We start from the raw sequence: 52,275 nt of genomic DNA on the forward strand, positions 1-52,275 counted from the left end.
TTTCTTCATGTGTGGTACGATAAGCTGACTGTCAAAACATGCATTTTAGTAAGAAATATTCTGGTAGCACTGTATCTGTCATTCTTACTGTGCTTTGTATTATTCAAGGATATACACCCTACTGTACTATATAATTACAATTGTTCGAAAACTATTTTGATCAAGAAGCTGGCTAACTTTGTATATGTGCAATTGTCCATCAATATTCTCATTATTTTACTAAAGTAGATGTGCATTTGATAGGCTCGTAGTTGGAAATTAAAGTGGTAATTGCAGTATAAGTGGAAACACATTAATATATATAGAGATATCTTCTTCTTAAGAAAAGTAATACATTTCGATGTCCTTAAAATCAAAATGGAATAGTAGTTAGTGATACTATTACTATATTATGCTACTAGCTGCTGCTAGCTTGCATGCTGGCAGTAGCAGTGGTTTTTTTTTTAAAAATGAAAATAGCCAAGTGCTCCGGTTGATAAGAAAAAACCGGAGCACTTGATTCACAAGTGCTCCGGTTTTTTCTTATCAACCGGAGCACTTGAATTATTTTGAGCATATAATAATCACAAGTGCTCCGGTTATTAATACAACCGGAGCACTTGTGAATCTAAGTGCTCCGGTTTTCAACCGGAGCACTTGATAAATGGTCAAGTGCTCGTATGGCATCTGCTACGGGTCAAATACGGAGCACTTGTACGATTTTTAACCGGAGCACTTGATGTTTTTTCCACTAGTGATTTTTCTTTAGTCTATCATGAAGGGGCTTAGCAATTCTACAAAGATTTGAATAAAAGTCTAAGACATAATTTAAGCTACCAAGAAATCTACGAGGTTGTATTTTGTCTAGGATTTTATCAGGAAATTTGCTAGTGAATTGGAGAGATCTATCAATAGGGGTAATAGTTCCGCACGACACGAAGTGACCAAGGAATCTAATTTTTGTTTGAAATAAAGAAATCTTTTTGCCGAAACGACAAGACCATTTTTTTTAATGAGACAGAAAAAGGTCTTTAGATTTTTAAAATGTTGGTCAATCGTGCTTGAGTAGACTAGCACATCAACAATGTAAATTATGCACAAATCTGGATAGGAGTTAGAAATATCGTTCATTATCCTTTGATATTCAGTAGGAGCATTTTTAAGACCGAAAGGCATCATATTCCATTCATATTGTCCAAAAGGAACAGTAAATGCGGTTTTATAACGGTGTTGTGGCTTGATCCGTATCTGCCAAAATTTAGATTTCACATCAAATTTTGAAAAGATAAAACCATGGTGTAACTTTTGCATCAGGTCTTTTTTAGGGTATAGGATAACAAATCCATCTTAAGGCGTCATTAAGAGGTTTATAATTTATAACTAATCTGGGTGTGCCACGTTCAATTTCCGAAGCTTTATTAACGTAAAACGCTGCACAACTCCTAGAAGAGCGTGATTTTGAAATTAAGCCTTTACTTTTGAGAAATATAATCTCTTCATGACAATGACGTTCTAATTCGGCATTGATCTAGGTTGGCCGGTCCTTGGTCGGGATATTCTTTTCATCATAATTCGGTTCATAAGGTAAGTCGACCATGTGTTGCTTTCTATTCCAGAACGCATTCGGAAGATCAGAACAGATCATTCTCGCTAGGGGTGTCTATAGCCATATGAGAAGTTAGCAGTTGAATTATGGAAGAATCATGTTGTTGTTTTGTTTTAAGATCTTTTATGTCTACTTTAATTGTTTTAACTTCAGCCTGAAGATCTTGTATGGTCCTTTCTGGCTTCTTTCTAGAACTCCCCTTTTCTAAAATAGAGGTAAGGTTGTATGGTTCAATGCTTGGGGAGGGGGTGCTGTGTAACACCCCGATAATTCTCTTTTTCTAGAAAATACTTTTATAACAAACCTTAGAGAATTACCCAGGCATTATTGCCCGTGTGATAACGTATCGGCTTACTCAGAATTTTGCAGCGGAAAACAACTTATTAAAAATCAAATTTATTAAAACTTATGAAGCCAAAAACAATTTCAGAACTAAACACACCAACTTAAAACTATTGTCTGAAAACATAAGCTTCTATGAAAACAACTTAAATGCTACTAGTAATACAAGAGTCTCTCCATTCCAGGTTCCCAATGATATGCATCTTCGAACCTGTAATGTCAATGTCGTCTCAACTCTGCTCCCCCGAAGGATCACCACAGGATCAATAGGCAAAGCCATGATCACAAACACAGACAAGCACGTAATCAGCAAAGCTGAGTATTACATATCAGACATAAATAATCCTAAACATGATACTACAAAATATAACTTCAGGAATAAATAATAATATAAGTAATAATAAACTGCAGACAACTTTACTGAACTAAACTTAAACTAACTTTTTACACTTAAATGGAATAGTTATTGGACGAGTTGTCTTGCTACTAAGATGAAATGGGGCGCGACTCGCATTTCAGAGTGACCTGCGATATCGAGGAACCTTTGAAATAAAAGAGGGATGGTGATCAATCCATTCCTAGAAAAGCTATGGCACGCTCACCATAACCCAACCTTATGTCCAACTCTAGACGTGCACCAGTCTAAAGTCTATAACTATTCTCGTTTCACTTTACGTTGAATATATTTTATTACTTGTGTTGACACCAACAACAAGCAAATAAACACAATTCATAATCACACAATCATAACAAAATTCCTTTTTATCTTTAGATTAACAAGTGATCACAACTTATCAACAAGACTCCTTTACTTCTTTTTAACCTTTACCAACTTATTGTTGAACCTAGCCAACAATAAACTTTACCTTTATATAGGTATAACTTGTACTTACCAAATAAGATCCACGGTTCTTATAAGATAAATAAATAATACTCAGAATCCATGTAACACATGATTCAATCTTACTTACATTAATTCACTCACGAATTAATACATAAACTGACTTATCTGCTTGCATCAAACTTCCATACAAACATTCAATACTCATAAATACTTCTAGTTTACATGTAGCACACAGGCAAATAACATGTAAAACAATTCCAATAATCATATATATGAACAACAGAGTCTATACATGATACTAAAAATAAAACATCCTTAAACATGTTTCTAAATCATATAGCACGTAGACAATGTACGTACCTTGTATAAACAAATCTGTAGGCCACTTTTACGCTCTAAAAGTCTCCACTACGAATTTCCGCCTAGAAAATAAAATAATGAAATAAATACTTGAACTAAAAATTTACAGCAACTTTAAAAACGACCCAAACCCTTAAACGTGTTTTAAAATCGTTTTTACGTATCAAACTTTCGTTATTTTTAATTCTTAGTATAGTACAACTATTCTAGTGATTAAAAATCATTTAAAACCCTTAAAATACTTATTTTATGAAATTACAGCATTCATAAAATTTTATAAATCTTCTGAAAATATATTTAATACATATAAAATTATATGCTAACCAATCTCATGATTTATATTTTATAAATATAGTTTCTAGTGATTAAAAACCTAAAAACTATAACTTTCATAATAAAAACTGAAAATAACTTAATATAATAAAATCTGGAATTATTATTAAATATGCATATAATAGCCGAAATATTTTTAAGCATATAAACAATAATTTAAATCATAAACATGCTAATTAATAATAAAATAATATAAAAACTAATACTTTAATGGAATCTTAGAGAAGAAGAAAAGAAAAACAACCACAACAAGGAGGAAGGAAGGGCCGAACAGCAGCAAGGACCGAACAGGACTGGCGGCAGCAAGTTCTTGGCTCAAAGAAAGATTTGTGACGTTTCTTGTTCAAAAAGAAACGTTACTTAGCAAAGAAGAAACAAGCTTTTGAGAGAAAATATGAAGAACACGCACAAAGAGGAGAGAGAACAAGAAGGGCGCCGGGTGAGAGAGACAGAAAGAATGTCACGTGGAAGAGGAGAGAGAAATAAAGTGTGTAGGGTAAAATTTTGGGTTTTTAGGATATTTAAATAGAGGCTTTTCCTTTTGGGCTTAGGAAAAGAGATTTTAATAAATAAAACTTTGATGACTAATAAGATGGGCTCATTAGGACTTTAGTCATCAAATAATCCTTTCCCTTTTTATCACTTTTGGGCTTTCGATTCCATTAAGCTTTCTTTTCAAATATGCTTTTAATAATTAAAACTCTTATTAAAACATGCTTAATTAAAACATTACAAATTTTATTAAGCTATGAAAAATATTTTTAGTTGACTTATAAAATAGTCAACCCTTTTTAAAAGTCAAATCATTTTCCAAACTCATTTGGATTTAAATATAACTACATAAATACTTTAATATATTTATGAAAATCCTTTAAAATTGTGGGGGATTACATGTTGAGATCTTTTTCTTTAGGTTTTTCTCCAAGGGATTCACGAAGGTGCTCAAGATATTGTTTTTGCATATTCGGATTACTAATATCCTGGATAACATCTAGGATAAGGCTTTGTTCTTTGGTGAGAACGTTAAGGGTATAAGGTTCATCTTCCGCTGAAGATGAGGATTCTATTTCATCAACTTGAGGTCCATGACTCTTAGCAGAATTATAAGATTCAGTTTCTTCATCAGAAGATTCTATTAGAAGAGATGAAATTCTTCCTAGAGTCTCATCATCTAGGTCAAGGTTTTGGATTTTATTAGACATTCTACAATAGCTAGTCGTATGACCCTTTTTACCACATTTGAAACAAGTTATGTTTTTAAAGTCAAGTTTCGTGGTCGTTTGTTGGTGTTTTTGTTCTATGGAAGACTTTCTCAATCTTTTTGTAAAACCTTCGGGCTTTATAGGGGTTTTGATAAGTGGTTGGTTTACTACAGCTTCCTTTGCAAGTCTTTGTTTGGGGGAAGGAGTTATCAAATTGTTGGCAGAAGGATCCTAACTCTTTTTTAGTTTCTTTCAACTCCCTCTTTAGATGTTTTTGAAGCTTCAAATCTTGACATATTTGAAGCCCTTGTTTAAAGGTTAGGATAACTAACTCACTGTAGGCTAGTCTATCATAAGGGATAATATGCTCCCCAAAATCTTCACGGATTCTTTTTATGACTTTTTCGCCTAGGATGGTTGGGAGTCCTTCTAGGAATTTTTCTTTCCAGAAGGGTTGGTTAGAATCTTCCCTAAGCATTAGCCTAATGAGGAAAGTATTCTTATACTATTGAAAATCACTAAGTTTCTTGCATATAAGATTAGACAAAAGATCTGCGTTTTAATCTCTTAGATGGGAGGAATCTCCAATGAAATGTAGGGATAAGGTAAAGATTAGGGTTGAGACAGAATCTTGGGTTGGTTCTCCATTCTGGTTGAGAATGGGAACTCCTTCTTCTGTTGTTTGAATAGAATTTAAGATATCTAGTTGTTGTTTGGTGAGATGAAATTCCACCATCCTTTCAACTAGCCAGAGAAGCCTGCAATTAGAAGTTTTGTAATGGTTTTATCTGACGTATCAAATTGGGTTTTATAAGCATTTGAAGCCATGGTCATCTGTTGTAAAAGGTTAAAGATTTGGTGTTCGCTCATGCCATCTATATTCCATTAATAAATGAAAGATGCGTTATACTTTGGCTGAAAAACTGTGTTAGGCTGGCTTCCAACTTGGAATTCACTAGATCTTATAGGAATAACATCGAGGACCAAAATTTTGCCAAGAGAGTTTAGTTATTTCAGGTGTTTTGTCATGGTTGGAGTTAGTCTCGGTATCAGTGTGCTCACTTAAATATAGGACACTGATAATGTTATTCTGGACTGTTTCTTCCTCGACTATTCGTGAGGTCAAAGGTTTAACCCTGCTAATTTGGTCTTTAATAGCCTGAAGAAACTCGATTTTTGAAGTCATGACCTCCTTTTGTGCCTTTTGCGAAATCTGAAATGGTTTTAAAATCGGATTTCGGAGGATCTTATCCATATGAGTAGAGACCGAGCTTGTATCAGCTTTAAGGTTATATTTCTCAATTCTGGAAAGCTGCTTTCCTAAAGTGTTAAGGCTAATGTTAGTAAAATTATTTTGTAGGACAATATTTTTGAGGTTTATGGTGTCTTATTCATGAGGTATTTTTAGAGGTGAGGCCTCTACCTTGTGTTCACCTGTGGAGAAGTATATTTGTCGCAACGGAGGATGGTCAGCTTGAACAGTGCCATCTGGAGTATCCCATACGGGTGTCCTTTTGTTGGTGTTGACAAGTTCTATGGATTTAAAAGGGTAATCAATATTATTGGCAAAACTATAGAGTTCAAACCAATAAAAAAAAAAATATGACCTTTGTGTTGTATTAAAAAGTTGTAATAACTTTCTTGGATCTTTGCAAGTGCTAAAAAAACCACGCTCTCTTTGAAAGGTTATATTTAGCGTAAAAGTCTTCATGAACTAATTTTTTATTGACCTCAAAGTTCTTTTCAAGGACATTTAGCTCATTAGTAATATTTTCAATTATAACTGAGGTTGAGGGCGAGTCTGGAGGAGATTGTCGTTATGCTGAGTGTGGAACTTGGGGTTCTATATTCTAGATTTTGGATGGAAGGTGAAGGTATATCTGAGGTAGAATACCTTGGCCTTTCTGGATAATTGTTTCCAGGACAACTGATTTATCGTTTGTAATGCATGTTATTTATAGAATGAAGATGAGAAGACCTTCCAAGGCTTTCAGCAGAGGAATGGTCTGAATATCTGGAGCTAATGCTCCTGTTAAAACTAAGTTTTACACTACCATCAGAGTACTGTATAACTTGTTGTAAGTCGGTATTAGGTTCTGGAAGAGATGGGGATCGCGCTTCAGGTTCAACAACTCCCTCGAGGAACCAATCATCAGGAAGACTGACATCATTCCATCGTATTGGTTTAGGGATTCTTATGTTAGATCTAGAAAGGTCGTTTTGGAGGAGAGTTTCTCCTTTCTTACTATGTTGTATGTTTTTAGTATTAAAAGCAGACATCATAGCTTTGTAATGGACTTTATAGATTAAAGCTACTGGTATAGAACCATTGAATATTTTGTAATTATGAGTTTTAATTTATAAAAGCAAGGAGGATGAGATCTTCTTATCACTTAAAGAGACACTGAAATTTGGACAACAATCGAAAGAGACAGGACTCATGCATAAGCTTGACTCTATTGTACCTAATAAGGAATCATTAAAGTCTTTGAATCGTCCATCTCTAAGAGCCACAAGGACTGAAGAATTAAATCCTTCTTTTGTAAGAGGTTTTAAGCCTACTTGAACCAATCCTATATGGATGTAACGATACCCTTTTTCAACATGTTTTTGCAAGGTTTTTGCTGAAAATAATTTTAAAGTATCAATAGGCTTTGTTAAATGGATATCTCGTTCTTGAATTTTGATAATATAATTTGTTTTAAAAATATAATTTTTACTAATTTTATAAATCCAGTCTTTATTGACTTTGGGTATTTTCCAATTTTTAATACTTTGTTCAAGATTTTCTTGTAGTAAAGGTTTCATTTTTAACCGACTTATTAACTTTACTACTATTACCATGAGAAGAGGATGGAGTTCCTATGCTCCATATAGAACTCATGATTCTGGAACAGAACTTAAACCAGGTTCAACACTTGGTACAAGCCCTAAAATCTACCCGCCGTAGACAAGGTGTAGTCCTATGGTCTGACAGCCTCTTGTAGGACTTGCTGCCTCTATAAACCTTGAAAATAGCCGGATAAAAATAGAACAAGAGCTAGTATTAAAAATGGTAAGTATTATAACCAAAATGATAAAGTTCTATAAGGAACAAAATAATACTACAACCCCTTGGCTCTGATACCAGGATAAATATATATATATATATATATATATATATATATTATATATTATAATATATATATATATATATATATATGTAGGTTTAAGTTCATATGAGAACCACCCTTATGGTGAGAACCGTGAGAACCACCCTTATGGTGAGAACCGTGAGAACCACTCATTTTTCCTCATTTTACGAAGATTTTGATCATTTCATAATATTTTTGTTCATTTTTTGTTTCACTTATTTTATGCTTTTGCTCATTTAACAATTTTATGCTCATTTATCAACGTTTTTGCTCATTTTACGTTTTGCTCATTTAACTTTGTTTCTCATTGAACTTTTTTATGCTCATTTTACGTTTTTCTTCTTTTACATTTTTGTTCATTTTACGTTTTTGATAACTTAATGTTTTCTACTTATTTTATGTTTATGCTCATTTGTTACTTTTTTTTTGCTCATCTTAGGAAGTTTTTGCTCATTTTAAGTGGTTCTCACGGTTCTCACCATAAGAGGGTTCTCATTAGAACCCAACCCTATAATATATATATAATATTATATATATATATATATATATATATATATATATATATATATATATATATATATATATATATATATATATATATATATAAAGGATGAACTTTTCGGGAGCATAGGGCGTGCCACATAGGATTGCCATGTCATCAATTTTTTTTTTACAAAAATAGAGTTCTTCATAGATTTAAAATATATATAACGAGCTTTGGATAAGCAAAAATTAGAGTTTCGTGTTGTACGAACAACTTAAATTATTATATTATCTAATTTTTGTATAACTTTTGCTACATAATTCGGAATATTATAACTTCTACAACTTATGAATAGAGCGCGCCATGTAGGATTGTCATGTCATCAATTTTTTTTTATTTTTTTTTTACAAAAATAGAAGTCTATGTAGATTTAAATACATATAAGGAGCTTTGGATAAGCGAAATAGAGTTTCATGTTGAATGAATAACTTAAATTATTATATTATGTAATTTGTATATAACTTTTGCTACATAATTCGAAATATTATAATTTTTGTACTATTGGATAGTGCTCGAAAAATGCTTTGAAATAAGATCTATATACAATATAGTTCTATAACTTATGAATAGAGAGTACCACGTAGGATTGTCATATCATTAATTTTATTTTAAATATAATAAAAAATAGAGTTTTACACATATTTAAACCTATAAAAGGAGTTTTGAATAGGAAGAAATTTATGTTTAGTTTTGAATAAACAACCTAAATTATTATATTACGTAAATTGAATATAACTTTTGCTACCTAATTCAAAACATTATCATTTTTTACAATTGGAGAGTGCTTGAAATATGCTTCAAAATGAGAACCATCCACAATATAGTTTTACAACTCATGAAAATATATTTAATTAGATGAATGGTAAGACATTTTTTAGTCTTTCTCTTAGATAAATATAATAATAATCAAGCTATAGTGTACAACATGTGATTATAACATTTTATAATAGGTCCAATTTACAGAATTTGACATATTATCTTTCAATACCTCAACCTTAATTGCTCCACTAAACCAAAATAATTTAGTATTGTAACAAAATTTATTAAGTAGAATTTATTGTTACAACAAAAACTAAAATCTATAGCGATAAAGTTGCATATATATTAGAATTTTGGATGATGAAAAAATTAGAGTTTGATTTTAAAAAACAAACTTAGAATATTATTGTAGAGAGCTCCATCTAAGCATGTCATGTTATTATTTTTAATTATTATTTAAAAAAAAAGTAGTGTTCACTATATATATATATATTATTCATCATCCATACTTTCTCTCTCCTACTTTACCCACCCCACCCCACCCCACACAAATTAATTTTCATTGGTATCTGTAGTAACAGTAATAAGGAAGATCTTTAGGAAATGAAGGTAGTAGTTAAATATATAAAAGGAGTTTTGGATTGGGAGAAATTAGTTTTCGTTTTGAACAAATAACCTAAACTATTATATTATGTAATTAAATATAACTTTTACTACCTAATTCAAAATATTATTTTTTTTTACCATTGGAGAGTGTTTTTAATATGCTTCAAAATAAGATCCATTGACAATATATAGTTTTACAACTCATGAAAAAATATATATTTATTTAGATGAAATGTAACACATTATTTAGTCTTTTTTCTTAAGATAAATATAATAATTACTATAAGTATAGTAAACTATATATGTGTGTGATTACAATCTTTGATCATAGGTCCGATTTACAGGATCAAATATATTATTTTTCAAAACCTCGGTCTTACTCAACAAACCAAAACAATTTAGTATCGCAACAAAATTTGTTAAGAAAAATTTGTTTTTACAACAAAAACTAAAATCTATATATCGATAAAGTTACATATATATATTAGAGTGTGGATGATGAAAAAGTAGAGTTTGATTTTAAAAAACAAGCTTAGAATATTATATAAATCTTCAACTAATTATTGCAATAGAAAAAGAACGGAGAAAGTATATAATACAATGGTGTTGAAAAATCTCATTTCACAACAATACAAAATCAACAATGTACACAAAATTTGTAAAAAGTAAAATAAGTAACAAGCCCGTGCGACGCACGGGCTTCAAAGCTAGTGATAATAGTATAGCAAAATTTTATTGAGGATGAATGTGGATTCTTCACTCTTCAGCAACTAAATTTATTTTATCTCTTCATACCAATGTCACACCAACTACTCCTTTTGTCCTATATTTTCTTCTCCACTGTGAAAGAAATTTTATATTTTGCTCTCACTATATATCTCAAAGCGTCCTTTATTATTTTTTAAAATTTAAGATAGCGCGAATTTAAATTCACCTTGGCTCCTTTTTTTTTCCCTTGACACAAACTATCATTTTGTGAGTGACAGAGACCACAATTCTAAATGAATTCTTAACTGCATGACCAAACATCAATCTTGCAAAAACCATGAAATTTGGGCTAAAGTTTCAAGCTTTAAAGGGTGCATATAACTACTTATTAGCACACGTTCCTTACTGTTCAATAATTTTGAGTACATGAACATCCACATTCATAGAAAATTAGGTTTCTACATTTGAGAAAAAATGGAAAGGAAACCCTCCTACCAATGTTAATATGTTGCCATTAATTGAGAAAAATTGGGGAACACCAATAAATAGGAAACCTCCCAATAACTCCAATCAATGACAACATGCCAAGTGGAAGGAAAAAGTGGGATATATTTCACGTGAAAGTGCAGCGTGATACTCTCTCTACAACATTTAAAAATAATAAAACTAAATGTCAAGTATCCAACGCAAGTCAAGCATGCATATTTTGCTGGTGTAGGCTATTTGCATCGCACAAAGCTGCAGGTGCGATGCAAATGGCTTCCTAAGACCATGCACTACTGTTGGTATGGAGGAGTCATGTGTGTCGCACATAGCTAATTCTTAGGTGCAAATAGTTTAAGAATTGCATCGTGTCCTCATCCGACGCAGATCTTCAATGGCACATTTGCGTCGAGGCTTGTAGCATCATTACCCATATCCGACGCAAATGATGGTCTGTGACAAAGGGAAATTTGGTCGTTACAAATCTCCTAATCGTCAAACAAAACCTAACTAAATCACTAAACTAGGTAAAGTGATAAGTAAGGGTCAAAATCCGCAGGGAATAGCAAGAAGAACACTAATGTTGCCATGTCTTTGAACATCTCTTGCCTCAAATTGGCAAGCTTGGTTCACCCTTGGTGTAGCCTCGTCTTTTCAATATCAATGGAGCTCTGAAGTGAAAACTTCTCATTGATAATATTGATCTCCTCTTTATTGATCTCAGCCAAGCGATTATGTAGAGACAGTCTTTCCTCAGAAAGAAACTTCAACTTCTGATCTAAAGAACTTAAAGAATCTTGGATCTGTTTACTGAAGTTTTTGAAGGACTTGGCTTGAGTTTCCAAAGAAGCTTCCTCTTCCTGAAGGTTTTGAGCTGAGAATTTGAGAGATTGAACTCTTGATTCAGCAATTCATTGCTGAAGAAGAAGAAATTCTTTAACATAATCAAAGCAAGGTATCCAATACTCAAAGTCTTGAGAAATTAGGGATTTCAAAATCTGTTTAAGTGTCTGTGCAGAACTTTGATCATAAGGATTATCTGTTAGGGTCAAGCAGAGGTCCCATATCTTGTCTTCTTATTTTATATGCTCTGAAGACTCATCATTGGAGGAATAATAATTGCTAGCAGAGGCAGACTGATTCATTATAATGATGGATTTTTGCAAATTAGCCTCTTTCCCTCCATCAGACTCTTTCATCACACTTGCTTTTTGAGTGCTTCCCTCTGCATCATAAAGTAGAGAAGCCAAGTTAGCAAGAGAGTGAAATTCGGTTTTATGAGGATATGGATTCGTATAGAGGAAGTCTAAAATGAATTTGCAAGGAAAGAAAGGCAAACCATTCCTAGAAGAAGATTGTGAAGTTAATGGTGAACCTTTGAACACAGAGGTAGTCAAAAGCTCAGTATTTCTCCTCAAGGGTGTAATCTCGAAGTGAATAACATCTGGAATCTCACTCCTAGCAATAGAAGGGCTTGCTATGATAATTGTTGGAGCCAGAAGAGCTTGGAATATCAACATCTAAAGGAGTTGACTCGAAGGGATCCTCATTAAATTGATGAAGCAAGTCTTCATTAGGAAACTCCACGTTACGATGCTCAATTTATTCACGTCCTTCCAAAGAAGATGTAGCCACAGGCTCTAACATCGTTTGTCAAGAAATTGGGATGATTGATGATGGGTTCATCAACATAACCACATTTGGAATTTAATCATGGGTCAACCACTTTAGAAATATCTACTGAAGGTTCGCTGGCAAAGTCAAGAGGTGATGGCTTCTCAGAAGAAGGATCACTAGAGGCCCTGACTCTTTCAAACCAGAAGAACCTGAAATTAAAACATGTTAGTATTTTAGAGAATGAAACTTCTTACAAAAGAGAATAAAAGATGGTATCCATACCCGCTTTGACTCCAGAAAGTTTGATTTTAGGAAAGATTTGAGATATGGTTTTAGCATCATCCTCATCAGAAGAGATCACGTATTGTTATACGTCAGAAGATGCTTCTAACTTAGGACGTTTTCTTTTGGAATATCTCAAAGGTTTAGTAGCAGAAAGGCAACTCTGATATCTTTTTTTTGGTAGCCTTCTGAACAGGATCATATTGCTCCACTAACTCTTGGGGTTGAGTGTCCTTGGAGGCAGAGAGACATTTATAATCTCTTTTCCTTGCACCCTTCTTAAAAGGATCAATTTACTCCATTGGTCCCACGGTCTGAATGTCCTCCACCGTTTGGACATTTCAATAGGAAATCTTGATCATAGGCAGCATCATTCTCATCCTCTGAAGAGATGTGAGGGGGGAACCCTGTGGTATACGGTTGCCCAATATAGCATGCCATATTTAAAGTCCACGTTCATCCCATTAAGCACTCTTAGCTTCTTCTTGACAACTTTAGCTAAAAGGTAACAAAAGGCATAAGGAAGATTTAGTAATATTCATTGCCACTGAAAGTTACAAAATAACTAAGGAAAGAAATTACTTATAACCTAAGAAAAGTTGATTCTCAAAGTTCGCCAAAGCATTGGAACATTTTGAGTCATATGGGAATACATGATCCCACCATAGATGGAAGCCTCAAACAGCTATATTGATCCATTTCCAAGGAGTGATGGACATGAAAGTAAAGCTCAGAGTTTTACTTCGAAGGGATTTGCCTTCTTCAAAACGACCCCTTGAAATCCAAGAATCAGTACAGGTCAAGAAATAAGGTATAGCTAACAATTGAACTAATCCAAATTGTCTAGCTACCAGTTGTGGATTATAGGCTTCAAAGCCAAAGTATTCAGGTTCAACAACTATCAAATTCCTGAACCTAAGGACACTACTCCAAAAGTTCCAACTCCCTAAGGAACTAGAGTGAATGTCGAGAGATTGTAGCCAATCCTCCACGTCATTCTCCACTTCTTTCATCTGATTTTTAATCTCACTATGAGCAATAGAAAAATGGTGTCTAATGCACCTATACTACTAAAAACCTAAGACTTGTGCACTTTCAACTCTACTAGTGCACATATGCCCAAGATGAAGAGCATTGTCCGTTCATGCCTCGAACAAACTTCTTTTGTACACAAGCCAAGTGGTTTTCACGTATTCGATGATTTAAGCCACCGTCTGTAAATCTCTCTCATGGATTCAACAACTGCTAAATAACCTATCTCGAAGGTGGAGTCAATTATCCGATACCAACTTCACTTCAAGAATTTTGGACCAGCATCGGGTGGCCCATGATGTGATTCACTTTACTCTGCACATCTTTGTTGATATGTCATCTACATAACAAATGTGTACATTTAGGGAACACTTCTCGTACCGCTTTCATACGACCCAAATCACGGTTAGTTATGAGTGTAACGGAAACAACATTCACCTCGATAAGCAACCTAAACTTGTCCAACACTCAATGGTAACTATCAGCTGTTTTGTTGGCCATCAGAGCATAACCAACCATAAAGTTATTGTTACAAGGTGTCATCTCAATGAGCTCCAGAAAAGACATGTTATACTTGTTGTTTTGTACGTTGCATCCATACGAACAACATGCGGATTAGTACGAAGGATATCTGCCGACCAAAAGTGCACCATGAACGTCTGTGTCATTACATTTGTCTCCTCGCCTTGTCTTATCCAATGAAGGTAGATGTACTCTCCAACAAAGTGGAGAAATTTTTTCATCACGTCTCTACCATCCATTGCTTCACTTCTATCTTTTTCCTTCAGGTTGTACAAGTGTCTCATATTTGGATAATCATCAAAAAAATTCTCATTAACGGCTTTCATGATACTTAGTACGCCTAACGTGCGACTTAATCATATCGCGAACGAAAACCTTAGTCGTCGGACTAAGGTCATTAATGGGTCGGTGACCATCACGGTAATAAATGAATGATTGTGCATGCCACTTATCCCCGTATCTGTTGTGATCACCCATCTCGTTCGATCAGGGTAATCCAAAAACATTATCTTAACTCTCGCACTACATCCACATGCTTTTGTTTATGTAGCTACACGTTCTGCTACGCTAAGATCCCTGCCTTCATCCCAATCTCTTTCATCCCGATTACATCTCATATAAACATACTCTCGATAACTAGACTCGAGTCTATGATTTGACGAAATTACCATCACAAACCCAATTTTACGTGCCCTAGTTTAACCCAAGCTTGTACTTCCTTTTTCTCAGCCTAAATCGTTTCATTATAAAACATGTGATTATAATCAATATAATCACCCCCAAAATCCGGCAAATGAACCTAAAACTTTTGAACATTTACTATTTAGACAACATATAATCACTATTGACAATCATTACTAATAACTTAATTAATCACAACTATTAATATTAACTAAATATCCATTAACAAAATAGCAAATTATAAAAAATTAGTTCCAACAATACGCAAGCATATATTCATTTTGAACTTATAATTACACAACATTAATATATTTTCACAATAACTATGCTAATCAGAAAACTTTTATTAATTATATTTTAGATAAATAATTTACGAACTAAGAGACACAGTTACAATGTTTTTTTTCGTTTTATCGGTGGAAGAAACAAAACAGATCTTCGTTTCCTCCATGGATTCGTTTCATCCACCGAGGAAAGAGAAAACAAAAAAAAAACATTATCGGGCATTGGTGGCAGAATTTTTATTTTTAAAAACTTACCACATTCCATTCCGGTGATGCTGGCAGGGTTGATAGTTCTTCGCCGGACATTATGACAATGGTGGTCCGCAGTGCTCCGATAGTGGTGTTTGGCCACAGTGGTGGTAGTGGCTTCGATGATGGTAGTCTACCGATGGAGGTGATTTGCGGGTGGTGGTGGTGCTCTAAGTTGGCCGCCAATGGTGGTGGTGGTGGTGCCGAAGGTGGTGGTGGTGGTGGTAGTAGTGGCTGGGTGGTGGTCGTGCAAGTGAGAAATGGGTGATAAAGTTGGAGTGGAGTGAGGTTGGATAAGAGGTGAGAGAGTAAGAATGGGGTGAAGAGGGGGTATGGGGGGTATGAGAGGGGTATGGGGGCATTTAAAGGGAAAATACGGGCGATTTTTAGTAAATACAAGCGGGCATATAACGCTAGGGATTTTTAATATGAGCACATAATGTCAATATATGAATTGTCTCATTACTCGTTATCTCGATATAATACGCCAGTAACGTGAAGGTACTTCCTCATTTGACCTTCATAAATCATGTACTCATTAGATACACATCTATCCAAAACACAAGTTTCTGGTATCTAATAAGTAATATTCTATTCACATATCGGAAACAACAGGCACGACGAGTAGTGCTACACTGCATGCTTCAAATTTCTTCCCAATCACTCTCCCTATATGGTGAGAGAATACCTAAAATACCGCGGTAGTTGTCACAAACATTGTAACAATATACTCTTGTTCATAGATTATACAATCCATGCATCATGCTGATTTAATCATACCTCGCACCCGCACTTATGTTGGCTATACAAAATACCCTTTTGTATATTTTGCAAAGTCTTTGACCAATTCATAAGAGAGATGCTCTTGTCGTCCTTTTCCACCTTCCAAGCTTCTCCCTTCCCTACAAGAAACAAAAAGATTGGCGCTCAAGTCTAGGATAGGAGACAAAGCGAATCAACCAACTCCCACCACCTCCTTATACCCAAAAAAAATGATTGTCCTACCCTAGTTGGTAATATTAAAGGCCATAGGGACTTCTGGTCCAAAAAGTCGTCAACCTTGACCATGAAAGGTTATTTTTACATTATTATTTCAATACAATTTTTAGCAAATTCATGATCAAAGTTCACGATCTTAGACCAGCAAAGTCTAATACCGGCTATTAATTAGGGATAGAGGTAATAGAGACTAGAGAAGTGCAAGAATATGAAAAATGACAGCAGCAGCAAAGTAAATCCAGATAAATGTGAGCATTCTACATCAAACCTACAATGACCAAATCATCAAAATCTAGCACAGAAACCTAGATATCAAGATACCTTACGAGGGTCGACTGCAAGCTCATTCTCGACAATAGATATGGCATGGAAACCCAGGGGACACAACACCTCCTCATAGCTGCATGGAAGATATGCATCAGCCAGCCTACCTAACTCAAAGTATCAACTCAGCAGAAAATATTAGAAAGTGAAACAATTCAAAATCAGAGGTGAGTGATGGGAAGGAAAATGAATTACTCGACAACAGATGTTTTGTATGGAGGTCCACCATCATGATCATCAATCTGCATCAAAAAGAAGACAGTTCTGAAATCAAAAGAGCAAGCAGCCCAGCACCAACGAGAATTTCTGGACCTTCTGAGTTCTGATAGTGATATGTAGGTATTTTTTTCACACAAGGGTCCAATTGGAACTGCTTCTACACAATTTCTAGAGTAAGGTTGATGGGTGTGGTTTGCACTGTTTTTTTTCTTTCCCAATTGACGTTTGTCGCTGCTTCTATTATATGCTTAAAGGATGAAACTATTGCTGATGGACTGCCAGGACATTTACAATGCATCTTAGAAGAACACAACTACAATGTCTGAATAAAAGCTTAAAAGATATTGAGAAGAACCGGAAACATTAAGGTTATTAGCTCTCCGTCTGGCTTTAAGAGATCTCCCATACGAGTTGCCCAAGCTGACCGCATCTTTGGCTCGATGGCACAAAAGAATCTGCGTATTCAGAACAAATTGTCCAGATATACCATGTACAACTGTAAGAAAAAAAAAAAGAAAAAAAAGGGAGTTACTCACGTGTAATCAAAGATGAGATCAAACATCTGAGTAGGCTCCCAAGTGAAAAAGTCTGCTTGCAGAAAGGAGACATAGTTCACATTAGGGGATGATATCGCCAGCTGATTGGATGAGATATTAAAGTCAGGAACTAGTTAGAAGCAGTTCAGAACACCAATATCATTCAGCATGGTACAATAAAATATGGAATCAAACAACTGAACAGGCTCTCAGGTAAAAATGTCTGCTTGCAGAAAAGAGAAATAGTTTGCATCAGGGGATGATACTGCTAGCTAGTTCGGGAAACTAGTTAGAAGCAGTTCAGAATACCAATATCATTCAGCAAGGTACAACAAAATATGAAATCAAACACGTTTAAGAATCCATGAAACAAGACTTAAAAACAGAATCCACCAGGGATGCAACTAAGGTGTTTTTCCATATTCCGAAAGAAGCTTTTACGGAAATTTGACCATAAATTACAAAAAAAATTAAGTAACTTTGAGCTGCTGAGTAGATCTTAAGCTCTAGTCAAACATCAGCTTGGGAATAAGGCCCTGTTCTTTTGGACTCAATTTATGGAAATCAACTTCAGTTCAGTTTTAGACAAATTCAGTTCAGATCGATTCAGCTTAGCTAGTTTCTTCTCTCAGCTTCAGTTCCAGTTTCAGTTCGGTTCAAAATTCAGTTTTGGTCGGTTCAGCTCTATTCAGTCCAAAAGAACAGGGCCTAAATCACTGCAGATTCAAGAGATATTGTCTAGATAAATCATTTAGGATAATTTCTAAGAGACAAGAGTCATTTACAAGTAATTAAAGATTTGATCAAACAATTATTTGGGCACCCAATGGCAAAAGTGTCAATGTGCAGGAAGAAAGAAAGACTAAATTGCATTCAATGAGCATGACGCCAGCTGATCAGACAGCATTAACGATGCTAATTAGAAGCAATTTGCAATTCCAACTTTTCCATCAGTCATAAAACAGGATCAATCTTAAATTTCCAAACATCAGATTAACAGGTACAAGTCAACTAAAACGCAGTTCCTAACAGCATTTCCGCAAAATAATGGTACTCTTAATAGTTTGAGAGGTGGAATAGGATTAGTAGATTTTTGTTCAACGTACAAAAGTAGCAAGCACAACTGCAGCGGTATGAATTAATTAATTTAGAGTCAAAAGGTCGTAACTTCGCTTATGATTACCCACACACTGATGCCAATCCCGGATGAAGGAGGGTTGCAGTAGTTAACAACCAATGTAAAACTTCATAACATACTCACATCCATGAAAGCCAATATGATATGTCTGTGGCGCAGTCCCTACTAAACACGTGCTCCACGTCCTAGACCTGTGTGGTAAAACGTATGCAAAGGTTGCTAGGTGTCACTCTAAAGCTATACCTTCTCCAGAGTCTGGTGTCAAATTAGTATGGGCTTCTAAATTCTAAGTTTTAGGCAAGGGAGACCGGGAATAACATTGCGACTAACTTCTAAGTTATTGGGATGAAATCAAGTTTGCGGGAGCATAAAGCATTTGACATAAGAAAAAGGGGGTAAAAGATCTATGTGGACAACCACTGAAGATAAAATCTCATACTCATTCAGCAAACTCCATCCTATTGGGAAATAGACTTTGGCATTGGTATCGTTGTTGTACATAACTTGTTATTGCATGAGAAGAAAGTCTCCACTTTTAATTTGGAGGACCTTAATAGCCAGGCAGTGAAACTGCGGGGCGAGAAAAGTCTTGACGAAGAGCATAAATCAGCAACCTTTCAATAACCAAAACACAGATTATGTATATACTGGAGCAGAAAACAGAAAATCCGACGGGACGAAATCACTGCACTGTGGAATTCAACTTGTGCACTGCTATTGTCAGACCCCTTGTTGTGCATATGTAATTGGTTCCACATTGGAGAAGATGAGAGAATTTTACCAACTTATAAACCTTGAGGAGCTACTCCACCCATTGTCAATTGATTTTGGGATGGAACCTCCTTCTGGCTTGTAGGTGGTCCAAACTCTCTACTCCCTGGGTTTATAATTCTTTCACATTAAACAATATTTAATCCGAGACTAAACCTGCTTCCTTTCCTTGTCCACCCATTCCAGTGTTAGACAGATGAATTCAACGGAGTCAAGCTAGACAAAGTTACAAGAAATTAAAAAACCTACTCCAATGGATTCTTGGGCCCAAACAGGATGAAGAACTGAAATACTTCCAAGTGCCATTTGGCTTTGGTGCAAAGCAGATTATAAAAGCAAAAGTAGCAATACTATCAACTCCTTCAAAGACACAGCTCTTTTCCCAGAAATTATCTGGCGTGATACAAGACTGAAGACATTGCATGTCTGTCTTCGGTTACTATTGCTTGTGTCTTATAAACTTTAGATAAGAAAAAAGGGAGAGACTCTAAATTGTTCCAATGTTCCCCATAACCATTATCTGTATCAACACGCTAAGCAGAAGGCTGAAGGGACATGGAGAAGAAAAACTAGATCACCAAGAGAAACAAGGAGTTGCTATGAACTATCTTAGCTTTGCACAGATTCCAGTGCAAGTGATAATATTTTTGTTATTTTGCTAGAAAAAAAGAAGTAAGAAAGTAATGGAAAGTATAAGCCACAAAAAAGAGAGAAGAAAATTCACCCTTCTTGCTTTTTTTATGGCAACCTCTGATATGTCCAATCCAATAACGTAGCGCTCAGAAGATGCTAGTGTCACCACATCATAACCCTGTAATAGAAAAATGTGATGCATTGACCGAAGGCAGGCAGGAACTTATGAATGAAGACGATAGGATATGCTACAGGTAGGTAGCAAATCAATCATTCTTATTAAGGACAACAAAGTCTGCATCATGATTCATGATCCAACCAACTTGTATGTAGCAGCAATAAAGAACAACACCAATTATCTTTCGGGAAAGTATTCAAGAATCAAGCATAAGCAGGTTCCTCAATAGGTAAGCTGAGTCACTTGTCAAGTGAATGTAGCATGGAACCATATATATATGTAGAACAAAGGGAGCCAAAAGGAAATAGTCAAATACATCTAACAGGAGCATCCTAGTAAACAACACACATAGAATGTGATGGCGGTTTGAATAAATTGAGCAATGAACAGCTAGCTGGACTCATTTCACACTAGTAGAAGACATCAAGACGTGCAGAAGGCAAAGTCAAATTTCCAAGTGCCAGACTACAGGACATTCCTGCTTATCTCCAGGCATAAACTTGAGGGCCGATGTCCACATGAAGCTCACGTAGACATATATAATATATTAATGAAAACAGAGATTAAAAAATTATGAGCACAGTTATAACAAAAAAAAAATGTAACATTAACAAAGAAACTCACACTACCACATCCAGGGACAAGAACTCTGCCCCTAGGAACACAATCTGTTTGGAGAAGATGTTGCAGAATTGGGGTTGGTTTCCCCAAATCCCACGGCGTTAATCCTTCCTCCCAACATCTATCCCACCCATCTGGATAATTTAAAACATAAAACTCAATACTCTACAGTTTATCCAGAGGGTAAAAACATCAACATAATGGCTAAAATGCAAAAAGATAGAGCATTGAGTATCCTTAAGCTACTTTCTTAAAAAATTGCAGCAAGATGCTGATGAAGAGCAAACCCCAGAAAAAAAAAAGGGGGTGCTAGACTTGCCATTTCCCTAGCATTTTGAACCAAATGCTAGTCTCTCTAAGCTTTCTTTGGGTCATGAAGATGTGGCTTTTCTTGGATTTTCAATTGCATCACTTGATTACATGAATGAAGGCCTAAATGCTGCAACAACAACAAGTATGGCGTAATATAGGCGTCCAAATGAGTAGCCCATAGTTTTGTTATGGGCATAAATATTCTATTTGTTTTTGTTGATTTGAGTTGTAATAAAATTCATCAAGTAAAGCTCATGTTAGGTGTGTGGTTTGCTGATTGCAAGGGAAATTCTAAGCATCAGATCAGGGTTAAATTATGCTCTTGTAACCTCCTTGTAACAGCCCATCAAGTGGAGTTATTAGGGGCGTAAATCAAGGAGCATCATGAGCTCCTAAACCGTAGCTTAGGACTGATTTGCTAGGGTTTTTTTATGTGTGTTTTGTACTTCATTTGACTGCTCTTATTTCCTATACAAGGAGAGCTTAAGCTATGAAAAGTTTAGTTTTGATTAATTATAAAAAAACCTTTGTGTTTATAGTTTATACTTTGAGTTTGTCTCAAGTGTTTGCTAACCCTTATTGCTGTGAGTCTTAGTGATAAGCCTAGGAGAGATTGAATAAGTCTTATCTCTAGAACCCCAAGCCATTGAGTTAGTCCTTGCAATTTGTTAACTATCCATAGTTTTCAAGTGTTCCTTTGTCAAAATGAGTGTTCTATAGTCCTAAAGTTTAGAATCATCATTCAATCCTTTGGGAGGTACATCACATTTAATCCCAATAATGATTATCATTGTTACGCGGTACACCACCTTCGTCCAATTTAGTAATACTCCATTATTCTGGAAAACAATAGTCACATTTATCGATGCATCTCCTTACCACTAAGAAATCAACATGATATCATCAAACTAGCCCTTAATCCTTATAATAGTTTTGTCATGTCCATCCACTCCCCATCACTCAACTTAAGAAAGGTATTCAAAGAATCCAATCATCTACTTGTTTGAAGAAAGTGAGCTATCTTTCTCGAACATAAATTGGATCATATACATAACTATTATGCTGATGATGGGAGTCTGATATTCCATAAGCAACTAGTTAGAACTTACGCATGTTTAAGCATCCAACAGAACACTCAATCTATCATGTTAAGGAGGCAACCTTACCGGAAAGTTGCTCTAACGTAAATGTTGCGCTTCCATTTCAAGATTAATCAACATTACATTAAGTAGCATCAAGCCGTTACTCACTAAGTATCACACAAGGTCAAGGATATTATTTTCGTCAATGCCAGATAGGTTCTTCACTTATACTCCCTCCGTTTTTTTAATTGCTATATCGTTGTATGCACAACAATTTAGGAAATGTCACTTTCTAGCTTTTTGGATGGTACTTTTTAGCCTATTTAATGTAAAATAATGGGGAAAAGTGAAAAAGTAATACTTTTGGGTGGAAAAAGAGAAAAACAATTATAATAGTATTACTTTATGGTGGGTCAAGTACCCCAAATAAGAAAAATGTAGCAATTAAAGAGAAATAAGTCAACAACCATTTAAGGAAAATGTAGCAATTAAAGAAAACAGAGGGAGTAACTAGTAAGTCTTCTACTTACAATAAAATTATTATAAGTCCATATCACTTTTTTTTTTCTTTTTTAAAGAAAGTCCATCTCACTTTATATCACAAAAAGAGGATTACTTTTTTTTTAAAGAAAAAAAAATCACTTTTTAAGTTAAAAGGATTGTATTACCTTTTTAAGCTAAGGGGCCACTTTTAAACAAGGGGTCTACCCTAAAAGACCCCTTTAGGTACCAAAATTACTCCTAACGACCCGTTTGATAGTTGGTTATAAATGGTGGTAATGGGAATGAATTTATGTATAAATTTGTGAAGAATATCATTGTTCATTTCCATAGTAATGCTAATTTACCTTAAAGTGCCTACTATTCGTCTTGAATTTTCATTCTCATCCAATACCACCTTGTAGGTGGTAATGAGTGGTAATCAAAATTGCTTCCCTTTGAAAACAAAAAGACAAGTTTATGGGTGAGATTGTTTGCCCATACAAAAAACATGCATCTTCATGGAGATTTCAAGGATGCTTCCCTAATAACATTCCACTTAAAATTCATTCCCATTACCGCAATTCATTAACGACTACCAAACGGGCCTTCTTAACATAAATTATTGTAACATAGATCTTATACTATGATTCATGACTTATGAGATATTGTAACCTCAAAACTTCTCAACCCAGTACCAAAAACTTCACAAATTTTCCCAGTTTCCAAGTTCGAAATCCAACATAAATTGTTAATTTCACTAATTTCCCTCAAAATAAATGATAGTAGTACTTAATTGAAGTTTCAGAATCAACAGGAAAAATTACATTAACCAGAAATGAATTTAGAAATTGAGGGTTTACCAGTGGGATTTGAGTGAAGCGATTCTTGCATTTTGTCGACGGCAGGGCTGAATTGAATAGTGCCCGGTGAATTTTCTCCGGATCTTTTATGCGCCGCCATTAATGGGGCTGCTACTCGGTGATAAAACCGAGGAAGAAATCGAATTCCGGGCGCCGACGCCGGTGGAGGTCTAAAGAGGAGGGGCAAGAGAAAGGACGACAGTATGCCCATTAATCAAGATTCAAGAGTGTAGACGTGTAATATGAAGCGATTAACAAAAACAATTTAGTTTTTTTGTAATACCCTCCAATTTTTTAAGCTCTCTTTACAAAGTTTAAATCAATTTTTTAAGCTCTCCTCTATTTTTGGCCGGGACGATGCCCCGTGCAGTTATAGTTATCAAATTAAATATATTATAATTCATAAGTTTCATAATTGATTTTATTAGCTTTTTATAATTTTCTTTATAGTGTGACATTGGAAAATGGATGTATAGCATGATAAGTTGTTTTTAAAAAAATTTGCAAAGAATTGGGGATAAAAAAAAATGTCAATGAAATAAGGGTGGGAGAATGTTATTACCTTAATAAAAGTGTTAGACATCAAAATATTTGTCTAAGCCTTTATAGTTACATATAATTATAAGACTTCATTATGTTTTACTTTGAAACATTAACCATAGAAATTATAGTAGATTGATGGTTGAACTCTCACATTTCATTTCAAAGGTCATAGGTTTGATTCCTAATAGCTACACATCGTTAATATTTTTTAATGAAATCATGGACATGTATATTAGAAGTTTGAGAAGAGTATCACATGGCACTGTTCCTTTGATAAAAACGTCTTTTAATATATTTACTAGTTATTAGGCTCGGGCTATATCCCGGGTAAGAAAAAAATTATTTATTAATATAATACTTTATGATAATAATATTAAATACAACTTAGCATAGTGGTTAAAACTTTAGTATATGTACTTGAGGTCTTGGGATCAAACCCTATACTATGCAATTTCTTAATTTTTTTTATTGTACATGGATTACATGGACTAAAACTCTCTATGGAGAGCGCCACGTGGCACATTTTCTTGTTTTTGCACGCCTTCTAATATATTTGTATAGATAGATTATATATAGATGGTGCACACTTCGGTACATAAAGTACGGTGTATATGCACATAGATAACAAGCTAAATAAACACATGTACATGGACAATAAGTCAAATGAACATATGTACATCTATGTTGGTACATGTTCATTGGTATCGCTTTTTGTAATCATAATCTAGTCCTTCATCTTCATCATGCGTATGGTTCTCATCCTAAGATGTGTATATATACTAATCAAGTAAAATCAAAGCTTAGATGGTGCTCACGTCATTATGTACATCTCTGTTGGTACATGTTCATTGGAATCGGTCTTTGTGTCCATAATCTGGCCTTTCATGTTCATCGTGTGTATGATTATCATCCTACGTACATGTGTATGTACTAATCACTTTGATTTTTTAATGAGTACTTTTTTAAGAGACATTATCACATTAGTGTTAACATGATACTAGTTGATGTCATGCTGACATCACGCACGTGCATTAAAACCAACATCGTAATTAGTTAATCGGTTGGACCTATTAGTTATTGTAACTTTAAATTGCTTTTGAATGAATTAGTTAAGCGCTAAAGTATATTATTTATATCATATAAACGAGATTATAACGCATTTTATTTGGCCTAATTATAGTATCACGCATAAATCATTCTCTCTTTCTTCTCTACTCCATTAAGACGCCCTAAAACTTGCGTTGTTTTCCTCCTCTAGTCTCTGCATACAACCTGAATTCTTTGTTAAATTTGAAAGTATGTAAAATATGAGCACGATTTTTCAATGACAATCACAAACACTTACTTTTTTATTGTTTCACCTTACATGTTTATCATGTTTGAAGTGAAAGACGAATTTGACCCAAATTCATTACATAGAGTAGTATATATTATCCATGATCAGACAATAACTTGCACTTTCAAAAACTTTGAAGAAACATGTCAGATCATTTTGGTTGAAAACTTAACTTTTCACTAGGGGAAAAAAAAGGAAGGATTGTGGAGGAAAATTTTGTGTTTAAAAGTTTTTACATTTTTATATGAAAAACATAACTAATGCATAAATGTTAGGTTATTAATTTATTTATATGATTATACAACATGATGTAAAAGTTATGTTGCCAGGATTATTATGTTTTCATGCCTTGAGAATCATGCACATGCGTTCAAGCACAACAATACCACATAGGTTCATGTGCAAAAGGTGGAATAGATTTAATTTGCAAAAAGCGAAGTGTGAAAAAGAGAAATCTCTGGAGCGGTTATAAACAACGTAACCCCATGGCGATATGAAACCGCAAAAAAGCTCTAAAAATCTCATTCTCAAAAGTCAACATAATGAAGATGCAAGAAAGGTACCGCAAGAAGTCTACGAAAACAATGTTGCAAGTATAAACAAAGTCTCAACTACAAAACCAATTGTAGATGAACAATGTTCATCAAGTACAACTATAGTGGTATTTTAGACTGGAGCCGTGCAAAAACAAATGGAATAAGTGCAAGGAAGAAAAGTCATTTTGAGAAGACAAAAAAAAAAAATCAAAATCCAAGAACCAAACTGAAATGGGCACAATTACTCCAAATGTTAGTTTGTTTTAAGTTTTTTAAAAAAATTGTCTTTTGTATTTGACATTTTAGATTCATAAAAAAAGTTATTCTTGGTTTCTATTTGGAAACTAAAAAATGCTCAATAGATCTTAACTAATTGTAGAACAACACTAACTAATATAATGGATATGCTAACTAAATAATAATTTAATTCTACATATAGATTACCAACACAAAATAATAATGGTAAAATACTTAACTAATTCGTCAAAAAATTAACTAATATGCCAAGAATTATCGTGAGAATTGATACCCAATTCAATTTGAAAAACATATATCTCTTGTACTTAGGCAGATCTTACGTTAAGACTAGCATGAGACCGTCTTTTCCAAGCATTTGTGTTTCTTAATTATTATAGACATAATGTGAAGTATGGCAACCAACTCCGTCAGTATTTAAAAGTCCGTGAACGTTTCTCCTCTACACAACTAAAGATTCTCTCCTTTGCTAACCACGTTACCAAAAATTTGAGGATTCTTAACACAACAACTACATTGACCACATAAAACATTGCAATAAGTACATATTGCATAAAATCTAGCAAATTTCTTTGGAAAGAGGAATTAGGTAAGGAAGGCGGACCACGCTTCCTTTTCAAGCCAGCATATCACAATACTTGGGGCAGCCTTCTTTCGCCTTTTCCTGAACCTCGAAGATATGGTGAATTGATCAGCAACTTCTCAACTCGGATGGCCAACGTGGGAACTGCCTTGCGCATCTAGTAGACTTGTCGTCTTGTCGATCACCTATCCACTCCAAATTTTCTATTCTCCTTACTTTTCCTTTTTCACCTTGTCTTCCGCCCGAGTTTCTGACTTTTTTCTTATTCACAAATTTGGTTTTCACAATCAGCAATGACATCCTTTGTGTCATTTGTTTTTCCTTTTTCTTTTTCCTGGATTTTTGAATCTAAGTTATGAAGGGGAACTTCAGTTGAGCTTTCACTCTCCGTAAAAACAAACTCAAAGATTCTTGATTCCCCTAACGCATGATTGGGGGGCTTCGTTAAGATAGGATTTGATGTGAAGGTTGGAACCTTCAAGAATGATAAATGAATGAGGCTGGTAAACCAAAACTTCTTTCCCTTCTTTTAGCTTGTGTGCCTCTGCATGGGAAACACGTCATAGGCGTGTTTTTATTGCCTATGCTGGATAAGTGCGTGTTTGACTAATCATTATAGAGGTTTTAGTTTTGAAGTTCGTTTTGAAAAAAATAATTTGCCAACAAGTGTTTAAAGGAAGAATCATAAACGTAATTGGATATTTGGAAACATAGGGAGAACTTAGGAACTTATCCAATGTAGATTTCCCTGCCATCACTTCATAATTGGTTAATGAACCAAAGATTAAGTTAGAGGGTGACAGTACAAATATGATCAAGAATTAAATCTGCCTATTGCTAGCCTCTACTTAATATGATTTATGTCTAGGTTTATGCAAATAAATAACCAAATATTATATTTATACAATATAAAAATTAATCTATGTCGTTTCGTTAAACACACAAATGAGTGAATAACTAATTTCTAGTGACATGATATCTATGCAATCAAATTATTGGGAACCTAACGTGTTTTCCAAATTGTCTGAATCTAAAATCGAAACATTTCGTCTTGTAATTAGCAAAAATAAACATGTGCCGTGATGAAAGCATCAAAGCATGTAAGCATGAATATGTGAATATATTAATAAAATTACACAAAGAAATATGAAAAATAGATTAAGAGTTAGAATATCCAAGAAAGCACGATCTCTTTGAGGATCTACATCATGACAGAGTTGTTTGTAAAATAAGAATTAAATTGGAATTGACTCTCATGATTTATAACTTTGTCGCTTGAGTCTTATATAATAACCCACAAGAGGAGCAATTTTAAAACTTATGAAATATGAAATTAATGAAGTTTGAATATGTGTTTAAGAGTTTTGATGTATGTGAGTGTTTTGGATGTGAAGTATGACTAAACATGTCGTTCAAAGGCCGTGGAAAAGTTTATTCAAAATTTTTGAAAATAGGTAATAGGAAAACAAGTTCGCATTCACGCAAAAGAAAAGATAAAAGAAAGAAAAGATTTTTTAAACAACACATATTTTCACGGAAAAAAAAGTAAAAAAAAGATACGAATAGGCTACATGTATATGGATTCAAGCAATAAAGAGAAAAATAAATAAAAGTACATAGCTCTTGCAAGCTTGAATGACTATATTGGTGTAAAATGAATTGATTGGATCAAAGAAAGATTGATTTGATGAATGAAATTTAATACTTCTTTTCGAATATATCAAAATGAATTGATTGGATCAAACTTGCTAGCTGCAATCAAGGAATTTATTCTTGCTATACATATCTTTAACTCCCTCTGTCTCAAAATATAGTTCATATTTCTAATTTTTCACAAGAATTAAGGTAAGTAGAATCTAAGAACGGTAGTAAGATTTTAGTTTATTTAAATAAATGTTGTATGGGAGAAGATGATTTTAGGAGAAAGAATGGAGAATAATTGGTGAAAGAACATTAATTGTAACACTTGGGTTAATAAACAAAGCAAAAAATAAAATTCAAGAAGCAAATAAATGATGGGGACACGATTTTCTAGACAAATTACTGAAAAATGTGAAACTAAATATAGAAACGAGAACTATGTTTTGGGACACCTAAAATGGAAATGGAAACTATATTTTGGGACAAAGAGTATTTTAAAAATATTTACTACCTTGCAAAAAATGGAAATTAATTGATTTGCTACCCTTTGAGGTCGTTTGGTTCACCTAAAATTCCACTGGAATTTGGATTTCTTAGGAGGTACAAAATAGGGTAGTTGTTTGGTATGCAGGAAATAGGAAATTTATGGAAAATAGAATTTCCATGAAATGGAAATTCCTATGAAGTATAGGAAATCAATCACCAATCAACCCCCTTGGCCGGTGATTAGAAATTCTTGTGTCAATTATAAATTTCTATGCTCAACCAAACACCCAAAGCCACTTCCTACGAAATAGACAAGGGAATTTGCTTACCATGAAATAAGACTTTTCGTGGGAATTAAGTTCCAACGGTAACCAAACGAGTCCTTTCATTTGTACTATAATTCCACATCTCCTTCACCCAAAAAAAAAAAATCTACATCTCCTTCACCCAAAAAAAATCCACATCTCTTACACATGGCTGCTGAAATGATTTGCCATATTTAATGCTTGAACGGCATATGACATTTGCTTTTAGTGACTGACACGTGGTAAAAAGGATTTTGTTTGATGTATGCATAGATATAAGTAGATTATGTATACATGGTTCAACGTTCAAATTCCTTATCAAAAAAGGTTAAATATGGTATATTATATAGAAGTGAAGCAAGAGCAAAGGTGAGAAAAATTTGAGTTAAGTCACACAATAGTTAAAAAAAACCCACAGTTGGAAACTTGAGTTTGTTGAGGAAATCAATCGTTGACCTTTGAAAGTAATAGGTTGTACTTAGGTTCTTGTCCTATAATAGTAAACGATCAATTTGAAAGTAAGAATAACTCATTGTTTAGAGCACCTCTTCCAATTTCGATAGATTTTGAAATTGGTTCTCACTCCTGACATGTTAAAATTCCTTTACTCTCCCCAACTTGTCAAAGATTCTCCTCACCCTAAAAAAATGGAGTTTAAAATCTCTTGTGGTCAAGGTTTTTATTTCTTATTTACTTTAGTAAAGTTTTCCTCATAAAATCTTTGTGTTCTTTTGAGTTGTTTTTTTTTTCATATCTTTCTAAATCTTAGACATTTTAAAAGTTGCAATACTCAACACTGTTCATTTGAACAGTGATCTGAGTCACAAATAGCTGCATTTTACTATTCACAAACGCATCCCGTGCATCTCGCGTGATGAAGCAACCTTCAAGCTTTACACGTCCTTCACGTGACACTGGTCGCCTTACCAGTTGTCTCTGAAATCAATTTGGTGCCTTTGGATTCAGTCTTGTCTCTCTCCTCACCCTCACATATGCATCATTCTTCTTCTACTCATCTCCACCTACCTGTTCTTCGCCATTTTCTTTCACTTCAATTCTCCATCCTCCATCAATTAAAATGGGTTTTCTTTTCCTTTCATCTTCTTTCTTTTCTTCTTTTCTTCTTTTCTTTGCTAATTGAAGTTGAGATTAATCAAATTGTTTTAGGTTCCACCTTAGGGCCCAATGTTTAGTTATGGATTCTGATAAGTGGACTTTAGGTTCACTTATTTGCATTTAGTTTAGATCATTTAGATTCATTTTAGGCCATTTAGTTTCCTTTTTCTTTCCCTTTTCCATCTTTTCTCATACTCTCATGTTTAGCATTTAGTTTTAGTTCATTTGCATACTATTAGGTTGCATATAGGTCATTTCATTTGCATGTGCATTCTACCCCCCTCCTCTCCCCCCCCCCCCACCTAATGTGTTCTTGGAGTGTTTTGAAGCAGAGATATGCAAGGAAGAAGCTCCAAACAGAGGAGCGGGCGCTCCGTCGTCGAATGAGGCTGGCAGAAAGTTGGAGCGGTGCAGGAGCGGTCGCTCCAAGCACTGGAGCGAGCGCTCCAATGCCCAGATCCCGATTCTTTTTGTTTCGTGTTTTACAACTTTGTCCTTATTTCTACGGGGTATAAAACCAATTTTGTAATAATTCTCAAGGGGAGTTTTAATTTCCTGAAAAAAAAAATTAATTAGTTCTAATGAGAGAGAGTTTCTAGAGAGAGAAGTAGAACCTAGAGAGAGAAACTATATCTAAACTTTTGAATGTGGGTTATTTAAGCTATTTCAATGGAGTTTTGCATTTGAATATCATCCATCTTTGAGTATTTTTCTATCTTTTCTCTTATCTGCTTTTATGTTTGTTTTATCTTGCTTTGGTATTGATTAGTAGTAATTAGTTGATGATTAGCTTATTAGATATGATTTTCACCATTATTGTTTCACCATTGTTGCTTCAAGCTTTTTATTTATCCCTTTCTATGGCTAGTGAGTAGATTAGTAGCTAGGGGAAGGGGATGACCTTGCTAACCATGAGTTGGCCTTAAAAGTCAAGCTTGGGGGTGTACTTTGGGTGAGATTGTGTTGTCTAACTAATTTGATTGCCTTGTTTATTTGATTGATCACCATTTGAACTTGTTGTGGAAATCTGAGGTGAAGGATTGAGAAATGAAATCTTAGATAGACCTTTAGCTAGATTATAGGTTGGCTTCACCATGAGAATAGGTGTTTGACTCCCTAGGACCTCGTTTGGATCACTATGAGTTGTGGAAATACTAGATTAACCGATTTTACCATAAGAATAGGTAAAATCGGTTGATTAAGTCCTCCTAATTAGCTCGAGAGAGTAATTGGGAAGCATTTGAGTGATCGAGTCCCCTCGACCCTATTGAATCCCCTTGGCTTGACGATTTGGTTGATAATTTGTTAGCTCGTGAATCCCCTATCCCTAGTGTCCTTTTAATATAGTTTAATTCGTATTATTTAATCTATTTGTTAGCTTCTTAGTTCCTAATTTCTTAGTTGTTCACTAATTTCAAAAACCCCCAAAAATAGGCTTAGCTCGCTAAATCACATTCAACCCTTGATTAATCTTTGCTTCCTTGTGGATTCGACCCTTTCTTACCCTATATTAGGCTAAGTTAGGTATTTAATTTGGCACGTACAACGACCGTGTCAGATTCTGGATGTGGCTCAATTCAGGGATTGTTGGGTCAGTTACTTGATTTGATTCACCACGAAATTACGTGTGGCAACAACCGCAATGGTTGGGTGTTTGATGGGCAAGGGGAATGAAGCTCCAACTATGTTTTCAGTTTTGTAATTTATAATTGATTGATTGATAATTGTGAAATCATCATCATGATCATATAGAAAAAGATGAATTAGTTATGTTCTCTTGGTTGCAAAAAATATCATTATCATAATCATATAAAGAAAGATGAATTAGTTATGTTCTTTTGGTTACTAAAAATGAATTATGAATTAAACCAATAGTCATGAAGTAATTATGAATTATACAATTAATTATCATCATCATCACCACATAGAGAACGCTTAGCTAATTATGAATTACGCCATTCATTTTATTATTTGGTTTGGAGAAAATTGAAACGGGGAGGTGTGCAGCAGGACTAAGCTCACCTAATATTGTATAGATTTCTCCCCCAAAAGTACATTTCATTTCCTTCTATTCTAACCAGATTCTAACCAGGAAAAAGGAGGGTAGTTTCTGATTTTCAGTGTAAAACCAAACCAGAAGCAAGGGATGGAGTACAATAGGACTTGATATTTTATTCAATTAATGTTGCCATTGCCCTAATATAATACTCCCTATTCTAGGGTTTGGACTTCCTCACCATATTACTCTGTAGTATAAATACTCACTTTTGAAATAGAGTGCCTCTTTGTCTCTGTCTTTTCCCCTAAAGGTTGAAATTTCATCTCAAAGTGGTAGGTCATTGCTCCATACCCTTCTTGTGTTAGCAAATAGTTTTTGGTTTGGCAATTAAATTTCCTTTAATCATACAGGCAAATGGAACTTGGACAAATTAATTAATTCTCTTAAAAAGAATTCCAAAGATGATTATAAACTATCACACTTTATTAGTTCCTTAAAAATCTTGCGAAAAACAAGCAACAGGCAAATATTTGCGCATTGAATCTAACTTGAAAATTCTTGACCCTCATAAACCTGTATAAAAAGAAAGGAAACACAGTTAAGATGTTGTCTGCATTATGTTTATTTTTTGATGTTTGAGTCACATCCTTGTTTTTGGGAATTAAGTTGGAGAAGTATATTTTCTAAGCTTTGTACTAGACCCTTTGATGCATGTTTTCCCTTTAAAAGAACAGTTTCAAGAGTAAAGGGTGGTGGTCGAAAATTTTACTTACTTTCAAGATGAAATCATGTCATAATATATGTTAAACTTTACTTTTGGTGCTCTTTTGGTATTCAACAATCATGTAGATATTTAGACAATCATCATATATTCTTTTGGTGAAAAACTAATCATATAGGCAATCATATAGGTTAGTGGTGAAAAAAATACAGTGTTTTGGTGTTAAATAATCATATAGACAATCAATTATAAGTAGATTTATAAGGAGGTTTTCTAATCATGATAGATTTAACTCCACTTTGACAAACATTATCTTGAACCATGTTTTCCCCCCCATGGCCTGTCTCTGAAGTCTGTTTAATATGTTGTTTGTATGTCTTGTAGAATCTGATATAAGTGTTTGATGGGCTTGGTGGTTGGTTTGTCCTGGCAAAAAATAATGTATGCTTGATAGATGTGGCCAACTCATGTCTATGTAACATAAATATTAAGATCTTAGTTTACAATTTGTTACTTATTATTTTGTGGATCTGTCGGTGGATTAGATTTGTTAGGCGCTTGTTAAACTGATTGTTTTTTTGTTTTTCCCGTAGGATTTCATTTGCTTCGCATTAATCTGTTCTTGCCAATTTGCAAACCAATCCCTGGTAATTATTTTTCCTGAAAAAACATGTTGTCCCCTTCTTAACAACCTATGTTTATATGTTTACTAACCTGTGTTCAACCTGGTTTTTTCTAATTATAAGTGTTGTTTTGGTTGTGGCTTGCTTACTGTTGCCTTTTCCATTAGTTCTGCCTTATTCCAACTTTCATTGGTCGTTTGTTCTTAACCAATTTAATGTCCTAGCCTCTTATTTAGAATGTATGAATCTAAAAGGGTTTGAAAAATAATTGGTTCTCCTACTTTGAAAATGTATGTTAACTTGCTTTTGGGGTAGCGTTAGATGGCCATGATTTTAGGAATAGAATTTTCTCTAGCTATGTGCTCTGTCGTCGAGAAATGCTTTGTCCAAAGGAACTTGCTTGGGAAAACCCCCACATAAACATGTGGTTGTGGAAGAACATTGGAAGAGCTTTATGTGAGCCATTGTGCTTTGCCTATTGTGTTTGATTTATGTGAAAATCATCCACCGTAAATTGAATTATTTTACCTTTACATGTTGTAGCTATGTCACTAAACCCAATGCGCATACCATTCCAACCTCTACTAAGACAGAAACCGAGTGCCTAAACTTCCAAGTTCCCACCTATGGTGTTGTCAACCTAGCTAAGAACAACGCTTGCATAGTTGTTAGGACAGAGTGTGGGCCAATTGCTTATATGTATGTTGGTGGGGAGGCTAGCAGCCTAGATGAATCGTACAAAAGAGCTGCTGAATAAGCATTTCGTGACCTCATTGGTAAATACGGTGTCCATGTTGAGGATTTCACGGCTGGCAATAGACGTATGCTTGATAGATAAGAACACCTGTATAGACTTAAGAGAATTGAGCTTGAAGGTGTTGAGAAATGGTTGTCATCAGGCATGCCATCTGAAGTTGAGTACCTAGATGTTTGCCCTTCTATTAGGCACGTTAAACTTTACAACATGAGTGTCTTACCTATGGTGGTCAGGCACACTCAAGCTTTGTTAACTCCATTGGAAACCATATGCTTTAATGGTTGTAAGCACACTTCGTGGCTGGACGATTAGGTGCTCTCACAGTCACATGTGATAGCATGTATCTTTAGAAATGCTTGTGCTACCTTAGTTGAGGCCAAGCACAGTGTTGCAAAGAAGGTTATTACTTTCGTGATGCATCAATATAACTTTGCTATTGTTGATGCAAATTACAAAGCCTCTAACTATGCATCTATTCTCCATGCTCTTGAAAGAGAAAGCTACTTAGTTGCTAAAGAACGTGTGCTCAACATCCAAGAACCAATACAACCTAACCCTTTGGTTGTGGAGCAATATTACCTGAATCCGCGTGGCATACAGTTTAAGATACCTACAATTGTATCGCCTATGACTTATAAGTCATATTATTATTATTATTATTATTATTATTATTATTATTATTATTATTATTATTATTATTATCATTACTATTATTATTATATTTATATATTATTATTATTATTATTATTATTATTATTATTATTATTATTATTATTATTATTATTATTATTATTATTATTATTATTATTATTATTATTATTATTATTATCACCGCTTGTTTAACATCAAGAAGGATTTATTCATTACTTATAAGTCATAGTATTATTATTAGCGCTTGATTAACATCAAGAAGGGTTTATTCTTCAAAGTCCACTAGTTGACAATTATTATTACCCCTTGATATAGATCCGTGATGGGATGACTAGTGTGGGGGTGTGCACATTTAGGATAAACAATGGAAGAAAAGAAGACGAATTATTTTCAAGATTATTTCTAATCCAAATTATTTGGAAAGAGTTTGGTCTTAAAGGTTATTCTTGAATTATTAGTTAAAGTGTTTGGAAAGTATTTATTCTTAAATTATTAGTGATGGAGCTTTCAAAAATATAAAATACTGGAAAAAAAAACCTTCTCTGTCACTTAGGAACAGATTCGTTTTCTCAAAACCGCATTCGAAAATCATTAAATACTATGGGGGCGAAAGTTGGTGGAAAATCTGATCCGATCCTTTAGTGAACCAGATCAGTTAATAGAAACAGCTTCGGTTCTCTGAAATTTGATTCTGTTCACAAGACGAGATCAGATTTTCCTTAGCCCAATTGTTTTTTGAGGAGACTCTGCTCAATTTTTTTTTTTGAGGGGACTCGGCCCAATTCTCGTTTGGTGGATATTATAAGGCTCCAAACCCTCCTATGCTCCATTCCTCCATTACAACCCCCAAACTCTACATTCCTCTCCTATCACATCACTTCAGCCCCCTCTCCTCAGCCACCACGAAACCCTATTAGTAACCAGAAACCAAACCACATTGCAATTCAAAAACCCTAATTTCACCTCAAACATTAATCTAAAACCAAACAAATTCCTTCAATTACGAAAATTAACAAAATTTCCAACAAATCAAAGTACAAAATTATGGTCCATACCATATTTTTGAGTATCTATTCCAGTAATTAAAATATTCATTTTCTAAAATAAATTTTTTAAGTAACGGGCATTTTAGTATTAATTTCACTCGTTTTAAAATTATTTTAGCGGGAGATGGCGCCAAAATTAGATTTGTTCAAAACGTTGGTTTTAAATCCTAGTCAAAATTTTATGAAATAAGTTTTCTAGAAAAAAAATTTGAAATAAATTTTGGAGATTTTTTTTTTGAGCCATTTTGTCAGCGGGCACCTATACTAAATGGGGGGGTGTTTTCGTAAAACTTCCAAATCTACAATGGAGGTTACAAATAATCTTGGTATAATCTCCTAATTTATAATGAAGGTTCCAAACTATTTAATTTTGAAAATTAAGTACTATCTATTCTACTCCTATAAATACCCCATACCTTAAGCCATCTTTTCCACACAAAAACTTTGAAGAATCCATACTCTCTTACTTCAATGTTCTTCCTTCTCTTCTTATCTATTCTAGTTTTATATTTCTTATTTAAGTTTCAATTTTTTTTGGGTTAAGAAAAATATTTTCATCTTTCTTACTCAAAAATATTATGCTCATGATAGGTTATTAGATTTTTATGTTATTGGTTGGTTAGGAAATTGTGCAAGATTAAGACTAAATGGAGATACTAGTATACTCTTTGTGCAAGATCAAGGTATGTTATGTAGCTAGATCTTTTGAAATATGATTTTATGTGATAAATTTGTTTATTGACTTAGTGGTTGAATGGATTTCAAATTTTGGTTTTAAATAGTTAATAATAATTTATTATTCACTCTTGAAAGTGAAAAGAAGGAATGATTTCATCAATCATTTTTGTACAAAAGTTTTTTTTTATCATTTTTGGAAAATTAAATTATCTTTACAAGTAATGGTTGATTGTTTTGTTTATGAACGTGGAATGTTCATAAAGTTGTTTAGGAGAAAAGGAGATTAATTTATGACTTATAAGTCATATTATTATTATTATTATTATTATTATTATTATTATTATTATTATTATTATTATTATTATTATTATTATTATTATTATTATTATTATTATTATTATTATTATTATTATTATTATATTATTATTATTATTATTATTATTATTATTATTATTTTATTATTATTATTATTATTATTATTATATTATTATTATTATTATTATTATTATTATTATTATTATTATTATTATTATTATTATTACCGCTTGATTAACATCAAGAAGTATTTATTCATGACTTATAAGTCACAGTATTATTATTAGCGCCTTGATTAACATCAAGAAGGGTTTATTCTTCAAAGTCCACTAGTTGGCAATTATTATTACCCCTTGATATAGATCCATGATGGGATGACTAGCGTGGGGGTGTGTACATTTAGGATAAACAATGGAAGATAAGAAGACGAATTATTTTCAAGATTATTTCTAAGCCAAATTATTTGGAAAGAGTTTGGTCTTAAAGGTTATTCTTGAATTATTAGTTAAAGTGTTTGGAAAGTGTTTATTCTTAAATTATTACTGATGGAGCTTTCAAAAATATACCATACTGGAAAAATCCTTATCTGTCACTTAGGAACATATTAGTTTTCTCAAAACCGCATTCGAAAATCATTAAAAATACAGGGGGAAAGTTGGTGGAAAATCTGATCAAGTCCTTTAGTGAACCGGATCAGTTAATAGAAACAGCTTCGGTTTTCTGAAATCTGATTCGATTCACAAGACGAGATCAGATTTTCCTTTATTTTTTCCTCGGCCCAATTTTTTTGAGGGGACACTGCCCAATTTTCTTTTTTGAGGGGACTCGACCCAATTCTCGTTTGGTGGATTTTATAAGGCTCCAAACCCTCCTGCACTCCATTCCTCCAAAACAACCCCCAAACTCTACATTCCTCTCATATCACATCACTTCTGCCCCCTCTCCTCCACTCTGATCTCTCTCCTCAGCCACCACAAAACCCTACTAACCCGAAATCAAACAACATTGCAATTCGAAAACCCTAATTTCACCCCAAACATCAATCTAAAACCAAACAAACCTTCAATTACGAAAATTAACAAAATTTCCAACAAATCAAAGTACAAAATTATGGTCTATACCATATTTTTGAGTATTTATTCAAGTAATTAAAATAAATATTTTAAGCAAAGGGTATTTTAGTAATTTCACTTGTTTTAATATTATTTTAGCGGGAGATGGCGCCAAAATTAGATTTGTTAAAAACATTGGTTTTAAATCCTAGTCAAAATTTTATGAAATAAGTTTTCAGAAAAAAAAATTGAAAATAAATTTTGAAGAATTTTTTTTTTGAGCCATTTTTACTGCGGGCACCTATACTAAATGGGGGGGGTTTGTTTTCCTAAAACTTCCAAATTTATAATGGAGGTTACAAACCTTGGTTTAATCTCCTAACTTATGGTGAAGGTTACCAACTATTTAATTTTAAAAATTAAATACTATCTATTCTACTCCTATAAATACCTCATACCTTAAGCCATCTTTTCCACACAAAAACTTTAAAGAATCCATACTCTCTTACTTCAAGGTTCTTCCTTCTCTTCTTATCTATTCTAGTTTTATATTTCTTATTTAAGTTTCAATTTTCTTTGGGTTAAGAAAAATATTTTCATCTTTCTTATTCAAAAATATTATGCTCATGATAGGTTATTAGATTATTGTGCAAGATTAAGACTAAATGGAGATACTAGTATACTCTTTGTGCAAGATCAAGGTATGTTATGTAGCTAGATCTTTTGAAATGTGATTTTATGTGATAAATTTTTTTATTGACTTAATGGTTGAATGGATTTCAAATTTTGGTTTTAAATAGTTAACAGTAATTTATTATTCACTCTTGGAAGTGAAAAGAAGGAATGATTTCATCAATCATTTTTTATATAAAAGTTTTTTTATCATTTTTGGAAAAGTTTTTACAAGTAATGGTTGATTATTTTGTTTATGAACGTGGAATGTTCAAAAAGTTATTTAGGAGAAAAGGAGATTAATTTAATTATGACTTATAAGTTATATTATTATTATTATTATTATTATTATTATTATTATTATTATTATTATTATTATTATTATTATTATTATTATTATTATTATTATTATTATTATTATTATTATTATTATTATTATTATTATTATTACCGCTTGATTAACATCAAGAAGTATTTATTCACGACTTATAAGTCATAGTATTATTATTAGCGCTTGATTAACATCAAGAAGGGTTTATTCTTCAAAGTCCACTAGTTGGCAAGTATTATTACACCTTGATATAGATCCGTGATGGGATGACTAGTGTGGGGGTGTGCACATTTAGGATAAAAAAATGGAAGATAAGAAGACGAATTATTTTCTAGATTATTTTTAATCCAAAGTATTTGGAAAGATTTTATTCTTAAAGGTTATTCTTGAATTATAAGTTAAAGTGTTTGAAAAGAGTTTATTCTTGAACTATTAGTGATGGAGATTTCAAATATATAAATGTGACGAACCAACAAATGTATTACTTGTATAGTACATTTTGTACTCATTTTTATACTGATTTGTATATCCTTTTTCCAATTTTGCTTTGGCCAGTTTACCTTTTCGTACGCAGTTTTGCAGGTGATCTGTGGATGTGCATGGGAGCATATTAGGAAGGGAATTTTCACGTAAATTAGGGTGTTCAACTTGTTTTAAGTTTGAGACAATATTTACTTTTAATAATAAAGAGTTATTATTTTGGTTAAAGTCGTCAACTGTAATTTATTTAATTAGTTAGTTAGTAGTTGGTTGATAAAAGCCTGATAGCCATGTGGCGATAATACTCCTAAATTACTCAAATATTATTTATTAAATTATTTATTTAAAAGTGAGTAATTTGAAGGTGTTACAGATTATCTTAGAAAGTTTTGATTGTTCGATGTAGGGTGTTTCTCCTATAGTCACACCAAAAACAATAACAATGGCATTCCTAATCAATCATCCAATTTGCTTTTGGCGCTTTTATTGAACGTTAAGAAATTGACGATTACATGGATTCAAACTTTAAAATGGGAACTCATTTAAAAATTTAGGCATTGTTGAGTTTTTTTTTTCATTTTCGGATTATGTTTGGAATGAAGCACTATACGAAAACGTGAAGGTGGATACAAGATGATTAGGCTCAAAAGATGGAACTGATATTTTTTTAATATTTTGTGGAACTATTCATTTTTTTTCTTACGAACAATATTGTTCAAACATTATTTAATTACGTCATACCTTTTTAAATTGAAACATTTAGATTTTTGTTAGATTTTACTATGTTTATTTTGGGTTTTATTGTAGAATATAATAACATTGTTATATGTTATCAATAATAGTATTTTTCTTAAATTTTGCATTGTATTTAAATTGCCTTTTAGTGTTATGGATGAGTAATAAAGAATAGAGCAGTGCAACACTTAGTAATAATATTATTCTTCGCTTTTTTTCTCAAAGATGATGGAGATGCTTTTAGAATTGTTGTGATTTAAATTACGGCACTTGTGCCTTAAAAGATTAATAAAAAAGCGTCAAATTTAGCTTAAAAATATGACATTGAGTTGATCTCTGAAAAGTCCATGGAGGCGCTTAAAAAGCATTGCAAAACTATAACAACGCTTATAATGTGTCATAATAGGTTTATAAAAGCCGCGTCATAATTGTGGCGCTTTTTGGTGTTGATATAGACACAACAAAATTGTGTCGCTTCAGATCCTAGCGACACCTGCAAAGCCAAAGTTTTTCGTAGTGTCACTAATTGCAATGCTCAGCGTCGCAATAACCCTTTTTGTCCGTGACAACAACCTTTATCCGTACAAGTAAAATATTTAAATAAAACTATCTTCCATAACCAAAGCTTATAAATATATCTCAAATCATAATTAGAAATCAATACTAATTAAATTTTATATTATTAAACACTTGTCGTTAGATAATATTTATTTCAGAAATCAGACAAACTTGATACTTAAAAATCACAGTTGCATACAAGTTGAACTCTATATAATCATAAAATCATAACAAGTATAAGTAAGAACTCTAATTTCTTTTAAGGAAAACATGAAATTCATACAACTTGCAATTGCACAAGAGAATCTTGACAATGTCTAGAATTTTATATATATATATATATATATATATATATATATATATATATAACTCATGTAGTTTTATTTGATTCATCTCAATGGGTACATTAAGTATATCAAACATATATTTCCACCGGTCTAAAATAAATAAAACACCTATCATTTAAGGCAATTTTAAAATAAATGAAACATTATTTTGTTTAGTATTTACTTCTCTATATCTCTCTCCTCATCACATGGGTCATTCAATTTACATCTCTCTATCTCTATCTTTTCCTAAATCTTCATGCTAATTCCCTTGTTTCTTTTAAAATGAAACGAAAGAAGTATGATTTTTATCAAATACATAATTAGGGGTATTAATAATAGCCAAAATTGTCAACAACTACCTAATATATAACACTTTTCATAAACAACTACATAATATAAACTTTTTCTTATACAACTACCTAAGTTAACAATTCCGTCAATGTAACTCTACCAAAGACGTTGTCAATACTTAGGCCATGTGAAATTTCTGTCACATGGGTCCCACCTTTTCTAATTTCCCACCAATTTTAATTTACTGCATTTCCCTCCTAAAAACTATCTAAGGCATTATAAAACCCTCGAAAATCTTACATTATCAATACTTAGGCCAAAATATTCACTGAAGGTTTTTAATTCTTCAAGTAAGTTCCCCTTCCTTCACCTTTTGATATTAGGGTTTATAGAATAGTGTTTTTGGTAAAAATTTAATGTCATTGGTGATATAATTGGGGAATTCTTCTTATTTTATTTGAAATTAGGATTTTCTATAAATTGGGGAATTTGTTAATTTTGATAAATTTCTGTTGTTTTGGCTAATTATTTTTGAATTTGTTGGATTCAAAGAATGGGTAGCACATCAACAGGTCTATCCAATCGAGTTCTTCCCAAAATTTGCAAATGTAAGATTGGTGTGGCAACTCTGACATCATGGACCAGTGCTAATCCTAGGAGGAAATTTATAACTTGCAAGTTTTATGATTACATTAGAAAGATCAGGCATGGTTGTGATGTGTGGGAGTGGGTTGATGAACATCAAGAGGAATGGCAAAGGGTGCTGAATAATCAACTGTTGTTGGAGAAGAAGCTGCTTGATAGTGATGTTGAAGTACTGAAAGCTGAGGTTCATAAACTGGAACAACAAAGGATGAAGCTTGCTAAGGAGAATGAGAGATTGGTGAAGAAACTGAAGGCAGGTATGGAGAAGAGAGGAAGTGAGGGTGGAAGGATTTACATTTTCTATGGATTTGTTTGCTTTGTTTTTAGTAATTTGGTATGGATTATGATGAAGAAGTTTGATGCATAAGATATAGCAAATTAGCTAGGATTAATCAAGTATTAGGCATGTTATCAACTTTTGTGAACCTGGAATAGTTACTTTGTTTTTGTTGTTGTTGTTGTAAGCATGTAATGGTTTCTTTGTCTTCAATGAAAAGTACTAAGTAGTTGTTGTGAAAAGCTATAATTGTGAATTTGCATTTTCGTGTACATTACTCTCAAAGAAAACCAACAACTTAATAGGATCATGAGCCTGTTAATGCTAAAAATTGCTCTAACTATACAGGCTAACATACATTACATTAAGTTATGTTCTTAATCCAACAATAGCCAAAACATATTTGGCACAAAACAAATGGTGTACCTACTAAACTGTTTCAGTAATCTATGCCAAAACATTCGGAACTACTTAACCATTCTTTTACAAAAATCAAATTACACTTGCCAAGCAGACTTTTTAGCAGGCCCCTTTACAATTTTTTTCAAGTTTAGGCTTCTTGACAGGTCCCTTTTTGGCAGCAACTTGTGAGCGTTTTTCCTCTTGTTGCTTCTCTTTACTTGGCTGCTTCTTCCACCTTCGTTGTCCAGCTTGTAGTTGATTTGATCCTTGGCTGCTTTGTGTCCAAGGTGGGATGGAGTTGGTGTTTGGTTGAACTAGGCTACTTGGGCCACCTTGATGTTCCATGCCCATGGGGTTACTAATGCATTCAGCTTCATAAACCTAACACATACATAAACATATCAAACACATTCATGTTCAGAATAAAAACAATAATGTAAACAAAATCTATGGTAAGTAGATTACCTTCCTTGTTACTCTGGCCTCCTTTCTACCCCTTTGAGCAATTGTCCAAGGATCCATGATAAATGGTCTACCTCCCTTAGATTTTTCCTTTGGAGGAGCTGGAGGGTTGTTGCACTTGGTCCTGTAGTGGCCCAACTGACCACAATTACCATATTGGTTATGTCTCTTAGGCCTCTTAACATAAGAGCTTTGCTTGTCTTGTTTTTCATCTGCTTCTTTTTTTCTGTTCTTAAGAGAAGTTCTACCTGCCATCGACCTGATTGGTGGAGGTAATGGATGAGGAAAATCAGTGGCTTCCAATTGATTCATTCCAGGCATAGGTTTTATATATGGACCACATGCTCGCATATACTTCTCTGTGCTATAAAAGGGGTCTACATAGTCCTCTGGTTTCCCCCTAATTTTGAGTATGCAAGCATATGCATGTATGCAAGGAATCCCTGTCATATCCCACTTGTTACATGAACAAGACCTATCTCTTAAGTTAATTACAAATCTATCATGCTGGAAATCAACTTCCCACTCCCTCACTCTGGAAGGCACCATCACACACTGCTTATATTAGCTTCTTCTTTCACCCAACTGAAAACCTTTTCAACAAAAGGCATAAACCTCCCATTATAGCTTATGAACCCCATCTTATTTCTCGGTATTTCTCTTCATAACATACCTTCTTATCCATTCAAGGCATGTGATGATTGGTTTGTCCCTTGCTTCCTTGATCATTGAGTTGAAAGTCTCACAAAGGTTATTAAGCAACAAATTGGGCTTTGACCTAGTAAGGAAGGCATGTCTAGCCCAATATTTGGGAGAAATTGCAGCTAAGTAGTTATATGCATCTTGGAAGAGGAACTTGATAGCCTCCATTTCAGCTACGAAAGTAAACTAACAACAACCAATAACCAACCACATTCAACCAAACACCTTATATTATAGTTAGCCACGTAGCTTTGTGTCATCTTACACCAATGGCCCCTGATTTCCTTTCCCTTTCACTTTTTCTCTTTAATAATCTGCTGCTCCATGTTTGTTGTCCTACATAATACCATGTTTTATACTCTAACTGAAAAACGTGTGTCTTTTAAAGAACTAATTTATTGAGCTGTGAAGGCCTTTTAATACCCACCCACCCTTATAAGCTAAGAAGTTCTGGTGTATGAATGCAAAGTGAATTGTAGTTGTAAAAACTTGGTTTACCATCCACTTATTCGATCATTGTAATAACCACATCATAACACAACATGTCAGACGTCTACAGTGCCTACATTCAAGTTCTGCATTACAGTATTATCCACATGTTTAAGCTTTTTTTTTTTACAAATAAAACAGACAGCACATCTAAACCAGGTTGTTTGTTCTAATGCAGGGAATGTTCAAGTTCGAACCCATTGCACATCGCCTGAGCACAAAACCATTCCTCTTACAAATCGGGCCATAAACCGCACTTGCATAGAACAAGATCCTGACCTGGGTTCTGAAAACTATTCGTTGGAATTAGCGCAAACCATTCTACTAATCTTCCTTTTTAAATTACGCGGGCTTCTGATAGGAACATGAACCTTTTGTGTTGTTAGCTTTACACCAAGTTCTTTGTTCCTATACGACACCCCTACTACTTGCCATATAGTGTTCGTTTTGGGTTTGAAAAGGCAAGTCGTAAGTGTTAAATTTGTTAGCTAGTTAGCTTATGTTTTGGGCCCTTTTTTGTGTGCAAACACTCTTTATAAGCACCCGCATTAACTCATTAAATCTGCAAGCTTAACTTTTGATGTGACTTTTGTTGGCTGTTCAAACTTTTTTTGGGTTTTTTTGAATTTATGAACGAACAACAAGAAAATAAAAGGGATAGGCTCTTAAATCGCAGTTTAAGAGGTTCTCTTGTGAGTCTCGGCTCCAAGATCACACAAAGTCGCGGTTTGTGTATTTGAACTTTCAGTTCTATGCAAGCACAAGCTTAACACTTTAATTTATACTCAACAAAATTGATTTTATTAATGAAAGAAATAGCCTTATATAGGTGTGCAAACATAACCCTAATCCTACTGATATTAGGAAACTAATAACTAACAAGATAAACACAAGCGGAAAAGATAAACATTAAAACTCTATCACACGCCTAAGATAAACCTATCCATACTTAGGATAAGAATTACCATATCTTATCTTATTTGGACTCCTAACTTGACTCAATGACAAAGGAATTAGACTCCTACATATAATAGGATTCCTTTTATCACTCACGCAATTGAAATTAAACTCCTAATACGCAATTAAATTAATTAAACTACATAGTCTCCTAACAGAACTAGGACACTACGTATGAATCCTAATAGAACTAGGACTCTGGCACAGTCTCGCACAGTGGCTGGCACTGTCTGGCCAACAACGACCCATGCTTTCGAACTTGATGCTCCTCATACGCATCAACTTTCATACTCTAACTTAATTCAGCTGAAATTCCCCTTAATTAGCTTCGTTTTAGTATGCATGTTGTGCCTTAATGCCAACAGGCAATTAAATGCATTAGCCTACATAAGGCTTTAAAACATCATGCTCACATCGTTAGTTTTATGTACAACTACCCACTGTTAGCATGTTATCTGCCTACTTACAAAACCACCAAATGTGCTACTGCTAACATGTGATCAATCACTCTGCAATGGAAGGAAACAATTTGCGGTTTTGCGTCAAACTATTTTAAAAATCTAAACCCCATTTACTTTTTGTTATTAGCAAGCTTTGCATACAACTAAAAAGTGTAAGGTGTATTAGCAATGGAAGGAAATAATGTACGCATTTCAGTAGCGAAAATACTTACTAAAAAGCAACTTCTTGTTATATAAACGTTAGTTCGCTGACCGCTACACCATATTTTTGCGTATACGACCTCTATTCCAAAAATCACTAAATCCTATTTCATACTCCGGGAGGTCCAAACAACAATCCCTTGAGAAACTCACTGGTTACAAGTCCGTATGCTTGAACCAAATATTACAGATTTGCTTACATATACTGCATACGCTTCATGTGGTAAACGCATTGCGTTTCCAAACAATGTGTCGTACAATTACTCAAGTTGTTTGCAAGAGACCATAGCTGTGCCAAGGTATACATATTCTTACATATATAATGATTTGCATGCTTTAACAAACCAACAATAACATTTTTCACTTGATTAAAGGCTCCGCTTACAGTTAAGAGCGTACGACTCTAGTACACTACTGTCATAATATTTCTTACTACCTACACTGAACAATGTGAATTGCTTTTCAAAATGCCAGCAAACCATGTTAACAATCTATCAAACAATGTAAGCATTCTTGCAATTTACACTTTTACTTACTGTGCATACGTATTCACCGTTGCTTTAAATGCTAAATCGATCTAACTCCTTGTCTAATTACATCCTTTTGCTAGGCCTTCACCGACATCTTCCGTGAACTAATGACAGCACAATTTCTTGATCCAAATCACACCAACTGCATCAATTTCCAGAAACAGGGTGTTGCAATAGAGCATAATATCTATCTTGCGAAAATAGATTGTAGCTTCGCTTTAAAAACACTCCAAAGGCATGGACGCGAAAAAAGCTCCTAGTTGCCAACAAGTTCTCAATCAAAGTCGTTAACTATTAGATTTGCACTTGAAATGAACTTATTTATGTATTTTCTTTTGCAAATGAAAGTAACCAAAATATAAACCATGTTTGCACATCATTATTCATTGATTTGCCTAATGCACTTAATACACCGTGTATATTTACCTCTTATTTGAAATACGCACTAAACAACCATTCACTACTCAATGATAACGAACTACAAATATCACAATTATACTATTTTGGGCGCCGCACACGTAGGCGCGCAAAGCAACAACTAATTTCATAAAAAGTACATATTATTGTCACAAAACAATTCTCTGCCCTTGTAATGCTCCTACGTGAACAACAAAATGTTTTTGTAATAATATTTACAGTTTCATCAAACTATGAAATTTAAAAAACACTGGTAAAATCCAAAAAATTTTCTCTCTCTTAAAACCGAGAGTCTCTCTCACTAGAAACGTGAGTTTCCCAAGTTAATATCAACCTGCTTGCCTCGTGGGTTTCCGTCATCCAAAGGATTAGTCAACAGGTCCCAGTAAGTTACACGCCAGGTTCTTATCGCCACGTGTTGGATTGCATGCGCTGGGTGTCAAAGCGCCAGGCCACACCGGTATAATTTCTCCAGGTTTTTATCTCACCTTGTTATTTCATGCGGGTTTTATAGTCTGATGCAGTTAAAGTCAATTACTTGCTTCTATCTTCGCTTATTTCCAACACAAATCCAGTAAAAACTTCTTCCAAAACCTTTAAATACTTCTCTTATGAACTATTCGACAACTCAAACTAGTAACAGTAACAACCTGCGTATCCGTTCTATACATAAAAGAATGGGTATTCTCATTAGCCAACCTCCATCTTCTCGTCCACCTTTACCTAATATTGAATGGAGCCACTCAGTGGTTGGTCGCTTTTTCGATCTCGTGCCACAAACACGAGCCTCGTGTCTAATGTAGTCAATAACCACTGGCGTACGCGCGGTTCTATTCGCGTTCTTCGAACTGGAGTTTACTTCATCTTTGAGTGCCAAGATCAACATGATTGTGAGGCACTTCTTCGCAAGCATACCACTGTTATTGATGGTAAGATTATTACCTTTAGAGCTAGTTCTGCAACGCAAGTACCTTCTTCTATCAACTTCGACCTTGCAACAATTTGGGTTCGAGTACATAACTTACCTTGGCAGTTTTTGGTGACTGATTGGACAACGAGAATATTGTCACATGTTGGGGTAGTGGATTTCGTGGAGGACACTGGACCCGGTTTAACACCGGAAGCGTTTCTTCGCGCAAAACTGGTTATCGACTTATCACAACCGTCATACCAGGTTGTTTTCTTCCTTTGGGGGTGGGCAAGTAGTATGGGTTTATTTCAGGTATGAGGGGGTTTTTAAGTTTTGTAAGCAATGTGGTTGTGTTGGACATCATACTGGACGATGCCCTATGTCTGCTTACGATGCGCATCATCTCATTCATCGTCGGTTTACGGATTTTGAACACGATGGATTGACTATCATGTTTGGTCCTATAGAGGTTCCTCTTTATACAAATATATTAGAGGTCTGCCTGATCGATTTATTTACCGGAATGCTCACGTGGATTTAACTCGCATTATTCCCGAACATGATCCCTATAATATTGCGGAGCGCCATGTGGAGGTGCATGTCGTGGAGTCCAGTTCGGATGAGGACCGGAGGAAGTGGCGAGTTATGAACAATCAATGGAGCCTCCTAATTTACCTGCACAGCCACATCACCCTTCTTCCCATGAGTCCGATTATCACACAAACCCTCCCATGTCGTTTCCTATGGGTTCTATGGATAGTGTCAATCACAGTATTAATAATGAGGCCCGTGGCCGAGAAATTCTCTCTTCCCCAGGTAGGCGTTTCGGTCCTGACGATATTACTTATGGCCGAGTCGGGAAAGAAGTCGACTACCAAGACTCCCATGTTTCGGGTGTACAAGGGCCAGGCATCCCACCTGCTACGGTTCGCACGCCAGGCCATCGACGACCTTTTCGACATCTGGGCATATCTACGAGGCCTCCGCAGCACTTTCGTCTCGCGCCTCGACTGGGTGAAAGGGCTGAACCTTTCGTTGCGACAGAAGGTGGGGCGGAAAATGATCCTATATGCCCTAATTCTCCTATTCGGGTTCCTACTTCTCATGTGGGTACTCTTGAAGCGCTAGTCGCTCAAGGATGGACTACGAACCAACCACCGGACCCAAATGAGCCAGGTCCTAGTAACTGGTTGCGCATTCACCCTCCCTATTTTGAAGCGCAGCAGGTGCCGACGTGTTCCTTTGCTGGCGCAAACGACGGACTAGGTCAGTCACGCGTAGCCTTTCGGCTAATGCATTTGATGCTGATTTGAGAGGTAATGATTCTGAATTTCGGGGGGCTAAAAGGCACAAGCTCGATGACTGGGAAGCCAACGGCGGATTTCAAGTAGGAATGAAGCATGCGGGGCCTCATACGAAGGCGATTACTGATATATCGATGGCTCGTTCCTTTGGTGTGGAACCGGGGGAGGAACTTACGTCTCAGGTGTCTAGGAAACGCAGCGCTGTCACTTCACCCCCCCTTCCTGCTGGTAAATGGGTTTTTAAGCGACAGAGGGTTCAAGGCTTTGCTCCTGAGGGGGAGGAATTGGGTTTTCGATTTTCAATGACAGTCAAGGTTTCTGATGAAGATGCTAGGGTAGTGACTGACCCAGACCAGTCACCCAGGGTGCCATGAATATCCTTTCGTTAAATTGTCGGGGTTTAAATTCCAGTGATGCCCCATAATTCCGTACATATTCTGGTTGAAAGCTACTATCAAGCCGACGTTTTTTTTTTTGCAAGAGACGAAATGCTCTGTAAATCATGTACAGTCTTTGTTGCGTTGTACTAATCCACTTACTGTAGTTGGAGTTGATGCCTTAGGTTCTAGTGGAGGGTTGGTTGTGGCTTCTTGGGGGCCTTTTGCAGTTGATGTACTTAGTTCTATGAGTAACTTTGTCTTCTGTAAAATATCAGCTAATAATGGAATGAACTGGTACATTTTGTTCTTGTACGGCGAATCGAGTCAACAACATCGTCCTATAGTGTGGGACCATCTTCTACAGCTACTAGCCTCTTATCCAGATTTCCTTATTATTGGGGATATAAATCAAGTTGATCAATACAGTGATAAATTGGGTGGGACACCTATTATTAGAGGCTGGGATGAGTTCACAAACTGGAAGCACGATTTACAACTACAAGATATTCCTTTTGTAGGCCCTCGTTTCACTTGGACTAATAATAGGGACGGTAACGACCTAATTATGGAACGACTTGACCGTGCCTACGCTTCTCCCACTTGGTATGAACGATACCCACTTGGATATGTGAAAAACCTCCCTATTCTGCATTCTGATCACTCTGCTATATTTTATCAAACGGAGCCACCAGTCCAGGTAAATCGTCGACCATATCAGTTTGAAAACTGGTGCTTCCGGCACCCTGAGGTTATTAATCTTATTTCATCTATATGGAGCCTGCCAATTGTTGGGTCTGTGATGTACCGTTTCACTAAACATCTCTCACTTTTCCGAAATCGTCTTCGGCGATGGTGTTTGGATCATAAGGTTGTTTGGGGGATTGACTGGAAGGACCTGTCTACGAAATTAGATGCTACGGCAACAAATATTTCCACCCTTGCTCAGGGACATGATTTTCATGAACCAACGCCAGCATGAGTTGGACCTAGCATCTTTAGGCCACATCTATTGGTCTCAACGATCCAAAGACCGGTATATCCAACTTGGAGAACTTCCCACCAAGTTCTTTTACAATAAGATGAAAAGCAAAAGACATTGTGCATCTATCTACATCCTCAAAAACTCTGAGGGACAATGGATTGATGATGGTCCCACCATAATCAGCCACATTCTAGAACACTTTACCAGAGCTTACGCGCTTACTCCAGATACGACCACCTCTATCCAGGATCATGATGAAACTATCGATTTGGAACTTCGACGACTCAATTTACCACATCTGTCTACGATGCAACAGCAAAAACTCCTGCTTCCTTTTTCTGAGAAGGAAGTACAAGAGGCTATGTTTGGGATAGGAGATGCCAAATCTCCGGGGTTAGATGGGTCTACTGCGGAGTTCTTTAAAATTCATTGGGTTCGTCTTGGGCCACAAGTTTTTCAAGCTGTCAATCATTTTCTTACCACAGGATTCATTCTTCGTGAATGGAACCAGACACTTATGGTGTTACTGCCTAAGTGTATGAACCCTGAAGATGTTACTCAATTTCGGCCTATTAGTCTTTGTAACACAATTTACAAATGTGTCTCGAAATGCTTGGTTAATCGCTTCGGCCGCTGCTCCCTGATCTTATCACAGAAAACCAGAGTGCCTTTATTCCTGGACGCCATATGGATGACAATATTTTGATCAGTCATGAGTTGACTCATGGTCTCAATAAACATCGTCGGGGCAATGTTCATATGGCAGCGCTCAAAATTGACATGAATAAGGCGTATGACCGGGTTAATTGGAGGTTTCTGTTAAAGGTTCTTCAGGCATACGGCCTTCCAGGACAATGGATTCAATTGATTAGTCAATGTATATCCACAGTTACCTATCGCATTTTGATTAACGGACAAATTACGGAGGCCTTTCCATCCACTTTGGTCTCCGCCAGGGTGACTCCCTTTCTCCCTATTGTTTCTATTCTGTATGGATATCCTGTCCCGCATGGTATCACTGGCTACTGATCTTCGTCATTTCGATGGCCTTCGGACCCACAGGTACGCGCCTTCTATCTCCCATCTGTTTTTTGCTGACGATGCTCTTCTTTTCTTTAAAGCCTCAACTTCGTCATGCACGGCAATTTCCGATCTCCTGGGTCGCTTTTGTCATATTTCCGGCAAATGACAGCTCCGTAAATCTTATGTAAAATTAGTCCCAATATCCCTGAGAATCGGGTCCTTGAATACAAAGGTCTCCTCCAGTTGGATTCCACAAGTCTTTGGGTACATATCTTGGTGCTCCTGTGGATATTCAAGGAAGAAAACTCAACATTTTACCTTTCTACTGGATAACATTACGCAACGCATCACTTCCTGGAGTCATCTCCTCT

At 34.7% G+C, this 52,275-nt stretch overlaps 1 protein-coding gene across 3 annotated transcripts; it reads right to left on the minus strand.

Moving 5' to 3' along the window:
* Positions 1 to 16,036: 16,036 nt before the first annotated feature.
* Positions 16,037 to 24,057, minus strand: LOC104889063 (probable thiol methyltransferase 2). Of its 3 annotated transcripts, none has more exons than XR_007272580.2 (9): positions 23,724 to 24,057; positions 20,990 to 21,120; positions 20,279 to 20,365; positions 17,646 to 17,746; positions 17,465 to 17,564; positions 17,086 to 17,132; positions 16,888 to 16,966; positions 16,345 to 16,469; positions 16,037 to 16,250 (listed from the first exon to the last, which is right to left on the minus strand). XR_007272580.2 is itself a non-coding variant. In XM_057393640.1 (8 exons), the coding sequence occupies exons 1-8, from the start codon at positions 23,932 to 23,934 to the stop codon at positions 16,416 to 16,418; spliced, it is 810 nt and encodes a 269-aa protein (XP_057249623.1). In that variant the 5' UTR covers positions 23,935 to 24,056; the 3' UTR covers positions 16,037 to 16,415. The 3 variants fall into 3 exon arrangements, 1 of the variants encoding a protein (XP_057249623.1); XR_789518.4 differs by having other exon boundaries at positions 16,037 to 16,255; positions 16,348 to 16,469; positions 23,724 to 24,056; XM_057393640.1 differs by having other exon boundaries at positions 16,037 to 16,469; positions 23,724 to 24,056.
* Positions 24,058 to 52,275: the final 28,218 nt, after the last annotated feature.

The sequence above is a fragment of the Beta vulgaris genome, chromosome 3 (genome assembly GCF_026745355.1).
Source record: "Beta vulgaris subsp. vulgaris cultivar EL10 chromosome 3, EL10.2, whole genome shotgun sequence".
NCBI lineage: Eukaryota > Viridiplantae > Streptophyta > Magnoliopsida > Caryophyllales > Amaranthaceae > Beta > Beta vulgaris.

Coding starts and splice junctions, on each gene's coding strand:
- LOC104889063 (XM_057393640.1), bottom strand. CDS start 23,934: ATGGGCATACTGTCGTCCTTTCTCTTGCCCCTCCTCTTTAGACCTCCA. Junction 20,366..20,989: donor TTGTCCCTGGATGTGGTAGT/GTGAGTTTCTTT, acceptor TTTCTATTACAG/GGTTATGATGTGGTGACACT. Junction 16,967..17,085: donor TACAAAACATCTGTTGTCGA/GTAATTCATTTT, acceptor TCTTCCATGCAG/CTATGAGGAGGTGTTGTGTC.